At 45.0% G+C, this 72089-nt stretch overlaps 2 protein-coding genes across 7 annotated transcripts in view; one reads left to right on the top strand and one right to left on the bottom strand.

The window, feature by feature from the left end:
* Window positions 1-29817: 29817 nt before the first annotated feature.
* On the bottom strand, window positions 29818-59237 carry LOC132388651 (gastrula zinc finger protein XlCGF26.1-like). 5 transcript variants are annotated; one of them, XR_009510299.1, is made up of 3 exons: window positions 59002-59237; window positions 55920-56070; window positions 29818-32351 (listed from the first exon to the last, which is right to left on the bottom strand). XR_009510299.1 is itself a non-coding variant. In XM_059961018.1 (3 exons), exon 3 carries the CDS (start codon window positions 36977-36979, stop codon window positions 35333-35335), a length of 1647 nt encoding a protein of 548 aa, XP_059817001.1. In that variant the 5' UTR covers window positions 36980-37377; window positions 55920-56070; window positions 59002-59237; the 3' UTR covers window positions 32448-35332. The 5 variants fall into 5 exon arrangements, 3 of the variants coding, with proteins under 3 accessions (XP_059817001.1, XP_059817002.1, XP_059817003.1); XR_009510300.1 differs by having other exon boundaries at window positions 29818-32348; XM_059961018.1 differs by lacking the exon at window positions 29818-32351 and adding an exon at window positions 32448-37377.
* Window positions 59238-68997: 9760 nt separating this feature from the next.
* LOC132388647 (zinc finger protein 229-like) overlaps window positions 68998-72089 on the top strand; it is a 7776-nt gene continuing 4684 nt past the window's right edge. Inside the window, exon 1 of one of the 2 annotated variants that reach the window (XM_059961012.1) lies at window positions 68998-69043. The gene's annotated coding sequence lies outside the window, so the exon portion shown is untranslated. Of the gene's footprint in view, window positions 69044-69381; window positions 69512-72089 lie in introns of those variants that run through there. The other variant, XM_059961013.1, reaches the window with a different exon arrangement.

Here is a 72089-nt window from a genome sequence, read left to right as displayed (position 1 = left end):
TGTGAGGCTGGTGTATCAGTGAGTGCGGTGCAGACATTCTGTCAGGGGCTGAGGGGTCAGAGCAAGGCGGAGAACCGCAGTGACCCGGAGATGGAGAGCAGGAGGAGGTCTGTGATCTTACTTCTCTCCATCTCCGGAAGCTTCATCATCCTGTGGTCGGTATTAGTTGCCGAATTCCTTTATTACACCATCGCCGGACGGGATCCAAATAATTACAATGAATCGGAAACTATATTTCAACAATCGGGAGGCATGTTGCTGATATTAAGTTGCAGCACAAACACGTTTATTTATGGGGTAACTCAGTCCAAGTTCAGAGAGCAGTTCATCAGCGCAGCGAAATATCCGCTCACGTCAATTATTCAACTGATTAATAAAATAAATACCTGAGATCTTCTCAGAGGCTGTTGCGGTGTTTTCCATTTGGACACAACAGAAATGGCGGACATCAGGAAACGTGGCAGAGGCGAGGATAAACTTGGTTTAGAGCCCGATAGAGACACAGCTCGGAAACAGATTCTTCAGCACCCGCAGCCCGCGACCTCCATCTCCTTTCACCCTACCTTTCAATTGTTTATCTTCTCACGATATGCCCTCTCTCCTTACCGCCACACCCCATTTCCACGATGAATCCCGCACTCCAGTGCGATTGTTCATTGGTCAGGTGACCTGAAAGCCGTTGCTTCTCGGTACCAGAGAGGAAACGAATTTCCTCGGGAAAATATTGCGATCATAAGAATAAATGGCGGAAGTCACACTGAGTGCTGCGGAGAGCAGGTCGTCACTGGTTCCTGCTCGGTTTGAGTAGGCAGCGTTACAAGTTAATTGTGCTGATTACAGCCAACATCGGCACGTTATTCAACGGCTATGAGCAGACTGCATTTACTTTTACAGAGCTCTTAACTTCAACTCCAGTGAGTTGGTATCAACTTTATGATAGTTTTGCTTGCGCAGGGTCCAATTATTCTCTGCAGAAAGTCGATGTAACAAGGCTGCTTCCACGACATGGAACATAGAATAGTACAACACATTGCAGGTCCTACTGCCAACAATGTTATGCTGACCCTCAAACCCTGCCTCATATATAACCCCCAACTTAAATTACTCCATATACCTGTCTAGCAGTCTCTTAAACTTTACTAGTGTATCTGTCTCCACCACTGACTCAGGCAGTGCATTTCACGCACCAACCACTCTGAGTGAAAACCCTTCCTGTAATATCCCCCTTGAACTTCCCTCCCCTTAACTTAAAGCCGTGTCCTCTTGTACTGAACAGTCCACTCTGTCTATTCCTCTTAATATCTTCTACACCTCTATCATGTCCCCTGTCATCCTCCTTCTCTCCAAAGAGTAAAGCCCTAGCTCCCTCGTTGTGAGGTTGGCGCCGTAATTTCTCATTTCTTGTTTTATTTTAATATATATATAGGAGCTAACAAAGAAGTTGAACGAACACCAACTGTCGAAGCCGTCCGTAGCCTCTTTAGTAAGATTTTATGCGAGGGCCCGATGGTTAAGTCATATTGTCATTTAGCATGAGGTGACGGTCAAATCGACAGGACACAGGAGCGGGATTAGGCTGTTCATTCCAGGGAACTCTTCAGCCTTTCTTTGTCGTGTGTTCTCCTGCACAGCCACAATATCCTTCTTGTTGTCAGAAGCCATTGACCCCGACACCAGTCAAGAACTTTTCAACCATTTGCTTCGCTACATCCAATGGCTTGTCTACCGCACCTTCTGTCACGTTAAATTCGACCCCCGTTGAAATGAATGTCAGCATTGAATTTGCCTACGTTACCATAAAATTCACCTGCAAGTTAGCCTTCATGGAATCCAGACAAAGACTCATATCTCTATATACATCTTTTAATTCTGAATTTTATTTTCTGTTGGCAACTTCTCTCGATTTTACTCGATGTCTCCATATTTCACACCCCACACGGCCATACGTTGTATTCCACCTGTCCCTTATTTGTCCACTCGGTCAAACTAGCACCCTGCTGGCGACACGATTTGCCTCTGTAGGTAAATTCTGCCAGTCTGAATCCCATCCATTAGCTGACTCGCCACCGTGTAAATCTCATCTCCACAGAATCCCTGGCTTGTCTCAGCATCCCTTATAAGACCGCATAACTTAGCTATTTCCTGGAATTTCGGGTCGATACTTTTTGATAAGGAAGGCATAAAGATCTGCCAACGTCACAACATTTTTTGCTCTTCCTCCCCATAATATCCTGGGATAAGGATGGCGAGGATCTGAGGGCATTCATGAAAAACTCTAACACTTCATCCATTCTAATTTTGATATGCCTCAGGCAGTACCGTCCTCTCCCGTGAACTCACAAACTATGTCGGTCTCAGGAGTAAATGCAGATGAGATGATTTCATTTAACACTTCGATCATTTTCTGCGTTTCTATATAAAGATCTTCGTTGAGGCCAGTGGTGTCGATTCCACCCCCACACCCGACAGGCAAACATGGAGTTGCCTATTTACTTCAAACATAGGAAACCATGCAGACGTCGTAGGCACATATCTGTATCGAGAGAGCCAGACCGTACTGAAGTATCAATGTTGAGAGGAGAGAGAGCTTGTAACTCGTCCTCTCCAGTCTTTCCCGCTCCCTATCCGGTCATGAAAAGGGATCTCGACCCGAAACGCCTACTGCGTGTACTAATGTACATATCATTCTGGCAATTGATGCACTTTATATGTCTTCAATTAACGTTTCTTCATTAACCACCTCACTGTGTCAGAATCAGTGATGAAATAAGGGGCCCCAGCGCTGAGCTTTCATCCCTGCACATTGTAACTTGTAACTCAGGTCTGATGGAGACAGAAACCCTGCCCTCTGCACATGTGATCACGTCACACCTGCTTCTGACATTTCAAATCGCCTCAATATGGTTTTCTGATTCTGCGTGGTTATGGTATATTAAGGTCGCTGTCAGACCAGCAAACCATGTTTTCCCACCACTGGTTCCACCAGTTAGTGTGTCCTCTTTCCTCCACCTCCAGGGAAGCTGCATCTCCACGCAAACTCCTCACTTACAAAGGTTGCCTATACCCTTGACGCAGGAAACCACATCAACGTCACTTTCCCGATACCTTGTCCGACTTGCTCATCTCCGGGTATCTTCCCTGTTCACTCTCCTCCTCAACAATCCTCTCGTCACAGTAACGATCTGTGAGATCATAAATATAACAACCAAAACAATCTATTACACAGACTCCGTACTGCTCCACTGCTGATCAGTAAAAACTCTCTGCCCTCAGACCCTTCACATTTCCCAACTTCCAATCCAGTTTTCAGAGACAGATATGCACGCAGATCCGTATCTACTGCAAGGGCATTTAAGACCATAAGACATAGCAACAGAATAAGGCCATTTAGCCCACCGAGCCTACTCTGACATTCCATCGTGGCTGATCTAGGACCCCACTTAACCTCATACAGTTGACTTCTCCTCATATCATTCGGTGCCCTGCCGGATCAGAAAAAAAAAATCAGCTTCCGCCTTAAATATACACGCGGACTTAGCCTGCACCTCAGGAGTCCAGATGATTTTGCTCTATGGCTAAAATTAATCCTCCTCTGTTTTAAAGGGGGTCTCCCCTCATTTCTGAGGCTTTGTCCTCTTAGTTTTGAAAAAGACCATCAGAGGGAGATCTTCCCCACATCCACCCTATCTAGTTCTTTCAACATCCCGTAGGTTTTAATGATATCCCCACGCGTTCTTCAAAATTTCAGTGAGTACGGTCCTGAATCTGCGAGCTACTCCTCATGTTCGAGCCCCTTCATTCCTCGGGAAGCTCGCCCTGACCCTCCCCATTGACAACACCTCCTTTCTGAGATATGGTGACCAAAACGGTTGACAATGCTCCTCGTGCCGCCTAACAAGTGTCTTCTAAATGCTCATCAATATTTCCTTGCTTTCCTGGAAATAAATAGAACATTGGATTTGCCTTCCTTACCACAGACTCAGCCTGTAAGTTCACCGTGTGAGAGTCTTGCTGGGTGGACGGGTCAGTCGTACAGAGGAAGCAATGCGACTGCAGGAGGACTTATAAGTCCCGTTGCGCTTATGACGTTTGAACTTTCTCCCCATTTCGATAACCGTCTGCACTACTTTTCCTTTTACCAAAATGCATTCTCATATATTTCCCAACACTGTATTCCAACTGACAATTGTTTGGCCATTGTTCCAATTTTTTAAAGTCCTTCTGCAATCGCATTGCTTCGTCAGCACGACTTTCCACTCCACCTATTTTCATATCATCCGCAAACTTTGCCACAAAGCCATCAATTCCATCATCTTTGACAAACAACTTGAAAAACTGATCACAATACTGAACCCCTGAAGAGCACCTCTACTTGTCGACAGCCAACCAGAAAAGGCCCTTGTATTCTCACCAGCTGCCTCCTGCCTGTCACCCTTTCCGCTATCCGCATCGGCACCTTTCCTGCAACACCATATCTTCTTCTTCTGAAGCAGCCTCATCTGTGGCAGCTAATCAAACGCGTTCTGAAATGACATCCACTGCCTCGCCTTTGTCCACCCTGCTAGTTATTTCCTAGAAGAAGGCTAATAGTTTTCACAGTCAAGATTTCCCTTCCGAGAAACCACACTGTCTTTGACTTATTTTATCATTAGTCACCAAGTACCTCTAATCCTCATACTTAATAATTGATTCCAAAAGTTTCCCCAACTTTGTGTTTAGGCTATCGAGCCAGTCATTTATTTTATTTTGCCTTTTTCCCTTTTTAAAGAGTCGAGTGACATTTGCAATCTTCCAGTTGTCCGCAGCCGTGCCAGAATCAAGTGATTCTTCAAAGATCATGCTTCGGTTTGGTTTCAGTATTCAATCTATCAGCAACCTATCTCAGAACTCCGGAATGGAGGTCACCTGGCCCAGGGGTCTGATCTACATTCAAACCTTTGAGTTTGTCTCGCAGGTTCTCCTTTTTAATTGCAATAGCACTCTCCCTTGCTTCCAGACGCTCGCGGAACTCTGGCACACGGCTAGTATATTCCACCGTGAAGACAGGTGCAAAATGCCCATAACATTATCTGCCATTTCCAGTCTCCTACTGCCTCCTCACGAGGATCATTCTCCACTACCAACTCTCACATCCCTTTTACTCTTTATATAACTGGAAAAGCAGCTTGGTATCCTGCTTTATATTATTGACGAGTCTATCCTCATATGTCATCTTTACCTTTATTATAGCTTTTTAGTTACCTTCTGTTGTATTTTAGAAGTTTCGAAATTATCCATTTTCCTAATTTAGATGCGGTTTCTATGCACCCTTTAACGTTGTCAGACACGGTTGCTGACCACTGCATTTGAAAACCTCTTCTTCTGTTTGGTATATCTATCTTGAGCCTTGTGAACTATTCGCAGAAACTTCAGCCTGCTCTGCACAGACGTTATCCCTACTGTTCCCTTTCAATCCACCGGAGTCGCAGCCTCGTCTCTCATGTCCCACAATGTCCTTTGTTTCTTTGGGATAGAGATACATGTCCCTTATGCTTCTCCGTCTCAAACTGCAGTATGACTTCAATCATATTCTGGTCCCTGCCTTCTAACGGTTCCTTTGCGTTAAGTTGCCTAATAACTATCGGGGTTATTACACAACACCCAATCTAAGACAGCCTTTCACTGAGTAGGCTCAAGCACAGGCTGCTCTAAAAAGCCATCCAGTAGGTAATTAACGATTTTACTCCCTGGCGATCCGACACCCACCTGATTTTCTCAGTCGCCCTGCATATTGAGATCCCCCGTTACAATTCAGTCATTACCATATTGCATGCCTTTTCGAGCACCCTTGGCAATCTCAACCCACACTTTGGCCACTATTCGGAGGTCTTAGATGTTTTTCATGTTTTTTTTTTCTTTACCCTTGTAATTTCTTAACTCCACGCAATCAAAAGTTGCAAAATTCTCTGTCCCCATGTCACCTCTTTCTGAAGATGTAATTCCAACTCTGAACAACAGAGTCACACCACCGCCTATGCCTTCCTGACTGTTCTTTCCATACAGAGTATATCCTTTGATGTTAAGCTCTCAACTGTGGCCTTCCTTCATCCTTGACTCATTGATGCCCACAATGTCATACCCACCCATCCCTAATTGCGCTACGAGGTCGCCCACTTTATCCTAAATGCTACGCGCATTTAAACAGAGCACCCTCAGTCCTGCATTCTTCGCCATTTTGAGTTTTGTCTCTGCGGTACAAATTAACTCTTTGCTCTGGCTGCATATGTAGTAAGTCCTTGGTTTGTCCTTTCCTACATTTAGGTAGCACCCACCATATGGTTGTCAACCTTCTCTCACATCCCCAGCTCTATCAGCCTGGTTCGCACCCCCTGCCATATTAGTTTAAACCACTGCATGCAGCTCTTGTAAATCTGCCTGCAAGAATAATGCCCCCCCTCATTTAGATTCAAGTGCAATTCTCCCTGTGGAAGAGGTCCCACCTGCCACAGAAATGTTCCCAATTATCCTGAAATCCGAATCCCTGCTCCCTGCTTCAATTCTTCAGCCACGCATATATCTTCCACTTCATTCAATCCCCATCCTTACTGTCGCAGTCTCAGGCTGTAAACCCGAGATTACTACCCTTGAGGTTCTGCTTCGCTGCTTCTTTCCTAACTTCCTATATTCCATTCATAATCAGGACCATCTCCCTTTTTCTTCCTATTTCGGTGGTTACAATATGTACCAGGACTTCTGTTTGCTCACACTCAATTTTCAGGACACGTCCAGAAATGCCCTGGATCGTGGCACCTGCGAGGCAAACTATAATCCGTGTTTCCTGTTTGCCAGAGGGCCAGACTCAGTGACAGAGTCACGGCCAAACGTTTGCTTCCATCCGGTAGCTCATCCCCCCAACAGTACTAAACATACAGTACTTAATGTTGAGAGGGACGGCTGCAGTGAGTCCACACTCTGACTTGTCTCCATTCCCTCATTTGACAGTCAACCATTTATCTGTCTCCTGAACCATAGTTGTGACGACCTCCTTGTAGTTCCTGTCTATCACTGCCTCACTTCCCCTCACAAGCCGATGGTGCTGCAAGGACATGGCTGGGGACGAACCCAAGTGCAGGACACGGACGCGGCGGCAGAGTCGTGAGGCGTTAGCACAGTCGCGAACAGGGAACCGGTATCCAGGAGAGTCTTTACACGGAGACAAGGTTTACATAGACTATCCAGGAAATGGTGCGGAGCTTGGAACTGCCAGCCCTAAGGAATCAAGAAACGAGGTTTACTCACACTAGAGTCGAACAACGAACTGGAAAAGCGTGGCTGTGTCGCCTGAGTTTTATCCTAGGTTTGCTAATGGACACAAGGTGCGCCTTAATTAATGGAATTGGGAACAATTGGGAATCAGACGAGGAGATTAAGGCTCAGTCCAGGAGATAACAGCAAGATGGGGAGGGGAGGTTTTGCCATACGGGGCCATGACAGATGGGCATCGAGCTGGAGCTCCAGTCCCTAGCACGCTCTCTGAGGAGCTGCATCTCGGGGCATCGGGCGCTGATATGGCGATCCTGGGCTCTCGGAGTCTACGGAATATCCCACATCTGACCTCAGAACAGAACACTGGCTCTGCAGACATACTCGCTCAAGATCTGAATACAAAATAAGGGATGAACTTACCTACTTACCTTGCCTCCGGCTGTTCTCACCGCAGCCCTGCTGAGCCAAAACTTTACTACCCTGTCTCAGACTATTCAGAAGGCGGCCACTCCAAATCCAATGGCTAGACTAAGAGAGTGAACCAGGAGTTGGAGACAGCCAGGCATTGCTTTGCCTCCTCTAAACCCCCGTCCTGGAGGTCACAATTAGTTTAGGCAGAGATCGCCCAGAATAACCTCCAGTCGTCCATTGAATCCCAGAGGAGGATTCAGCCCCCGTTCTGCACTGAGCAGCAGACTGATGCAGGAGGTCCTGCTGCTCAACAGTTGACCCAGCGCCACAAACGCACCTGGAGATGAGCCAGGGCTTCTCTGCTGCGCGCCCAGTGAGAACATATCCGGCAGGCTGATCCGCTCCTTCGACAGGCAAGACCATTCAAGCCAGGAGCGGGATTATGGATGGCATCAAGGGATCTTCACATGAAAGTTTGGAGCCGCAAATTGGCACCGCGTTATATGTGACCCGTTTCTCGTGGAAACTGCTTTTAACGAGGAGTCGTATAGATGATGTCTATCACCATCATTGAAAATATACCTAGTATACGATGTTATTAGCCCGGTCCGAATCACCGTTCCCCACCCTCCTCCTCGCTTGATGGTTGGTTTCCTGGTCTATATGGTGCGGCGCCTCCTGACGAAGGACATCTTTGGCAAGTCGCTCATCCAGGACTTGCAGCGGACACAGGTCTGTGATGCCTCAGCGGCTTCACCAAGGGAGGGCATTCCCTGTCAGAAACACAGTAACGGTGGCGCAGCAGTTACGGCGATTGGGCTAGTGAATATGCATGTGTCAGCTAATTATTACTTATCGTCGATACTTGAGAAAAGCTCAGCAATGTTTTGCTGCCTGCTTGCGTCCCGCTTTGCCTGAGAAATTGGGCTGTCGAGTCAACTGGCTCTGAAGATAAGCGGTGTTCATCTTACATTTAGTTATTCCTTTCAGCTCAGTGTTGGCTTCGTTTTCCACTATGAGCGTAATATTTAATACCCAGTTTGGTTCAGAACTCTTGACCCGCATCACAGTGGCTCTCTCTCTGGGCGCTTCGATCATATCCGAACGGGACAGACAGCAGCTATCTTACGATCATAGGGTAAGACAGTGTCCCATGTGTCGGTTAAACATTTTAGCTAATATTGCTTTTGAAGTCCTGCTCATCTCTTCAATAATCGCACAGCGTTGTGGTCGATAGGGGATCTGGAACCTCTCTTTTACCCCAAACTCTTTCATTAGATTTTGTATCACCTGTGAGGTGAAGTGGGGACTTTCATCTGATTCCAACGTCCTTGGCAACCCTTAACGGGTAATAAAATCTCTTGGACAAAATCCCGTCCGTATCCTCAGCCTTCTTCATTATCGAGTTGAGAAGAATTCTATTCGCTTGGTGAACGTATCCACCATCTTGATGATTTATTTCAGTCCGCCAGCGGATGCAGATAAAGATCCAGTAACATAAACCTGCATTTTTACACATGGTCCTTCTACGAGAGTGCTTGTCCTGAAACTGCTTCACCAGCCGATTTACTTGGATTATCACCGGGCAGAAATCAAACAATTCTTACAATTATGTTCTGTATCTCGTCGCAATTCTGGCAACCAGATAGATTCCTCAGCTGCCCCATAGTTTTATCTGCTCCTTGATGCCCACAAATGTCATCGTGCCAATATATCACCTGGTTTCTTCCACTTTCTGGCACAACAAATTCACCATTATTAATTATAGTTCCATTCCGTGCCTGTATCCCTCGATATTTCCCAAAGTCGTCAGAATTCTCTCCTCTTTGTCCTCTATCTCCTCTTTGACTATGTCTATCTGTGAACAGTTTGGTGGTTTCTCTGTCAGCCCTGTCATCTGGATTCCATTTCACCACCCAACTTGATTCTCGTTTCCTTAACTCACCAGCCTCACCGCTGCCTTCCTGGGAAGTCCTAAACTGAGCATTCACCATTTTTAAATCCATAAATGTTTTATCTTGTCTTCTCAGATATTTACCTCACCAAGGGAACTGATGGTACAGGTTTGTCACCTATTGAGATATAACCTCCAGCTTCCAAATGTGAAACTTGAGCCTTCCTCACATTCCTGCTCACAAGCTCTCAGAGTGCAGCACAAAACATTGAAAAATACAGATGGCAAAATACAGACACGTCAGAAGCTGTTATAAGAAATTAATATTATTAATATTATATCATTTATGAGTGGGACATCACTTGAATCAATTCATATTGTGGTGAACATTGAGGAATACGTGACAGAATCGGCAATAATAGTGCAGAGATACACGGTGAATGGAGCAATTTAAAACGGCTGAGGGAATGTATTCATACAAATGCTGCTGAACATTAATCGCGATGCATTTGCGTTTTGTTTCGGTTAATTGATTAATTTACTGAATTGAACTTATTTATTTATTTATTTATTTAAATTAACAAATTTATTTAATTTGTTTCATTTCATTCAAAATTTGAAATGTTGAGTTGCGAAGCCACAGAAAATTACAGATCAACCGCTGCTCAATTGGCTCTATGTGGTTGAGTAACGAATGGCGTGCACAATGATGCTGAGCCGAATGTAGCAATCAATACAACCGTCAGCATTCATCAGTGCAGTGTCTATCTCACAAATTTAAAATAAATGTACTGCAGGAGAATATTGTTCTAAAAATAGCTCAAGGAATACAGTATCTATTTTAAGAGTATTTCCTAGATTTGAGGAACAGCGGCAAAGAAGGGAAAAATACTCCTGCTCACAATGAATCAGCGGCTCACAGTTATCGGACTGAGACTTAAAGCTGCATCAGAGACTGACAGATACAGAATGAAACCCACACTCTCACACTGTAACAGAGACTGACAGATACAGAATAAAAACGACACTCTCACACTGTAACAGAGACTGACAGATACAATATGAAACCTACACTCTCACATTGTAACAGAGACTGACAGATTCAGAATGAAACCCACACTGTCACACTGTAGCAGAGATCGACAGATATAGAATGAAATCCGCACTCTCACACTGTAACAGAGATAGACAGATACAGAATGAAACCCACACTCTCACTCTGTACCAAGATGGATAGATGCGGAATAACACCCACCCTCTCACACTGCAGCAGAGACTGACAGATACAGAATGAAACCCACACTCTCACACTGTAGCAGAGACTGACAGATACAGAATGAAATCCACGCTCTCACACTGTAACAGACACTGACAGATACAGAATGAAACCTACACTCTCACATTGTAACAGAGACTGACAGATTCAGAATGAAACCCACACTCTCACACTGTAACAGAGACTGACAGATTCTGAATGAAACCCACACTCTCACACTGTAACAGAGATAAACAGATACAGAATGAAACCCACACTCTCACTCTGTACCAAGATGGATAGATGCGGAATAACACCCACCCTCTCACACTGCAGCAGAGACTGACAGATACAGAATGAAATCCACGCTCTCACACTGTAACAGACACTGACAGACACAGAATGAAACCTACACTCTCACATTGTAACAGAGACTGACAGATTCTGAACGAAACCCACACTCTCACACTGTACCAAGATGGATAGATGCGGAATAACACCCACCCTCTCACACTGCAGCAGAGACTGACAGATACAGAATGAAAACCACACTAACTGTTCCTCAGGCATTTTCAACAGCGGCTTTGTCCGTCACTTTTCCATTTCAAAATCCACAGCAGCAATAACAAATTTTATCCATATACATTTTGTGATATATAAGAGTTGCACACAAATATCTATACACCTGCGCACATACAATGAAACCGACACTCACACACAAAAGCACACACACACACACACACACACACACACACACACACACACACACACACACACACACACACACACACACACACACACACACACACACACACACACACAAACATAGATACACAGATGTGGAAAAGAGTTTAAAAGATGGAGGGAACCGTGGCAGGTCTGGACTCGGGGAGGTGATCAAAATGACGTAAACATAGATGTCGTCCAGGGTTGAAGGAGAACTGGACCGAGAGTCTGTGTACAGAACGAGTATGTTTTATAAATGCTGACACATAGTCGGACGGGGTGGGAAGGGTTTGGTGTCTAAGCGGCCAAAGTGGAACTGCTGAACTAAGAAAAAGTGAAAAATTTTAGACTGAAGTCCGCAGGAGGAGACTGGGAGGGTTTTGATGTGTCCCGGGATCCAGAGAACACTGAGGGGAAACCGGATCTATTTGTAGATGAAACAGCAGGCGTGACACAGATAATTGCAAAAAATGCTGGAAACATCGATTCCGGAATGCTTTTGAAAAGAGAACCACAGTGAAAGTTTCAGGTTGGAAAATGGGAACAGTTGGAATCTCTGTCAATACAACTGTGGAATGTGGTAAATGAAGCTGATTGCTCACTTACTGGTCTCACTACACAATTTGCTCGAACTGCGCAAAGGGATCTCAATGAGGTAATGCTAATGATATTGACGTGTTCGCGTTACATCCCCACAGAATTTACACCTGAGACACTGCCGGTGATGTAATTTGTTTGTTCACTAACAATGGTGAGAGGTGGGACCTTGTCACTGGAGATCGATCCCCTGTATAAATCAGAGCCTGTTGCAGTACGTCAGCCCAGAGTGTCTTGCCGAGCTGTGGAATTCAGAGCAATCGCGTTCACTGCGTCACTCAAATGGGATATCCAGTAATCTGGCGGATAGAAAAAATTTACTACCCTGTTATTTCAGCCGTTGGAATTCCCGGTAAGCCGCTGTCACTCCTGCAAACGGCAGAGTCTGAGAGTTAATTCTGATGTTCTGAAGTGTTTCTGTCTCTACTTGTTTCCACAGTCACCCGCCCAGTCCCCGCATTTCACTCATGGGCAGAAGGCGCTGACAATGTTAATCCCATTGCTGTCGCAGCAGGCAGCGCTCCATACTGGAGCCGAGATGCTGCCTTTGACTGAAATCCTCTCCGCTGTCTCGATATCCCGTAATAATTGCGAATCGAAATGTCTGCACACGAGGACACCGGGCTACACTGCATCCGTGGGAGCCAGCCGACCTTCTGTTCTGTCCGTATGAATCGACTGTGAATTGCCTGACTGGGTGATGGAACAACGCGAATGGCTCATTTATGTTAGAAATATGAGCAGAGGGAACCGCCGATGTGGATTTCATTTCATTCCTGTGATGCTCAGGCCAGTGACGTTGGTATATCATACCCATTCCTTACTGCGGCCAGGAAGCGTTTAACCAGCTGTCATCTGTCATCTGGTTTGGGAATTCCCCCAGATTGAACCCATTTACAAAACTCGCGGAGAGTTCTCTGTCACGCCGATATTGCACACCGTCAGCGGGTTCATATGTTCTGGGTCCAATTTCCACCATTTGTAGGAGAGAAAAAACATAAGTTGATGTCTAATCATAATATTCTGCTCTATTGCCCAGACAGGTCAGTAATTTCTCTGCTCCTTTCTCTCTCCCTTGCAGTTAACCTGGTGGCGATTGTTATCCTGTCCCGAGGAAAGTGCGGTCTCTCCAAATGCATCACTCGCTACCTGCTGGGAATGGCAGCGGCCGATCTCCTGGTCGTTATCTCTGACCCTCTGCTGAAGTGGACTGTACTGATATACTTTCCGTCTTCCTTCCTCTATTGGACTCCCGTTTGCAGGGTTGTTCGTTGCCTGCTTTTAGCAAGCACCGGGGTCTCTGTCCGGCTGACAGTCGCGTTCACCTGTGACAGATTTGTGGCCATTTGTTGTGAAAAGCTGAAAACAAAATATTGCACCGAAAGAACGGGGGCTGTGGTTATCGGGACAGTGAGTGTTCTGGGCTGTTTAGAAAGTGTCACTTTCTACTTTACATTGGAGCCTTTGGTGATAATTGATGGAGTTTTCGATGGCTGTGTGACCAAAGAGAGTTTCTATACGTCTCCCTCGTGGGCCGCACTTCGCATGATACATCGCGTTTTCATGCCTTGTCTCCCGTTTGTTCTGATTTTATTGTTCAATGCTCTGACAGTCAGACGGATTTTGTCCGCAAATAAAGTCCGGATGGGGCTCCGGGGCCGCAGCAACGGGAAGAATGAGAAGGACCTGGAGACGGAGAACCGAAGGAAATCGGTGGTTTTACTATTCAGTATAACCGGTAGTTTCATATTTCTGTGGTTAACTCTGCTGGTTTTTGACATCTACGTACTGATTGCAAACATCACTCGTTACTCGGACACGGATCCGATTTATATCGCAGAATCCTCGGCAACGATGCTGCAGATCCTCAGCTCCTGCACCAACACATGTATTTACGCCGTGACACAGAGCAAGTTCAGAGAGGAGCTGAAGAACGCGGTGAAATACCCGCTGAAACTGTTAACCAAATTCCTTAAATCATAGAGCGACTTGTTGGTTTCTGCCGGAGATTTCAGTCAAACACCATGTTTCCTCCAAAATCTATCCACTTGCCGATATGTGGAACCACGGGTAACAACTGAGCGCTCTGAAATACGCATGCGTTTTGTGATGATATATTTCACTAACTGTTTACCCCGTACGGGTGAAATGTGTCCTTCATCAAATGTGTAATATGTAGCGGTCACCTCAGCTGTAATTCACCCCGATGGAGGGTTTATAGTCAGGCCCCGCCGGTTTTATTTTAATAATCTCCGTTACATATGACAGCGTTTTACTCTGGGTTGGTCCAGTTCGGAAGAATCCTTTCCCTTTTCTCCATTCTCTCCGTTGTTTCTGATTCAGCCTTTTCAGTGACGCTCACGGTGTTTTACTCCCAATACCTCTCACGTCGTCCTCGCTCACTCCTTCCCCCACGGCGGTGAGGGGAACGTGATCAGACTGAAACATAGCGGAGTCGTGTGTGTGTGTGTGTGTGTGTGTGTGTGTGTGTGTGTGTGTGTGTGTGTGTGTGTGTGTGTGTGTGTGTGTGTGTGTGTGTGTGTGTGTGTGTGTGTGTGTGTGCGCGCGTGTGTGTGTGTGTGTGTGTAAGTGTGTTTCTTTACTTTTCCAACTCTTTTTCCATCTCCGAACTGCTCCGCTTTGTCCTTTCCTATCTGCCTCTTTATCTCCATTCACATTCTGGGTCCCGTGAAAATCTGTTTCCTCTGTTCCCTATTTCTCTCTGTCCGCACGTCCGGTCTCGTTCTGAACAGAATTTAATCTCATTGCAGACTAGTGAGTTTCACCGTGAGGGAGACGTGATCGGGCTGAAATATAGCCTGTGTGCATTATTTTCCTTCTTTTTCAACTCCATCTCCATCTTCGACCTGCTCCCTCGTTGTCCACGCATATCTCCGGCTTTACCCTTGTTCACATCCCGAGGCCCCGTCACAGTCTGTTTCTTTCCCTCTGTTTCCCTCTGTTCTCTGTTTCTCTGTGGCCACAACTTCCGTCCGGTTGCTGAGTAAAGCAAATCTCACTGCAGGAACATATATTTATATTGATCATCAATGTACGCTGAAAATTAATCAACTTCCGGAGCCACGGGAAAAAAGCTATGTGTTTATTTTTTTCTCTCTCCAACTAACTAAGCTCTACCTGGAAGTTTTATCGATGTATGAAAAATTAAAGAATGATACTGGAAATCCGAATCAAAATTACTTTCAAGGATGTTGTACCGCTTCACAGGTGAGAGTACAACTTTTAATGATGCTTTGATGTTGTTTTATCTGAACTTGATTTCCTTCCTTTTTCAGGACTCCAGGTTATTGCTCTTGCTGTTCCTGCTCAAAGCTCCCAGATTTCTGTTTCCTGGTCAAACAGTGTTGTCAACCAGTTTTTCACTGTCAAGTCGGAGTTCTTGCTCCCATGTGCAGCTTCCCCACCTGAAAGGGACTGAATACGCCTACCCGAAGGTTTTAACTGGATTCCACTCAATGACCAAACAGCTTTCCTTCTTTTTCCTTTTTTTATTTTTATTTTCGCAAGCGTGGCAGTTAATAATTATTAGTCAGTAGTCATAAATAACCAGCGGTAAGTCAGTCATTAGTCTAGTCAAGGATAGTCATAAGTCATAAGGCAGTGGCAGTAGCATTAGCATTAGGATCAGGTGAAAAACTGGCTGCCTGTCGAACTTCGGAGACGATTTCGGACATGCACCTCCGTTTCTCTACTGGATCGTTATGATTCCAAACTGGGTGAACCCTCTTGAAGGTCCTCGAGCTCTTCTTAAGCCTTGCGCCGTTTTCAGGAAGTGCCTGTGTGCGATGATCCCGATGGCGGAGTTCACCCAAACGAAGTGACAGCAGTGCTCCTTTCCCTGAAACAGTCTCAACAATTATTTAAAGTTCGGCATCTTACCGCGGGATGTGACGCTGCTCTCGGACTGCCACTGTGACGCTGCGGGGTCCGCCCAAATGTTCTGGGCAGAAACCGCCCTCAGGCAGAAGGTTCCGTCCTCTCTGCGAGTGAATTCTTGCTCTTCCTTGATACCTTCCTGAAACTCAAGTTTGACTTGACAATCATGCACATTTGGTGGAGATGGCCGAAAGAATCTCTTGCCAAAGACTGAGCAGGTGATCGGCCTCTACCCAGTGTGAACTCGCTGGTGTCTCAGTAGATTAGATGACAGCGTGAATCCTTTCCCACAGTCTGAGCAGGTGAACGGCCGCTCCCCAGTGTGAACTGACTGGTGTGCCAATAGTTTGGACGACTGTGTGAATCCCTTCACACAGACTGAGCAGGTGAATGGCCGCTCCCCAGTGTGAACTCGCTTGTGGTTATGTAGATCAGATGACTGAGTGAATCCCCTCCCACATTCTGAGCAGGTGAATGGCTTCTCCCCAGTGTGAACTCGCTGATGTCTCTGTAAGGTGGATGAATGACTGAATCCTTTCCCACATTCTGAGCAGGTGAATGGCCTCTCCCCAGTGTGAACTCGTTGGTGACTGTGTAGGGTGGATGAATGACTGAATCCCTTCCCACAGTCCAAGCAGATGAACGGCCTCTCCCCAGTGTGAACTCGCTGGTGTTTTTGTAGATCAGATGACTGACTGAATCCCTTCCCACATTCAGAGCAGGTGAATGGCCACACCCCTGTGTGTACTCGCTGGTGTGCCTTTAGTGTGGATGAGCAAGTGAATCCCTTCCCACAGTCTGAGCAGGTGAACGGCCTCTCACCAGTGTGAACACGCTGATGTACCTTCAGTTTAGATGAGCAAGTTAATCCCTTCCCACAGTCTGAGCAGGCGAACAGCCGCTGCCCGGTGTGAACTCCCTGGTGAGCCATTAGGCCAGATGACTGAGTGAATCCTTCCCCACAAATTCAGCAGATGACCAGCCTCTGCCCAGTGTGAACTGCCTGGTGTGTCCACAGGTGGGAAGACCGACTGAACCCCTTCCCGCACACAGAATAGATGAATGGCCTTGCCCAGTATGTAGTTTCAGTTGAGATGACCGAGTGAATCCATTCCCACAGTCTGAGCAGGAAGGGTGGCGGATTGAATCCCTTGCTCCTTAAATATCTAGACAGAGACAGCACAACTGGTGTGTTGTGTTTGAATTCCCATAGACAAATTCCTTGTCGATTTTAACCTGTGAAAAGAGTTAAAAATCCATCAGTGGGTGAAGGACAACATTTGAGATGAGATCACTTGAGTTGCTAAGGTGCGATCTGACATCACACTGTTACAGTGAAGTTCAACACATTGGAGAGTGAAATCACCTTCTAACTGGGCACAGTGCTGGTATCTGGAACGACCCTCAAACTCTCTGATGCTCTATAAGAATGGGGCACTTATGCCATCTCCAATCTGTGACTTGGCTCTGTTTGACTCTGTCCATTTGAATTAGTCCCTCTTCCCACTGAGCTGAAAGGGTGTCTGGCCCCACAGTAACAGAAACCCTCTCACTTAAATAGCATTTGTTGACGTGTAGCTAGGGTTTTCCTTTATGTAATGTTAATATACAGTGCCACAGTTTCAATGCCATGTCAATATCTCCTGGCCTGGCTGGTGGCATAGTGGCATCATGCCAGAATTCGGGACAAAAGGTCCTGAGTTCGAATCCAGCCGGCTCCCCTGCACGCTTTCCATCCGTGCTGGGTTACGAGCTGGTGATCTCTTTGGAAACTCACCCGGCAGAAGTTTCCCCTCATGTTCCCCTGAACGTTTCACCTTTCACCCTTAACCCATAGCCTCTGATTATAGTCACACCCCATCTCAGTGGAGAAAGCCAGCTTGCTTTTACCCTATCTCTAACCCTCATAATTGTAGTATACCTCCATCAAATCTCCCCTCAATCTTCCACATTCCAAGGAATAAAGTCCTGGCCTGTTCAATCTCTCCTTATAACACAAGTCCTCCAGACCTGGGAACATCCTTGTGATGACAAGGAAGGGGTGAGGGAGAATTAAGAGTGAGGGAGAGAGGGAGCAAGAAGTGAGGGCTGGAGTAATCTCGGGATTACTGACTGTGCCACACGGCAGTGACAGTAGTAATGGAATGAGGTGGAGGATAAATGTGTGGCTGAAATATTGGAGCAGGGGGCAGGGATTCAAGTTTCTTGATCATTGGGACCTCTTTTGGGGCAGGAGTAATCTGTACAAAAATGATGGGTTACACTTGAAACCTAGGGGGATCAATATCCTGGCGGGAGATCTGTGAAGGCTACTGGGAGACTTTAAACTAGAATGGTTGGGGGGTGGGAATCAAATTGAAGAGACTAGGAGAGAAGTGGTTAGTTCACAAATAGAGAAAGCTTGTAGACAGTGTGAGGAAATCTAGGAATAATGGTGCATATTTCCCTGAAGGTGGAATCTCATGTGGTGAAGAAAGCTTTTGGTATGCTGGCCTTTATAAATCAGAGCATTGAGAATTGGAGTTGGGATGTGATGTTAAAATTGTAGAAGGCATTAGCGAGGCCAGATTTTGGAGTTTTGTATACAGTTCTGGTCACGAAATTATAGGAAAGATGTCAATAGAGTACAGAGGAGATTTACCAGAATGTTACCTGGGTTTCAGCACCCAAGTTACAGAGAAAGATTGAACAAGTTAGGTCTTCATTATTTGGAGCGTAGAAGGTTGTGGGGGGACTTGATAGAGGTATTTAAAATTATGAGGGGATAGACAGAGTTGACGTGGACAGGTTTTTTCCATTGAGAGTAGGGGAGATTCAAATAAGAGGACATGAGTTGAGAGTTAAGGGGCAAAAGATTAGGGGGCAACACGAGGGGTAACTTCTTTACTCAGAGAGTGCTAACTGTGTGGAACGAGCTTCCAGTGGAAGTGGTAGAGACAGGTTCGATTTTGTCATTTAAAAAAAATTGTATAGGTATATGTACAGGAAAGGAATGGAGGGTTATGGGGTGAGTGCAGGTAAGTGGAATGAGGTGAGAGTAAGCGTTCGGCATGGACTAGAAGGGCCGAGATGGCTTGTTTCCATGCTGTAATTGTTATATGGTTTTACCAGGTACGATTCTGGTCTCCATATCCGACAGCGGGGAGTTTTTACACATACGGGGACCAACTGCAGCTCAACCCTAGCTGATGCGGGTGTTTCTCCTGTTCAGGTGGTGGTGAGGAAGGGGTTAATCTCAGGTTTGTGTAAATCCAGGGCCGGGTACAGTGGGAAAGGGCCGGGACCAAGCCGGACAGCTGGAGGCTCCAGGCTCGCCAGTCTTGCATCCCTGGTTTTAGTTTTGCACTGTGTCGGGATCGCGGGATCAGTTTGTTGTGGTTCCCCAAGCTGGGAGGGTGGACGTGGGTGAAAGGGGCCTGTCTATGTGTCGGTGTGGGGTGAATGGTCAGAAGGGTGTGGGTGTGCGGGGGGTGGTTGGGGTACTGTGGGTTATCGGAAGTAACATGACTTGGGTGGATGGACAAGGGGTAAATTACGTTGTCAACGAAGGTGGATCTGGTCCAATGAATCAGACAGCTCAGCTCGCATGTCCTTTCAGGAGGCCACAATTCTCTCATCATCTTAATCACGGACTAATCTTCCTGTTAACATTGAGTTTGTTACAGAGCCCCAGGTCTGGGAATGACTGGGTGGTAGGAATCAGAGGGTGATGGTGAGAGACTGTTTCTTAGACTCGAGTCCTGTGCTTAGTGACGTTCCCTGGGGTTACGCCCATTGCTACTTGTCATCTATGTCAATAATTTGGTTGAGAAAGTACAGGGTATGGGGAGAGAGTTTGCAGCAAGTTCAAACAAATACTGTTTTTGAAAGAGAGTCAGTATAAACACTCTCCTCTCTTTCCCTCTCCCCACTCAGAACTGACCAAAAGCTACATCAGAGGATGCAAGACCTTGAACTGAGTGACCACTGTGAGGGAATGGGAGTGGTTTCAAAGGGCCGGGCTGCTGGAAGCACATTACCAGACCTGGAGTGATTGGAACTGGGTCTGACAGAGGCATAACTGGTTCTTCTGGGCACATTCAGTCTCACTCCAACTATTTCCTACCTTCCTTTGTACAGGTATGTAATGTCTAAAGGACCAGTGTTTGAGTAAATGAGACTCACCAGACTTTCTCCTGACTGAATCACCGGAATCTCCGAGTCAGATTGGTTTCTCTCCAGTTGATGCTCTCAATCCTTGGGCTGGTTCACTTGTTGTTGTTCCCTCGTCTTACAGTCGTGGTTTGCCTCCAGTTGGGGTTTTTCTTCAAGTAAATCTCTCACCACAGGTCTAACTTTAACCAGAGAGACAATGGAGCACGTTAATAATGAAAAGGAGAACTAAACATTTCTGCGTAATGTTACTAAGAACAAAACTCACTGAGATTTAAACACTGAAGGCAGATTTAACGATCTCAGTGAACAATATTTTATTGCCCCTCACATGTCAAAGAATGATATGGGATAAGAAGGAGCCATCATTCAATCATGGTAAGACATAAGACACAGGAACAGAATTAGGTGAAGCTACTTAGCAATCATGAGTATATTAATCTCTGTCATAAATATACTCAAACGGCAGCCTCAATCAACCTCTGTGGCAACAAATTCCACAGATCAGACACCTTTTGGCCAAAAAAATTTTCTCATCTCAGTTTTAAGGAGAAGCATCTTTATTCTGAGACAGTGCTGTCAGATCGCAGACTCTCCATCCCTCTGAACTCCATTGAGCACAGGTCCAAAACCCTCAAATGCTCCACCGATCATTCCTGGGATTACTTCTGTAAACCTTGTTAGCAATACTCACTCAACACCTCACAAGCCCAAACAGCTCGATTGCTGGGTCGATTTTACCTGGATCAAAAACTGTTACATTCCAGGACCAAACCTCACAATCACACAGCTGAATCTGCCACTCACCGACCCTGAGAGTCTCACACATTGTCCCCACATCTCACACTGGGTAGTGCAATCCGGGATTTCCCCACAACCAATGTCCAGTTGCTCGAAATTTCTGCTTCATTGCAGGACGAACATCCAGCCCCATCTGTAGAAGCTCAAACCAAAGTCAAAGCTAAAACACCAAGAGTTCCATTTGCCTGGAAAGCCGATCACAGGATTAGAGCCGAAACACCAACTCTCCCAGTACTCTTTGCTGCCAGCAAAATGCTGCAGTGTGTCAGCCCGCCACTGTTCATAAACGAGCACCTCCACACCAATGCACAACAGAACTGGGACCTGATGACCCTCCGGCATTCCAGCTAACAATAACCGATTCTGGAAATGATCAGCGAGGCCAAAGGTACAAAAGAACACTTCACGATGAAGACAAGGGTTGGAAGAAAGTTTGCTGATATATAACATTGAGGAGGTGGGATACAAGGCGGACTGAGGATGACCCAGATGGTTGGTGTATATCACTGAAGCGGAGTTGGGTGTTGTGAGGAGACTGGACAGAGTTTGAACAAGATGAACAGATGGAACCAGGTGGGAGAAGGGATCAAGGACGATCACTGATGGTCCTCCAGCAACACATAGGTACTGAATGAATAGTACATACTATTGTACAAAAGATTCTAAAATGACAGAATTAGCAAAAATAACAAGAACTTTACCAGATATACTGTGGCCCTCACCAAATTTTTATCTACACACCATAGAAAGTTTCCCATCCAGACACTTCACGCTTTGCATGGTAACTGCTCCGCCCGTGACTGTGAGGAACAGCAGAGACCTTTGGATCCAGATCAGCACATCACAGAAACCATCCTCCCCCCTAGACTTCCCAGTCCCTCGGTAAAGCAGGCAGTAAAATCAAAGATCCCCACAATCTGGGACCCACCCCAATCCGGGAGGAGACACAACAGCAATAAAGCTCCAGGACAAATGTGAGGAGCCTCAGGAAGCGAGGCGAGTTCGGGGGAAGTTAACGGGACTCAGTGGCCGACATCAGATTTCCACAACACAACATGGAGGATGCGTGACCACCCACCTGGAGATTGTGAACATGCACAAAGAGATCGTTACATCTATGGTTAAATGGGAGGGGCAAATGGGATCACGTGACCGGTGGGGTCTAACACTCCAGACGTAGACTCCAGCTTCCCAGCACTCAGTGGAAATAAACAGACGCCCCTCACATCTCCTCTCACCTTAACTGTGTCAGATATTTCAAACCCCCAGGAAAAAACATACCCTCTGTCCACTCTATCTATTCCTCTCATAATCTTATAAACGTCCATCCAGTCTCACCCCAGCCTGCGCCGCTCTGGAGAAAACAACACAAGTTTGTCCAGCCTCTTGTTATAGCTCATGCCCTCTAATCCAGTCAGTATCCTGGTAAAACTGTTCTGCACCCTCTCCAAAGCCCCGACATCCTTCCGAGAATGGGGGCGACCAGAACTGCATGAAACACTCCAGATGTGGTCTAAATAGTTTAACAAAGCTGCAACACAACTTCCCGACTTTTGAACTCAGTGCTTCAACTAATAAAGACAACCATGCCATTTGCTTCTTAACCACCCGATCAATCTGTGCTGTCTCTTTCAGGGAGCGATGAACTTGGAGTCTAAGATCCCTCTGATCATCGACACTGTTCAGGGTTTTACATTTAACACTGTACTGTCTCATACATTCAGGGGTGCAGTGCTACCAGAGCTCACCGGAGAGCCGCTCCGACACCTCTGTAAAACAGTCAAAATAAACAAGCGGGGAATTTAACAACCCCGGATATTAAATAGAGCGAATTTTACAGAAGCGGGGGTGTTGGCTGGTGGGGAGAAATACCACTAATAACATTAGGATATTTGATTGTTTTTGGTGAAATCCTGGAGCTGTGACTGTTTTTTATTTAGGTATTTGTGAAATTCCTTCTCGCTCGTCCCGTTGTCCAAGGAATTTGGGAAATACCTGTACACAAATGCAAGCATTTTTCCGCTCTTTCCAATGGATACCATTGGATTCCAGGAAGGAGCTATATTAAGCACGGAATGAACATCGAAACCCATGTTTAACAGTCGAAAATAATGAAAGAAAAATATACAAGCTAATCATCCAAAATCCTCTTCTACACCTGGTTAAATTTAGTTTTGTTTTGGAAGCCAAATGGAAAAAAAAATTCTAGGCTACAAGAGAGCTTTACGTCATTTCATATCATTAGTAGCTGATTAACTCCTTGGCCTCGCTCCACCAACTGTAGTTGATTGAAAAGAGGCTTTTTTTCTCTTTGTGTTGATAGGAAAAAAGAGTAACTTAGTGAGGCAATGAACGAGATGAAATGCATTTCCAAACCTCCCAAATGGTTGCTCTCCTCCCGTTAACATTTGTCACTTCCAAAATACAATATTTTCTATTCGTATAGTTGCGATAATAATTTATGTAAAGATTCAAGCTTCTTTAACTTTTTATATATTTAAACACTAAACTGGATGTATGAAGGTCGAACCATGTAACACCAGACGTGTGAGGATATTTTGTGTATCGACACTCACAGGTACACTTCAATATATTGAGAAAGGGATGGAGCAGTGGACCCAGAGTGAAGTGATAAGCAGGTGAGAGGACGTACAAAGACAGAGGGGATGAGAGGGAGTGGGACGGAGGGGTGTGAGGTAAATTTGTTCACCGGAAGGGGAAATCGATATCCATGCCATCAGGGTGGGGGGGGGCACCCAGACGGAATACAAGTTGCTGATCCCGCACCCTGAGGGTGGCCTCATCTTGGCAAGGGATGGGATGACACGTCGGAACGGGAATGGGAATCGGAATTGAAATGTCTGGACACCGGGAAGTCCCGCTCGGAGTGGATGGTTGAAAGATTAATTTATTATCAAAGCAGGAATTCATAAATAACGCTGAGTTTTTTTTTCCTTCTCCAGAGAACCATGAAACAAAGAAAACGTGAAAGTCGTTCAGAGAGAGAAAAAAATGAAACTCCCTCCCCACCCCCCGCATCAGAAAGGACGGCATCCCGATCATCAACCCCCAAAACCCACCCCTCCTCCCCGCACAAAAGGGAAGAAAAATATCGACACCCTGTAGCGGTGTGCTACAAGCAGCGCTAAAATTACGACACGGAGTCGGTAACTGCAGTCGAAGGAAAAACTTTATTCGAAAACTTCAGCCTCACTTTTAAGCCTCTGTCAACCGGCCCCCCATGGCGAAGAGGCTCCAAAGCTCGGTGCTCGCAAACCCCCGTAGGCTATCTAATTGTGAGTCGGTTCGGATACGCTAGGAAATGAGGCGCTACATAACCCCCCCCCCCCAGAACCGGCGATACACCCCCCAATGTCCACAGCCTGGGCCAGAACCTGCTTGGGAGGTCGGCCTCTGCGCCGAGGCGCCGGAAACTCGGCCGGTTGCGCCAGGTCCACATGGGCCGGCTTGAGGCGGTCCACCGTGAAAACCTCCTCCTTCCCCCCAACGTCCAGCACGAACGTGGACCCGTTGTTCCGGAGCACCGTAAACGGCCCCTCGTATGGCCGCTGCAGCGGCGGCCGATGCCCGCCCCTTCGTACAAACACAAACTTACAGTTCTGTAGGTCTTTGGGTACGCAGGTCGGGTGCCGCCCATGCTGTGACGTGGGTATGGGGGCCAGGTTACCGAGCTTCTCGCGAACTCTGCCCAGGACTGCAGCGGGTTCTTCCTCTTGCCCCCTCGGGGCTGGCAGGAACTCCCCGGGGACGGCCAGGGGCGCGCCGTATACCAACTCGGCCGACGAGGCGTGCAGGTCGTCCTTGGGCGCTGTGCGGATGCCGAGAAGGACCCAGGGAAGCTCGTCCGCCCAGTTGGCTCCTCGCAGGCGGGCCATGAGGGCCGACTTCAGGTGACGGTGGAAACGCTCCACTAGCCCGTTCGACTGTGGGTGGTAGGCAGTGGTGTGGTGCAGCTGAGTCCCCAAAAGGCTGGCCATAGCTGACCACAGGCTGGAGGTGAACTGGGCGCCTCTGTCGGAGGTAATGTGGGCTGGTACACCAATGCGGGATATCCAGGTGGCGAGCAGGGCTCGGGCGCAAGATTCGGAGGTGGTGTCGGTGAGCAGGACCGCCTCTGGCCATCTTGTGAACCGGTCCACGATAGTCAGGAGGTAACGCGCTCCGCGCGACACTGGCAGGGGGCCCACGATATCCACATGAATGTGGTCGAAACGCCGGTGGGCGGGATGGAACTGCTGCGGTGGGGCTTTGGTGTGCCGCTGAACCTTGGCCGTCTGGCAGTGCATGCACGTTCTGGCCCATTCACTGACCTGTTTGCGGAGACCGTGCCAAACGAACCTGCTGGAAACCAGCCGGACAGTTGTCCGGATGGAGGGATGCGCCAAGTTATGAATGGAGTCGAAAACACGTCGCCGCCAGGCTGCGGGGACGACCGGACGGGGCCGGCCGCTGGCGACGTCACAGAGTAGGGTCCTCTCACCTGGGCCCACGGGGAAGTCCTGGAGCCGCAAACCAGAGACTGCAGTCCTGTAACTCGGAATCTCCTCATCTACCTGCTGTGCCTCTGCCAGTGCCTCAAAGTCTACCCCTTGGGAAAGGGCATGAACGGTAGGGCGAGAGAGCGCATCCGCCACGACATTGTCCTTACCCGAGACGTGCCGGACATCCGTTGTGTATTCAGAGATGTAGGACAGGTGGCGTTGCTGGCGGGATGACCAGGGGTCGGATGCTTTCGTAAACGCAAAGGTAAGCGGTTTGTGGTCCGTGAACGCGGTGAAGGGCCGGCCTTCTAGGAAGTACCTGAAATGCCGGATTGCCAGGTAGAGCGCCAACAGTTCCCGGTCAAAAGCACTGTACTTGAGCTCGGGTGGCCGCAGGTGTTTGCTGAAAAACGCCAGGGGTTGCCAGCGACCTGCGATGAGCTGCTCCAGCACCCCACCGACTGCCGTGTTTGATGCGTCCACTGTGAGGGCGGTAGGGGTGTCCATTCGGGGATGTACTAGCATTGCGGCGTCAGCCAAAGCTTCCTTCGTTTGAACGAAAGCGGCGGCGGACTCCTCGTCCCAGGTAATGTTCTTGCTCGGACCCGACATCAGGGCGAACAGGGGGCGCATGATCCGGGCAGCTGAAGGGAGGAAGCGGCGGTAGAAATTGACCATACCTACGAATTCCTGAAGGCCTTTGATCGTGGTGGGTCGGGGGAAGTGGCGGACCGCATCTACCTTAGCGGGCAGAGGGGTTGCCCCGTCTTTAGTAATCCTGTGGCCCAGGAAGTCAATGGTATCAAGTCCGAACTGGCATTTGGCAGGGTTGATTGTAAGACCGTACTCACTCAGTCGGGCGCAGAGTTGACGGAGGTGGGACAGATGCTCCTGACGACTGCCGCTGGCTATGAGGATGTCATCCAAATAGATGAACGCGAAGTCCAGGTCTCGTCCCACCGCGTCCATTAACCGCTGGAACGTCTGTGCGGCATTCTTCAGGCCGAACGGCATGCGGAGGAACTCGAAGAGGCCAAACGGGGTGATGAGAGCCGTTTTGGGGACGTCGTCAGGATGCATCGGGATTTGATGGTACCCTCGGACAAGGTCGACCTTGGAGAAGATCCGGGCGCCGTGCAGGTTTGCCGCAAAGTCCTGAATGTGCGGCACAGGGTAGCGGTCCGGTGTGGTAGCCTCGTTCAGCCTGCGGTAGTCGCCGCACGGTCTCCAGCCCCCCGTCGCTTTGGGCACCATGTGCAGGGGGGAAGCCCAGGGGCTGTCGGACCGCCGGATGATCCCCAATTCCTCCATTCTCTGGAACTCCTCCTTCGCCAGTCGGAGCTTGTCCGGGGGAAGCCGCCGAGCACGGGCATGGAGGGGTGGTCCCTGTGTCGGGATGTGGTGCTGTACGCCGTGCCTGGGCATGGCTGCTGTGAACTGCGGTGCCAGAACCGATGGGAACTCCGCCAGGACCCTGGTGAAATCGTTGTCGGACAGCGTGATGGAGCCGAGGTGAGGGGCTGGCAACTGGGCCGCGCCCAGGGAGAACGTCTGAAAGGTCTCGGAGTGTACCAGTCTCTTCCTGGGCAGGTCAACCAGCAGGCTGTGAGCTCGCAAAAAATCCGCACCCAGAAGCGGTTGGGCTACGGCGGCCAGTGTGAAGTCCCACGTGAACTGGCTGGGGCCGAACTGTAGCTGCACCTGACGGGTGCCATAGGTCCTTACTGTGCTGCCATTCACGGCCCGCAGGGGGGGGACCCGGTGCCCTGCTGCGGGTGTCGTAACTCGTCGGAGGTAAAACGCTGACCTCAGCCCCAGTATCGACCAAAAACCGGCGTCCCGACCTGCTATCCCACACATACAGGAGGCTATCCCGATGGCCAGCCGCGGTAGCCATCAGCGGCGGCTGGCCCTGGCGTTTCCCGGGAACTTGCAGGGCGGGCGGCAACGGCGGGCTTCTGCGCCCCACCGCTGGTGGTAGAAGCACCAGTGGTCATTGGGCCGGGGGTTAGTGGGCTCTGCGGCCGGGCCTGGACTGGTTTGCTGCCCGGAGCGTGGCTGGGAGATCTGTGCGATGGACGCCCCGCTCACCTTTTTGGCGTTCCACAGCAAGTCCGCCCGGGCTGCCACCTTCCGGGGGTCACTGAAATCCGCGTCGGACAGCAGCAGGCGTATGTCCTCGGGCAGCTGCTCCAGGAATGCCTGCTCAAACATGAGGCCGGTGTGTCCCTCGGCCAGAGACAACATCTCATTCATTAAAGCCGATGGAGGTCTGTCGCCCAAGCCGTCCAGGTGCAGTAAACGGGCAGCCCGCTCGCGCCGTGAGAGTCCGAAAGTCCTGAGGAGCAGAGCTTTGAATTCCGTGTACTTGCCGTCTGCCGGGGGCGACTGTACGAACTCCGCGACCTGGGCAGCTGTGTCCTGGTCGAGGGAGCCCACCACGTAGTAGTAGCGGGTGTCTTCTGAGGTGATCCGGCGAACGTGGAATTGGGCTTCGGCTTGCTGGAACCATAGGTCCGGGCGCTGTGTCCAGAAACCCGGCAGTTTCAACGAAACCGCATGAACAGAGGCGGCGTCGGTCATTTCTGGTCCAAAAATCGTTTGGACCGTCGGGGTCACCAATTGTAGCGGTGTGCTACAAGCAGCGCTAAAATTACGACACGGAGTCGGTAACTGCAGTCGAAGGAAAAACTTTATTCGAAAACTTCAGCCTCACTTTTAAGCCTCTGTCAACCGGCCCCCCATGGCGAAGAGGCTCCAAAGCTCTGTGCTCGCAAACCCCCGTAGGCTATCTAATTGTGAGTCGGTTCGGATACGCTAGGAAATGAGGCGCTACAACCCGTTAAAAAAACACTCCTACCCGACAAAACTGCGGAGGAGCCGGTATCACCAGTGTCGAGGCGGCCGCATCGGGAGCAGCGGACACAACGGGCGACCCCGGAAGATTCACAGGTGAAGTGTCGCCTCACCTGGAAGGATGTTTGGACAACGGAGAGAGTTCGGCCGTCCGGGCCTGTCACTGTGACACCCCGAACTCCACATCAAATCCGTCCAAACGAATCTGGGCGAACTTTAATGACCAATAAATATAATTCCTCTCAGCGATCAGCTGTCTGAATGATCCCCTGACTCTGAGAGGAAGGAGTATCTATGGTCCACACTGTCAGGGTGTTGAGTTTACCAGGAGTCAAAGACTGCAGGGACGAGAGGTTTTCTGTTGACTAATACACTGTGTGTGGACCCCGCTGGCAATTCTGGTGTTGTGACCCGAATCGAGACAAACACCACGCTGCCCACTCCACCAACAACACGGCACAGCCGTACACATAACAGGGGACTTTACATCCCACAACACTGGATTCAGTGATGAAACCCCTGATTAATGTTGTCGTCTCACCGAAAAGTCCATTAACCCTAACCCTGCAATATGGTGTAAAATCCCGCTCCCCATATTAACACGGGTTATACAGACCAAAGAGCAAACTGCCGGAGGAACTCAGTGGGTCGGACAGCATCTGTGGAGGGAGATGGACCGTAAACATTTCGGGCCGAGACCCTCCCTCTGGACTGAGAGTGGAGGGGAAATAGAGAAGAGGTGAGGGGTAGGGATGGGGCATGAGCTGGGGAGTGAGAGGTGGATTCAGGTGAGGGGGGAGGTGGAAGGTGAAAATAGTGACAGGGGTGGGAGCTCAGTGGTTGGGGCAACACGGAGCTGCAGAAGATGGAAATTAATTCCATAAACAATGAGGTTAGAGAGTATTCGTTATAGAGAGTGCAATGAAGATTCACCTGACCGATCCCTGGAGAGGTGGGGTCATAACCTGAAGAAAGATCAAATGTGGTAACTCTAAATGTCATTTAGAGAATCGAGGACTGCGAGGTGAACACATTGAAATGCAGAACATCATTACCGGTTGAACCAGTGATCCCAGTCTCTGAAAAAGGGGATGGGAATCGAGCCCGTGACTCTGTGACCTGGGGGTGGAGGGAAAGGGATCGGGGTAGATATGGTGTGGAAAAGTAGACATGTATCTGGTGTAAATATGGAATAATGTGGGGAATGCGGCGGATGGGTCGGGCAGTGTGTGAGGGCCGAGGAGCAGAGTCACCAGTTCAGGAGGGAGACCCTCCACCCGTCACCTGATCCCGTTTCCTGTTCACGTTTTTCTGCAGATCTGCAGCATTTGCGGGTCACTGCTCTACGTGTACATGTAGCTTCACCTTTGTCCCCTTCAGACAACGCAGTGAGATCCGGATCAAATAGCTCCACACAATTAAATTAGATTATTACATTTACACAATTAGAATAGCTTATTACATTTTTTTTATATTTTTGTACTTTCTATACATATACTTACTTTAAGTCACAATTGTTAAGATCTTTTGTTAATTAGGTTCTACTGCTACCGCAGAGACAACGAATTTCATGGCATATGCTGGTGCTATTAAACTTGATTCTGATATTGATATGGGAGACCCACCGCCGGTCACCTGATCCCAGTTACTGCAGATCGTAATGGGAGATTGAAGCATTTACCATATATTTGCTTTCCACAGAAATGACAACTGGTCAGTTTCCTTCTGTGGTTCCGGAGCAGAAGCTCAGTCTGTCTAATATTTCCACACAATTAAAGTGGTGTATTTGTTTATTATCATCACGTACTGAGCTACAGTGAAAATCTTGCCTGATGTACCATCCACACAGATCGATACATTACAACAGTACATTGAGCTCATAGACAACAAAAAAATAACTGTAACAAAGTATTATGGCTGCAGAGAAAGTGCAGTGCAGATAGACATATGGTGCAGGGTCACGTCGAGTTACATTGTGAGGTCGAGTCCATTTTATCATTCATTTGGCTTATAACTGCAGACAGGAAGCCATCCTTCAGCCTGGTGTTACGCACTTTAAGGCTTTTGTATCTCTCCGCCAATGTGGGAGCGGGTTTGCAGCAAGAATGTCCAGGTTATGAGGTTCTTTGTGTACATGGCCTGCTTTTCCGAGGGAGGGGAAGTGTAGGGAGAGTCCATGGAGTGGAGGCTTGTTTCTCTGATGTTCTCTGCTCTCCAAAGTTCTCTGCAGTTCCTTGCAGTCATGGGCAGAGCAGTAGCCATACAAAGGCATGAAGTATCGACAAGGAGCTCAGAGACCTCGGCCTTCACCCTGCCTTGTGTAGCTGGATCCTGGACTTCCTGTCAGATCACCAGCAGGTGGTAAGAGTGGGCTCCATCTCCTCTGTCTCTCTGACCCTCAGCACACATACCCCACAGGGTTGTCACTTTGGCCCTCTCCTTTACTCTCTGTGCACCCATGACTTGTGTTGCCACCCACAGCTCCAATCTGCTAATTAAATTTGCTGAGAATACTACATTGATTGGCCTAATCTCAAATAATATCTTTCAATCGATCAAATGCCTCCTGACAAGGTTCAGTCCAAACAAACTTTTCACCCTTCTTCAGGAGATTAGTCAGAGGAAGAGCGAGAGCAGCAAAGTTCTTACAGAACTTACGATAATATCCATCCATTCCCAGAAACCTTCTAAGAGCCTTCTTACCAATCAGAGATATGCTCTTCCCAAGTGTCACTCCCTGTGACTAAGTCATCAATATAGGCATCTGTGTGTTCTAACCCTCGAATTTCAAAATTAATCATTCTCTGGGATGTTCCTGGAGCATTTTTCTTTCCAAAAAGCAAAACATTGTATTCATACAACCTAGATGGTGTCGCAAAGGCAGAAATTTCTCTATGTCTGTCCGTCAATGGAACACACCAATACCCTGTCAACAGATCAATCTTTGTAAGAAATTAGCTATTCCAACTTTATCGATGCAATCATCTATCCTAGCGATAGGATAGGCATCTGTTTTTGTTACTTCATTTACCTTCCCATAATCTGTGCCCCTGAGACCTACTGAATCTGTTTCCACGCTTACAACAATTGCTCAGCCAATTTACATTCTCTACGTTCATGCGATATGGGTGTTGTTTAATCGGTTTGGCTTGACCAATATCTGCATCATGTAATGAGACCGTGGTTTGCTTGCGAACATCGCAAAAGAAATCTTTAAACTTCAGAATTAATTCCTTCAGCTGTTGTTGCTTTGGCTGCAGATGAGCCAACTTGTTATCAATATTTTCTGGAACAACGGAGTTCATTAGCCTAACTGGGACCATGTTTGGCTTGTGAAAAGTCTCAGACGAGTCAATTGTTTCAAGCTCAGTGTTACCAGATTCATATGTTTTGACAACAACACTCACAGATGGTGCCTGATTGTCAAAACAAGGCTTTATCATATTTATGTGTGCCAGGTGTGTTAGTTTACGTAGGTTGTGTGTTGTAATAACATAATTCACATCATTAAATTGAGAGACTATTTCATACGGTCTATTGAATTTCACCTGAAGTGGATTCGTCAACATAAGGCAAGCACCTTATCTCACACCTGGTATTTTCTTTCACAACCCTGCTTATCAAACCAACACTTCATTTTGTTTTGAGAAATCTTTAAGTTTTGTCTCGCTAGACCACAGAATTGGTGTAGTTTATTTTTGAAATTTAAAACATAGTCTAACAAGTTAACATGTACATCCCCATCAATCCACCGCTCCTTTTACAAGGTCAAAGGTCACCTCACTCTGCGTCCAAATACGAGTTCAAATGGAGTAAAGCCCAATGATTCCCGAACCGACTCTCTTACTGCGAACAAAAGCAAATGTATTCCTTCATCCTAGTCGTTTCCATTTTCAACACAGTATGTCTTAATCATTGTTTTGTGGGTAGAGTGAAATCTTTCTAAAGCCACTTGTGATTCCGGATGGTATGTAGACGATGTAATTTGTTTTGCTCCCAGTTCATAAACTACCTGCTGGAATAACCCAGATGTAAAATTACTTCCTTGATCAGACTGGATTTCTTGAGGCAAATCAAATAAAGTAAAAAAAAACTCAGTAAGAGCCTTCGACACAGTTTTATCTTTAATATTTCTGAGCAGTATTGTCTCTGGGAATCTGGACGCAGTACACATAATAGTTAGCAGATACTGATGGCCAGCTTTAGTCTTTGGCAATGGGCCAACATAATTCTCTATAACTTTAGAAAAGGGTTCACAGAATGCAGGTATAGACCACAGTGGGGCCACTGGGGTGACCTGATGAGGTTTAGCCAAAACTTGACAAGTGTGACAAATCCCAGCATTAATTTCTGGTTTACCCTGGTCATCCCTGCTACTCTTTTCGAAACTCTTATTCAGGGTAACCATACGCTTATGAGTTGAAGCAAACTGATCTGCTAATCTAGCAGACTCCTGCATAGTGGCAGCATCATTTCCATCTAAATATGTCTTTATGTCATCAGGGACACACTTATTGAATTCTTCAGTTAAAACCAACACGTTCAAGCTGTTAAAATCATCATTTACATTTTTATATGTGCACCAGCGGGCAATACACACAAATTACTCATAAGCAAATTTCATATAAGTCTGGTTCACAGGTTTCTTCAAATTTCTAAACTTTTGCCTTTATGCTTCTGGGACCAACTCATAAGCTTTGAGCACAGCCTGCTTCACTAGGTCATAATGTGTGGTGCGTGGCCAGCTGGTTAGGGTGTTGAACTAGTGATCTGAAGGTCATGTTTTCGAGCCTCAGCCGAGGCAGTGTGAGTGTTTTTGAGCAAAGCACTGAACCACACACTGCTCCTGCACGTTTATAGCCCAGTGGCGATGATTGGTGCAGTATAAAAAAAAATCAGCTGCTTCATCAACTGGCAAAGCAGTATAGGCATGCTAAGCCTTTCCCTTTATCACACTTTATGAGACAATTTTCTGTCTGTTTTTCTGCCTCTCTAGCCTCAAACTGCCTCTGCCTTTCCGCAGCCTCCATCTTTAATTTTTCTCACTTGTACTGGAGCTCAAGCTCACGAGGTTCACTTTCAGGAAACACCTCCAACTCCTCCACTTTAAACACACCCTCAGATACATAATGTTCAGCTATCACCCTCTGCATCTGTGCCCTCCTCATTGTCAATTTCACCTTAACAAGTTTTAACCTTTCAGCAATACTCAACAACTCAACCCTTCTGGCGTCCTCTAATGCCTCAGAGGTTGGCGCTTCCTGACATCGATCAACATCCATTGCTGCAAATTTCCCAAACAGAAATAAATCTAAAGAGTTTTCCCCAATGAAATTGATAATTAATCAATCCTCAAATTTGATCATAACCCAGATGCAGGAGAACCGTAACGCTTCAGAAACGAACCAGCAGCAACAGACTACTACTGGAGTCTGTTTTTGATGTGAAAACCACAATGCTTATTAGTATCCACTTATAATATAGTAACTTAAGCAAGTTAAACGAAAATTAACAGTGTTATGTGTATATATGTGTGTAAATTTAACTCCCAAACTATTGAGCTCAGGGGAAACAAGGCTTGGAGTCCTGAGATTGTAAAGTATGAAAGTTCAGTTTATCCACAAAATAGGTGATGGGAGAGATATTTGTAATTTAGGGTAAATGTCAAGAGAAGGCAGTTATGTCGAACAGCAAGGGAGATGAGGCTGCGTGCAGAGCTATGGTGGAAATCTTTGTCAGATGGTACGAGCAGAATCATCTGCAGCTTAATGTGAAAAAGACTAAGGAGCTGGTGGTGGACCTGAGGAGGGCTAAGGCACCGGTGACCCCTGTTTCCATCCAAGGCATCAGTGTGGACATGGTGGAGGATTAAAAATATCTGCGGATACGAATTGACAATAAACTGGACTGCTCAGAGAACACTCAGGCTGTTAACAAGAAGGGTCAGAGCCATCTCTATTTCCTGAGGAGACTGAGGTCCTTTGACATCTGCCGGACGATGGTGAGGATGTTCTACGAGGCTGTGGTGACCAGTGCTATCATGTTTGCTGTTGTGTGCTGGGAAAGAAGGTTGAGGGTAGCAGACACCAACAGAATCAACAAACTCATTCGTAAGGGCAGTGATGTTGTGAGGGTGGAACTGGACACTCTGACAGTGATGTCAGAAAAGAGAATGCTGTCCAAGTTGCATGCCATCTTAGACAATGACTCCCATCCGCTCCATAAAGTACTGGTTAGGCACAGGAATACATTCAGCCAGAGACTCATTCCACCGAGATGTAACACTGAGCATCACAGGAAGGCATTCCTGCCTGTGGCCATCAAACTTTTCAAATCTTCCCTCGGAGTGTCAGACACCCTGAGCCAATAGGCTGGTGCTGGACTTATTTCCACTTGCAAAGATTAACTTATTATTATTTAATTATTGATGGTTTCATATTGCTATATTTCTACACTATCTTGGATGGTGCGGCTGTAACGAAACCCAATTTTCCTCAGGATCAATAAAGTACGTCTGTCTGTCTGTCTGTTCTGCAGGTTCCACAGTGTTAAAATGAGAGAACAGTTGCTGTAGATTTTATCCATCATCTTTACAAATCTACATACGAATTATCACCGAATGTGACTTGTCATGAGGGGTATCATCTTCAAATGAATGACCACATCACACACAGGCAAGGGTTAACACATAAGTGGTCTAAACAGGATATCCCAAATCAGATCCACTCCTATGGGTTAAATGAGGTGACAACCACACATTCGATGTACGGCGAATGGATAATTAACCCACCCTTGTGGGCCTAGGAATGTTCTAAACAGTGACCTTTGGCCACTATTTCCCTGGTTTCAATCCTTTCATTTTTCATCCGTCTCCGTCTGACTCTGAGTGTCTGTGTCCTCGGTTAAAACGAAACAAGCTGCGAGCGATGTAAACAAGCTGCAAGTCAGACTTCTTAATTTCTCTCTCTTAAAATGACAGTCCACAGCAAACGAAACCTAGGGATTCATAACAACGGCCACTCCCCAATATGAATTGACGTGTTCCAGTAGTTGGGATGACTGAGTGAATCCCTTCCCACACTCTGAGCAGGTGAACGGCCTCTCTCCAGTGTGAACTCGCTGATAACTCAGTAGGGTGGATAGATCAGTGAATCTCTTCCCACAGACTGAGCACGTGAACGGCTTCTCCCCAGTGTGAACTCGATGATGTCTCTGTAGATTGGATAACTGAGTGAATCTCTTCCCACATTCTGAACAGTTAAACGGCTTCTCCCCAGTGTGAATTCGCTGATGCTTCCGTAGGGTGGATGTATCAGTGAATCTCTTCCCACATTCTGAGCAGGTGAACGGCTTCTCCCCAGTGTGAACTCGCTGATGACAAAGTAGGGCGGATGAATCAGTGAATCTCTTCCCACATTCTGAGCAGGTGAACGGCTTCTCCCCAGTGTGAACTCGCTGGTGTCTCTGTAGGTGGGATGACTGAGTGAATCCCTTCCCACAGACTGAGCAGGTGAATGGCTTCTCCCCAGTGTGAACTCGCTGATGATTCCGTAGGGTGGATGAATCAGTGAATCTCTTCCCACATTCTGAGCAGATGAACGGCTTCTCCCCAGTGTGAACTCGCTGACGACTCAGTAGGGTGGATGTATCAGTGAATCGCTTCCCACAGACTGTGCAGATGAACGGCTTCTCCCCAGTATGAACTCGATGATGTCTCTGTAGATTGGATGACTGAGTGAATCCCTTCCCACAGACTGAGCAGGTGAATGGCTTCTCCCCAATGTGAACTTGCTGGTGTGCCAGTAGGTGGGATGACCGAGTGAATCCCTTCCCACACTCTGAGCAGGTGAACGGCCTCTCTCCAGTGTGAACTCGCTGATGCCTCAGTAGGGTGGATAGATCAGTGAATCTATTCCCACAGACTGAGCATGTGAAAGGCTTCTCCCCAGTGTGAACTCGATGATGTCTCTGTAGATTGAATAACTGAGTGAATCTCTTCCCACATTCTAAGCAGGTAAACGGCTTCTCCCCAGTGTGAACTCGCTGATGCTTCCGCAGGGTGGATGAATCAGTGAATCTCTTCCCACATTCTGAGCAGGTGAACGGTTTCTCCCCAGTGTGAAATCGCTGATGCTTCTGTAGTGCGGATGAATCAGTGAATCTTTTCCCACATTCTGAGCAGGTAAACGGCTTCTCCCCAGTGTGAACTCGCTGGTGTCTCTGTAAGTGGGTTGACTGAGTGAATCCCTTCCCACAGACTGAGCAGGTGAACGGCTTCTCCCCAGTGTGAACTCGCTGATGACTCTGTAGGGTGGATGAATAAGTGAATCTCTTCCCACATTCTGAGCAGGTGAACGGCCCCTCCCCAGTGTAAACTCGCTGATGACTCTGTAGGTGGGATGACTGAGTGAATCTCTTCCCACAGACTGAGCAGCTGAATGGCTTCTCCCCAGTGTGAACTCGCTGATGTACCAGTAAGGTGGATGACTTAGTGAATCCCTTCCCACATTCTGCGCAGGTGAAAGGCCTCTCTCCAGTGTGAACTCGCTGGTGACTCTGTAGGGTGGATGGCTGAGTGAATCCCTTCCCACAGACTGGGCAGGTGAATGGCTTCTCCCCAATGTGAACACGCTGGTGAGCCATTAGGTCAGATGACAGAGTGAATCCTTTCCCAGATGTTCAGCAGATGACCAGCCTCTGCCCAGTGTGAACTGACTGGTGTGTCCACAGGTGGGAAGACCGACTGAACGCCTTCTCACACACAGAACAGGTGAATGGCCTTGCCCAGTGTGAAATTACTGATGTACCTTCAATTGTGATAACCGACTGAATCCATTCCCACTGTCTGAACGGGTGAACAGCCTTTCTCCTGTGTAAAATGACGGGTTGCCAGTTGGTCAAATGACCGAATAAATCCCTCCCCACAGTTGAGCAGGAAGGATGGTCGATTGAATCCCTTGCTCCTTAAATATAGACAGAGACAACAAAACTGGTGTGCCGTGTTTTAACTTCCTGGAGACAAATTCCTTCTTGTTTTTAACCTGTAAAAAGATTTACAAAATCCATCAATGGGTGTAGGACAACATTTCAGATGAGATTACTTCAGTTACCAAGGTTTGACCTGGTATCGCACTGTTTCAGTGAGGTTCTACCCAAGTTGGACAGAGAAATCATCTCCTGACTGGGCAGAGTGCTGGTATCTGGAATGACCATCAATTCTTTGATGCTCTTCCTGTTTCTATAAGAATGGGGCATTTCTGTCATCTCCAATTTGTACCTTGGTGGAGTTAGACTCTCTCCATTGGTATTATTCCCTGTTCCTGCTGAGCTGCATGGGTGCCTGGCCCCACAGTAACAAAACCAGTCTCATGCAATTAGTCTTTCTTGATGTGCATCTAGGATTTTCTTTTATGTATTATTAACGTAAAGTGCCACAGTTTTAATGCCATATTAAAAATTCCTGTTGAGGTGAGTGGTTGGTCCGCACAACTGTTAAAAAGACAGAGTGAATTTCTGTAATATTTCACATTCTTGTAGAAAATTACAACACAGAAACAGGCCCTTTGGGCCATCTAGTCTGTGCTAAACTATTTAAACTGCCCACTCCCATACCCCTACCATCCAGGTACCTACATGAACCTCTGAAATGTTGAAATCGAGCTCGCATGCACCACTTGAGCTGGCTGCTCATTCCACACCCCGATGACTGTCTGTGTGAAGAAGTTTCCCCTCATATTCCCCTTAACATTTCACCTTTCACCCTTAACCCATGGCCTCTGGTTGTACTCCCACCCCATCTCAGTGGTAAAAGCCAGCTTGCATTTACACTATCTATGCCCCTCTATCACAATCAAATCTCCCCTCAATCTCCTACAGTCCAAGGAATAAAGTCCTGACCTGTTCAATCTTTCCTTATAACCCAAGTACTCCAGACCTGGCAACATCCTTGTGAATTTTCTCTGAACTCTTTCAAAGTCCTTACATCTTTCCTGTAGGTTGGTGACCAAAACTGTACTCAGTACTCCAAATTAGGCCTCACCAATGTTTTCTACAAGTCAACATAACATTCATCTATTGTTGTCAGTACTTTTGTTCATGAAGGCCATTGGGCTAAAATCTTCCCTTCCATCGCTATCTAACTGTGATACCACTTTCAGTGAATTAAGGACTTTCTTCTACAACAGGTCCCTTTCTTCTACAACACTCCTCCGTGCCCGACCAGTCACTGTGAAAGACCTCCCTCGGTAGGTCAGTCCAAAGTGCAACAACTCACACTTGTCTGCATTAAATTCCTTTTTCCATTTCTCAAACCATTTTGCCAGCTGGTCCAGATCGCACTGCAAGTTTAAATGCTTTTTTGGCATTGACTAGATGGGACAAATAGCCTGTTTCTTTTCTGAACTTCTCCATGTTTATATGGCAGAGAAGCTGGCCAAACTTGTTTGGAAGGTAAAGGGTAGGTGTGACAATTGAGCAGCAGTGGCCGGAGTTTCTGGAGCAATTTGGGACCTGAGTGATTCCACAGAAGTGGAAGCATCAGAAAGACAGGAGGACAGAACTGTGGCTAAAATGAGAAGCCAAAGCCAACATAAATGTCAAAGAGAGGGCAAACAAAAGAACAAATATTCGGAAGCTTTGAGAAACCAAAAGACAACAAAAAAATTCAGATGAGCTCAGTGCGTGGAATTATGACTTGTAGTCATTAATGGGTCTCGGTAGCACCCAACAGTCTGAGGCATTTAGTGGAATAATATATACGAGGCTTCAATTTCTCTTCAAAACCAAGGTTCCCTGGACCAGTTACCTTTCAACTTTCATTTTGGCAGGCACATACAAACTCTGCATCCTCAAAAATTCACATCTGAAGACCTCCCAGTTACAGGTACTCCGTTGCCAGGAAACAACCTGTCCCAAACCACACTTGTCAGATCCTTTCTGATACCATCAAAATTGACCTTTCTCCAATTTAGAATCTCATCCGGTGGTCCAGACCTCTCTTTTTCCATATTTACTTTGAATCTCATGGCATTATGATCACTAATTTCTGTCACCAGCCCTGATCATTTCCTAACAGCTTATTGCACACTTCTACATCAGGAATTCTACGTATTGATTAAGGGCACATATGACAAACTCTACCTCATCTAGTCCTTTACAGTTTAGGAGTCCCAGTCAATATGTGGAAAGTTAAAATCACTTACTGAATCAACCTTTTTGTTTATTGGCATGGTCTGCAATCTCTCTACAAATTTGTTCCTCTAAATCCCTGAGACTGTTGGCTGCAACCAAGTCCCAATATTGGTTACAATATCATAATTCCCTACCTGAGCTCATCTGGCTTTCCTACGATGCTTCTTGCATTGTGATATACACAGCTCAGCACATTCATTGCACCAGGCTCAACCATCTAACTGCTGAATCTATCTATGATCTGAACATCTGACTGGTGTCAAGGAAACAAACCCTCCATCATTGTCACAAAAACAAAGGAGCTGATTGTGGACGACAGGAAGAATGGAGACAGGATAACCCCTGTTGACATCAATGGATCTGGGGTTAAGAAGGTGAACAGCTTTAAGTTCCTCGGCATAAACATCACAAAGCACCTTACATTGTCTGTACATACCGGCTGTGTTGTGAAAAGAGCACAGCAGTACCTCTGTCACCACAGATAGTTGAAAAAGTTGGAGATGGGGACCAAAATTCTGAGGACTTTCTACAGGGAAACAATTGAGAGCACCCTGACTGGCTGCATCTCTGCCTGGTATGGGAACTGTACTTTCCTTAATTGCAGGAAACCTCAGAGAGTGTTGCGGACAGCCCAGCACATCCGTAGTGGTGAACTTTCCACTATTCAGTACCTTTACACAGACAGGTGTATAAAAAGGGCCCAAAGGAAATCAGGGACCAAATTCACCAAAACCACAAACTGTTCTTGCTGCCACCATCCAGGAAACGGTACCACAGCAAAAGGAGCAACAGGCTCCGGGACATCATCTTCCACCAGGTCATCAGACTGATTAATTCATGCTGATACAATTCCATTTCGATGTTATATTGACTGTCCTATGTACAAACTATCTATCATAAATTACCATAAATTGCACATTGCACATTTAGATGGAGACATAACATAAAGATTTCTACTCCTCATGTTTATGAAGTATGTATCTAATAAAGTCAATTCAATTCAATTCACCCTCTCAATTATCTGTTTGGTCATTCTGGCTCCCATTCCCCTTACAGCTTATTTTAACCACATCTCCCGCTTCACCCTCACTAGCACTAGCATGCCTTAACACTTGGATATCAGTCCCCTCTTGTTCTGTTCCCCTAACTAATGAATCCCCTATCACCCCTTTGACTTTTCTCTGTCAGGTAATCCCCTTCACCACCAGTTTCTAAAGTGGTCTACCTTTTGTTGTGTTTGATGGGCACAAGAGTTCTCCGCAATGGCTATTTAACCTCATTCCCCTTCCTGACTCTCTCCCAGTTTCCTGTGTCCTGCTCCTTGGGTGTAACTCACCTCTCTTCATGTCATATCTATCACCCTCTCCAACTCCCAGATGATCCGGAATTCATCCATTTCAGGTTCCATCTCCTTAACGTACAGGGTGCACATCTTGTAGGTGAGGACATCAGGGACACTGGAGGTCTCACCACCTTCCCACCAATGTCCCCTCTAATTTGTAATGACCAGTGTGCACTCAAATCCTGTACCGTGCACTATTTTTAACTCGGTGACATGTGCACAGTAAATTTTATACAGAGAGGTAATTGTTTTCACAGCTAGCAAATCACTGTTGAGAAGTACTTTGATCTCCCCTGGGTTTGATCGAGTTCATCTGCACTCTCACACAACCTATGTAGCAGGCCTGTAACGGGTAATGAAGGATTTTCTCATCAAAGCTTTTGCATATTGCCCATATGTGGTTTGCTTGCTAAATTATGCTTTAAAAAGTCAGATTTGCAAATATTACTCCACTTCTTCCCACTTACAAATTCTCCAGCACCTCTTGCATTGCCACAATACACACAGGTAACACCAGTTTCTATATTGGGCATAAAGATTTCCACTGAACCCTCCTGACGAATTAAGGGTATATAAAAAATTCATTTTGAACCTGTGTAACCTCTGGCTAAAAGAATAATTGGGAGTGAATAGGAATTTTGAACTGGTGAACTCCGTCTTCAGCATTTAGCTAAGACAGACTCATTACCCGTTCTCTGTGGCTTGCAGAGAGACACATTGAGAGCTGATAAGATTATACATTGTATCCTTGTTGTGAGTATCCTTGGAGGAGGACTCACTGATAGGGACAGGAATGAACATCTGTTTGTAATTAAGTCAGGGCCTTGCAAAGGGAATAACTGATAAGGACTGGACAGTCCACTCATCTATAATTAAAACCAAACTCTGTTATCTAAGTAATTAAGTTTTGCATCAACACACTTAGTGTGTGTGCCAGTTCAAATAACATCTTGCAATATTAATGTATGGGATGTACTATTTATAAATATATGGCTGTAACCCAAATCATTCGACTTGTCAGAAGGTGGCAGTGCTCCCCTTTGACAACTGGGTCTCAAAACTCCTGCAGGCATTTGAATGCACAATAAACCATGGCGTCGATAAGAAGCTGGTCTCCTGAGTTTTATTCAGATTCAACTTTAACATTTGGCATCATGAACAGCATCCCAATATAGGTAGTGCCAAGCAGATGGGCTGAGTAAGCAGCTGGACCACTCTGGGGACTGCGGAGACCGAAAGGGAGCCCAATGGGTATTTGTCACTCACCGTTATTTCCTTTGGACGTACGGTGCCTCACTCAAGGCTGATCACATACCTTGACAGGATCAGGAAAGAATTTGTTGGGAGATTTGTATAAGGTAGGCAAAATTTTACTAAGTGGCCAGGAGGCAGACATGCCAGGTAAATTCATCCATTAAGCAGGAGGTGCCAGCCGGGTACATTTATCTCATTGTTTATTGAGCAGGAGGCTTTGTGCCCAATAAATTACTTAGAGACCACTGGTCAATTGCAGTCGATTGATAAGAGTGGGCCAGCAGCAGCCCGACACAATTTGTGTGAGAGTTCTTCAGACAAGGAAAAATATTTGTGAATGTTGAGTGCAGCGCTGAATAAGAAATTGGGGAACAAAATGTGGCCACGGATGGGGGAGGGTGCAGGAGCCTGGGTTATTACCTCATGAGAACAAGCAGTAAATTTGATTTGGATAAAGAACTGAGGAAAGAAGTGGAAATTGTTGAAAAGGGAATGGAAGGAAAAGGCAGTTGTAAAGCAGAACGTTGCTGGCTATGCCACTGGTGGCATAGTGGCTTCAGCGTTGGACTTAGAGGCAAGAGGTCCCGAGTTCGAATCCAGCCGACTCCCTTACACTGTTTCATCTGTGCTGGGTTAGAGCTGGTGAACAAAACAACTCACCCAGCAGAAGGCAATGGCAAACTACTGCTGTAACTTGCCTTGTACATGATTTCCCAACACCACACAGTGGCGTAGAAGGAAATCCTTGGCTAACTGGAATAAATTCCATATGTGACATACCTTTAAAGTGGAACAGTATATTAACAGTAAGTTGGAGGAATAATGCATGTGATAAAGGGATAGAGTAGTGGTCACCAACCATTTTAAGCCCAAGATCCGCTACCTTGGCCTTACTAAAATGCAAGATCGACCCAGATCAATTAGTTACACGCATGCGCAGGAGGGCAGAAAAGACCGGAAATAAAACCCCACAACCTGGAAGTAGAAATAATGTATAAACACTGGGGCACCCGCCCTTTTTTTGCACCGCAGACCAGTTTAATATTGACAATATTCTTGCGGACCGGCTGACGGGGGATGGGGTGGGTGGGGGTGTGAACCAGGGTAGGGATACAGCGATACTCGAAGCAGGTTCCTTATGTTCAGTCTATTCCGTAATATCGTTTTCGCGCCTCTCGGCACTTAGCTTCTGTCCCGTGCTGCTCACGTTTTCTCCGCTGAAAAAACTCAACGCATTTGCATTTAAGTGCAGGGTGCTTGGACTCGTGGTACCGAAGCAGATTTGAGGGCTTCATTGCCTCATTGGACAGCCTCCTGCCCGCCCTCCGCCAGATGCCTTGGCTTGGTTTGGTTGGTCGTGGGTTGGTTGAGAGGACAATGTCAGGGCCGGAGGTCCCTGTGCTGGGGCCGTGGTAGACACAGTCTGGAGAGAGTGACCGACCGAGCAAGGAGTGTGACAGGGCACGCGCCCGCCCCCCCTTGTAGGACCTATCAGCCGACAAAAGTTTGTTTCATTAGATCACAGCATGGTAGCTGCTCTGATACCTATGAAACGCTGAGCCCGAATTAGGTCGACGGCGAATATTTTAGCACCAGATTCCCCACGAACATTCAGTGTGCTAAACAGGTTTAGAGGCAGCACTCCAGGCCAGTAGTGACGGCACTTCCCACCGGCCGCCCGAGGCCAACTGGTGATCTCTGGCATGAGGGTGTCACTGCGGTTCGGCGACTGATGACCTCGCGTGCACTCAAGTTCAACAGTGGGCTGACAGGGAATGAGGAAAGGTGCGGCTGACTCATGTTGTTTCCTCGCGACCCAGTGGTTGGGGACCACTGAAGTATACTGTGTAGTGCGGGGGAGTTACACGCATGTAGAAAAAATGGAACTAAAACCCCACAACCCGGGAACAATCTCTCAACAGTTTCTTCCTTTCTTCCCTTTTCCCAGGATCTACTGGGGAAATTTCAAAAGCAGACTAGTCGATCACAATCAACAGGTTGGCGACCACTAGGATAGAGGTAAGTACTGCAGAAGGAACACCAAAGTTTGGGAGACGTTACAAACAGAGCATGGATGGATGGATGGGCGCCGAAAATGACAGCAGGAAAAATAACGTAAGCAAACCAAGGCCGGTCTACATAGGAGAGAAAGGCAGGAATGTCAGTCTAAAGTTACAACTGATATGGAAACATGGAATCCCGAACACCATGTCTGGCATATCGACACTGTATGAGTTTTGTGGCCTGCTAAAGCACTTTCTTAGGAGACCAAGCCTTTAATGATGGGAATCTGCCCCCCCCCCAATTTAATGTCTTACTGCTCCAAAGCTTACCAACTAAGTTAGCCAACATCATTAACAAATAATATGGATAGGCCTGACAATGACCAAAATCGAATGCAACGAGCTTTGACATATCATTGGAACTGGGCTTTCGAATGCCTATCAACCCCGAATGGAATTAATATTACAGGTGAATGGAGACTGCCTCTGTCTGTCGATGGAGTAGCACTAATTCTGTGCTGCTCTTAGTTTTCTCTCCCGCTCACAGCTTAAATTTTGAATTTCAAATTTTTAATTGCTGATTCTTGAAGGGGAGTGACATGTCTATGTCTACGAGAAGTGGGAAGAATCTGCATGAACCTACTGACAAAGGTAATGAAAAAGGAAAGACATCGAAGGAAAGATCTGATGAAATGCCATCATGGGCTGAAGATATTGTTCGGACACTGAAATCAATTCAAGATCAGAATAAGGCAATTAAAGATCAACTGGAAAAGAATATAATGAAATGAACTTATTTCTGGGAAAACTTAAAGATATGGAAACTCAAGTTACTAATCATGAAGAGGAATTGAAGTTAACTAAGCAAAAACTGTCTGAAACTATAACCTGTTTGGAAAAAAATCGTTAATAAGATTATTGATTTGCAAACTAGGTCTCGCAGAAACAACATACGAATCATTGGATTGCAGTAAGGAGCTGAAAATGGAGACATAATGGTTTACTTTGGTAAGCTCTTTCATGATCTATTTCTGACTATTTCATCACAGCTGCTTGCTATTGAAAGAGCACACAGGCTGTCCACTTCGAAATTTAAAGACTCAACCAGATCAAGATCTGTTTTGGCTTGTTTTCATCACTTTAAAATAAAAGATCAAATAATGCGACAGGCAAGAAAACAGAGTTTTCAGATTCAGTGAGTCTGAGCTCCGTTTTTACGAAGATTATCCAAAAGAAGTAATGGAACAAAGAGCAAGATTTGCTTTGGTAATGAAACAAGCATATGATAAGAAATGATTTCCCTCTTTGAGTTACCTGACAAGAATGAAAGGTTTTCCTCCTAATTCTTCCCCATGTACTTTCTTTGACCCAAAAGTCGAGCTGGATTTTGTCCAGGCTATACCTGTCACCACCACTGACGTTACTACTGAATGAACTATCTGAAAAGCTGTTTGTTTATCTGTATATTACTCACACTACGAAAAGAAGATATATGAAGGCTATTTGGATATTTCATTGACAGATTAATAAAAGAAGAAAAGAAAACCTGCTCATCATTACATCCTATTGGATTTTTGTTTGGAAAGAACATTTACGGATCAAGTTTGACTGTTTAAATGGTTAATTACATATTTGACTGAGAAAAGAGGACAATAGGATTTGTTCCTTTTATCTAATATTTGGTTTGATTTTTTTTGTTATTTCTTAAATTACTAACTGGTAGTTTTTTTTCTACCAACAGGGTTTCTTTTTATATATTTATCTGGGAGGGTTAAGTTACTATGATTTTACTAATTAATATTTCCATCAATTTAGATCAGTTAAGTATACTATTAACTTTTTTAAATCTGTTTTATTATAGCGCCCTATAACTGAATTTAAAGTTTTCTTAGGGATTTAAAGCTAAACTTAAGATGGGGCTGGCTATTCTCTATAAGAGATTATGTTATTTTGGTTCTTTTACTGTTTAACACATGATAGAATGTAAACACTCTCCTTTGTTGAGACTTTACTGTCTTTCTTGCAAGGTCATTTTATTTATTTTATGTACTGGCTGGGGGGAGGCAGAGATGAGAACAACAGAGTGGCCCAAGTCTTTGCATCTATCTTAGTTCACTTGCCTTTTTTTCAGGCTTTTGGGAGGGTGGGTGGGTTTAAAGTTAGGAGTTTTTTTTTCCCCATTGGGTGGTTCCAGAGCATGCGTGTTTTCTATCTGGCTTTATTCTTCATCACTGCCATCTTTGATAATCCTGTATTGGTATGTGTTCTGCACATGTATAAAGTAAATTAGAATAAAATTATAGTATGGCAGTTAAATGGATTCATGTAATCATTTGGAATATACGTGGTTGGAATTATCCTATTAAACAAAAAAGACTTAAAATTATTAATCGGTTCCAAACTGATATAATTTTTGCTCAGGAGACGCATAACAAGGCAGGAGATCAAAATAGATTTCGCTGGTGGAATGGAAAACAGCTCCATGCTACTTCTCAGAGCAAAAGTAAGGGTGCGTCTATCTTTATCAAATCTAATATATTTACTCAAGAGGATAATGGTCCTCATTAGGTCAGATTCTAATGGTAGATTTTTAATTGTTAAAGGAGTGACTTGTAATAGAAAGGTTGTTTTGGTTAATTTGTATGGTCCTAATTTAGATGATCCTGCTTTTTAAAAAAAAAAAATATCTGCTTTACTGCCAGATTTAAATGAGTATATGTTGTTAGTGGATGGGGATTTTAACTGTTGCTTAAATCCTATGACTGATAAGAGCTCAACTAATCAATGACTTCCAAATCATTTTGCATCAGTTATTAACTCTTTTTTGACCAATTTTGTGTTGATCGAATTATGGAGGCATTTACACCCTGATAACAGAGAATATTGTTTTTCTTTCCATGTTTATAAAATATATTCAAGGATTGATTATATTATAGTTGATCCCTGTCTTTTGCCTAATGTTAAAAACTGTGACTATGACACTATTGCTATACCTGAACATGCGCCTTTGAGTTTGTCCTTTGAATTTGATGATGACATTTTTGGCCGTCCACCATGGCACATGTCTCAGACTTTATTGCAAAGCTCTGACATTATCAGTTTTATCAAAAGCCAGATTAAAGAATTTTTTACTTTTTAATGATATAAGTGGTATGTCTAAATTAATTATTTTGGATACATTCAAAGCATTTTTAGGTGGTCAGATTATTTCTTATTCAACTAAACTTAAAAAACAGGCTAAAGCAAAATTAGATAAAATTTCAAAACAAATTAAAGATTGAGATAATATCTATGTGACTTCCCCTAATATTGATATTTTAAAAAAGAGTGGAACTTCATTCATAATATAACCTATTATTAACTCATTCAATTGAGGGTTATCTACTTAAGTTAAAGACCCAATTTTATACACTTGGAGATAAAAATAATAAACTACTTGCAACTCAATTAAAATCAGCTGGAGCCGAGAGGCAAATTTTGAAAATTCATAGAAAAGATGGTACCCTGGCTCGGCATTATGAAGAAATTAATACAATTTTTCAAGACTTTTATACTGAACTTTATAAATCTCAATGTCCAGTGGACTCTTCTGAAATGAATGTTGTTGTTTTTTTACAAACAATTGCTTTTCCTAAAATTTCTGTTGAGGATCAAAAAACTCTGGATGCCTAAATTACTGAATCCAGAATTCATAAAGCTATTTTCTCAAGGCAGTCTGGTAAGGCCCCGGAACTTGCCGGTTATCCTGTAGAATTTTATAAAAGATTTGGAAAATTGCTTTCTCCATATATGTTGGAGATGTTTAAAGAATCTTTTCTGAAAAGTGATTTACCCTCTACTTTTTATGAAGTTTCTATTTCTTTAATTCTCAAAAAGAATAAAGATCCTTCTGATTGTGCCTCATACAGACCTATTTCATTATTGAATGTTGATGCTAATATTCACTTAAAGATAATGGCCAATCTGTTGGAGAGTATTTTGGGTAAAATCATTTTTAAAGATCAAACAGGCTTTATAAAGGGTCATTATTCTTTCTCAAATATTCGGAGATTATTTAACATTATACATTCACCTTCTTCTAAAACTCCACAATGCCTTATATCTTTGGATGCTGAAAAAGTATTTTATTGAATCGAATGGAAATATTTATTTAATACTTTAGAAAAAATTGGTTTTGGTATTAATTTTAATAATTGGATAAAAATGATATATAAAGCTCCTATTGCTGTTGTTATCACTAATAACTGTAGGTCTCCTTTTTTCAGCTATCACGGGGGACAAGCCAAGCTTGTCCATTAAGTCCTTTGTTATGTAAATTAAGATTCCAGCCCCTTGCTATTGCTCTTTGTGAAGCCGAAAATATTCATGGGATTTTTGTGAATGAGACCATGCACAAGATCTCTCTTTACACTGATGATTTATTGGTATATATATCCAAGCCTGAATAATCTATTCCTGCTTTGCTAAAATTATATGACTAAATCAGAGACCTTTCAGGATACAAAATAAATTTTAGTAGAAGTGAATTACTTCCTTTAAATGAATCTGTCTCTATATATGATAATATTCCTTTTAAAGTTATGGATTCTTTTAGATATTTAGGGGTTATAATTACTAAAAAATATCAGTATCTTTATAAAGCCAATTTTCCTCCTTTAGTGGACTTTTTTAGGTTTGTTTTTACAAGACTGTTTAATGTCTTTTTCACAGTTAATAGACAAATATGATATCTCTAATACACATTTTTCAGATATTTACAGGTTGGGAATTTTTTACATGATTTTTTAACCAATTTACCCCTTGGCCTGCTCTTTAAATTTGGCTTATGCTATTTTTCAGTTTAAACCTTGTCAAAAACAATTAATAGTAATCCTTTATAAACAGTTAATGAATCCTCGCATGTCGCCTAATGATAGGGTTCAACACACCTGGGAAGTACAACTTCAACATTCACTTTCAGATAATCAGTGAAAATTTATTATTTAGTCAATAATTCACCTATCTGCACATGCCATATCTAAATTCAGTTTAAGATAGTACACAGGGCCCATATGTCCAAAGATAAATTGGTGCATATTTTTTCTAATATAAGCCCTATTTGTGACAGATGTACTGAAGAAGTAGCTACTCTAACTCATATGTTTTGGTCACGTGCAAGTTTAAACAATTTTTGGAGGGATGTGTTTGGAATATTATCTAAAGTTATAGATGTGGATGTTCAACCTAATCCACTTACAGCAATTTTTGGGATTATTCCAGAAGAAGCAAGCAAAATGTCTGCTTCCGCCCAACAAAATTTTTATATTTATTTCAGAATATTCCTGTTTTTGTTTACTAAGAAGTTTTTTTGATCGGATTGGTTCTATTATTCTATCTTTTATTTGGGATAATAAAAGACCAAGAATTGGTAAATGTCATTTGCAAAAGTTGAAAAAGGATGGTGGTCTCACTTTGCCTAATCTATGAATGTATTATTGGGCTGTTAACGTGGTGTATGTCCTTCTGATTACATTGGGTTGATAGGAATGAACAGCCAATATGGGTAGACCAGGAACTGAGAGCTGTGAAACAGTTTTATTTAACTTCGTTATTCGGAGTTACCTATACAATTAGCTAACGTTGCTAATTTAAACCTATATCCTGTGGTTAAGCACTCTTTACAAATTTCGATCCAGTTCCGCAATTTTTTTAATCTTAAAAAGGTTAAACTTTGTAGTATAATTTATCATAATTACTTTTTTAAACCTTCTTGGAGTGTTGCAATTTTTTTTTTACTTTGGAAAAATAAAGGTATTAATTCGTTTTTGGATTTATTTAAAGAAGGCAGATTGATGTCTTTTGAACAATTTGTCGATAAGTATTCTCTCTTATATTCACATTTTTTACAATATCTTCAAGTTCGACATTTTTTACAAAAATATTTAAATAATTTTCCTTACATATTGGAGGCCGATTTGTTAGATACTATTATGAATATGAACCCCTCGTTGAACGGTTCTGTTGGAAGAATTTATAATTTATTATTACAAAGGGATAAGCGTCGTTTACTTCAGATTAAACTGGATTGGGAGAAGGAACTCAATTTCTCTTTTATATGGCAGAATTGGACATGGATTCTGAAGCTGGTTAACTCTTCTTCGATCTGTGCTAGTCATTCACTGATTCAATTTAAAATTGTACATTATTACCATTTGACGAAGGAGAGACTTCCGAAAATATTTCCCAATGTTAACAAGTATTGGGATAGATGTAAAAATGAGATAGCCATACTGACACATGTGTTCTGGTGAAGTTCTATATTAAAACAGTTTTGGAAGTCAGTCTTTTCGACAATTTCTAAAGCACTCAGAATCAACTTACAACCTAATAAATTGACTATGCTTTTTGGAATAATTCCTCAAAATATCCATGGTGTTTCTTACATTGACAGCTAGGAGGGCCACCTTGTTGAAATGGAAGTATATATCAGCTCCTACTTTGTCACAATGGCTCTCTCAGGTGATGCTGTGTCTTGGAGAAAATTAGAAGTCGAACCTTTGTACTTTTATTTGATTTTGAGAACAGATGGGGCTCACCTGTTCATTATTATCATTTCAGTTAACTGATAGATTTCCTCCACGATCTAAATGTAATTTTTTTTTGATATATCTTTTCTTTCTTTTTGGCGGTTTGATGTTTATTTTTAGAAGCTTTTTGTATGACGCACGGCTCCAGGGTTGTACCTCCAATGGGTTTCTTTTTTTTCCCCTCACTTTTCATTCATTTAATTTTCAAAATTTTCAATCCTTAAGATAACTTTCTCTTTTATGAGGCATTGTTAGTGTTGTTACTTCAATGCTCTTGTGCTATTTTTGAATAATAATAATAATAATAATAAAAAGATATGAAAAGAATATTAAAGGTGAATATGTTCATTGGGAAGAAGGATGTGAGCAGGCTATATCTGCGGAACAGAAATGGGAACAACCACCTACCACGGGACAGGTGGGGACAACAAACCATTTAGAAATTGACAAGCAAGGATGCTTCCTACCGTGAGTACCACCCCTCAGGAAGAGCCCAATGTAATATTGACATTTGCTGCTATTCCAGTTCCGTTTATGATCGATATGGGGGCAGCTACAACCACTCTCAATCGGGAAATAGTATCGGAAAAGGGATTGCAGTTCTCAGACGCAACATTCACTCTGTCTGGGTTTGAAGGCAGGGAATGTATGTATTCACATAACCAGCCACTGGAGGTGGAATTCCACGGGAACCATTGTGAGGTTTCATTTACAGTCAGCACCCCGCAGTCGGGGGTGTAATCCAGCAGGGTGAGACTTGCTCTGTCTGTTGGAAGCTGAGATTCTCTGCACAGGCAATGGTGTCACCCTGTGACAGGTGAACAACTGACAGCTTCCCCAATTTCCGACCCCCCTTGTTGTGGGCACCTAATCCAGACTCCACTGCATTTGAACCCCTTCTGCCAGTGGTCGACCCCTACGTGACTCTGTGCTTTGACCCTACGGGGTGCTCAGCTGAGGAAAGCCAATGTTATGCACCCCTCGAGGGACAGAAGTTCCCGGTCATGGTGATTGGAGAGGTTAAAGGAAAAGTGGGCAGTGCATTACTGGCCGAATTTCCGGATTTCCTTTGGCGACAGACAGAACTGGTGGTTCCCCATAGCACTGTTAATGTTTGCCCTGGATTCAAGCCAAAGAGCCCAGAGTTCATTGCCTACACCTTGCTGAAACAAGCCTCCAGCACCGAGGGAGACTGGCAAGACTTGGCTGTGGTCCAACTCCGATACTGGAAGGAGTCTGAGGTGAAGGCGGGACATCTGGTGAGACACACTTTTAATATTGACCGATCCCAAGACGCTGTACCCCATCTCTGAGCAAATTCAGGCCATGAAGTCGGTCGCACCAACTGTCCCCCTGTCCAGATCACTGTGAAAGAAGGACAGTCTCTCCCATCCATTCCACAATACCCCCTCTAGCCCGAAGCAATTTTATGAGGATGGAAACTCTTTTGTAGATCCAGCAGGGAAACGATATTCTGGCTATGCGATAGTGACAGACAGTGAAATTGTTCAGCAAGCTTCTTTTGAAGCATCTGACTCCGCCCAGAAGGCTGAGCTGTTTGCTCTGACTCGTGCTCTGTTGCTGGGGCAACAGACTAAAGTGGGAACGTTTACACAGACTCCCGTTATGCATTTGGGATTGTACATGACTACGGGGCTCTCTGGGAACATGGAGATTCCTGACTTCCTCTGGCCACCCCATTAGTAATGCCACCTTTGTAAACAACTTACTCACCGCTCTGCAGCTACCTCGAGTTTTGGCTATTTTGAAATGTGCGGCCCACACACGCATGTCCGACTGTGTCACTAAACACAATGCTCTAGCAGATCAAACAGTGAAAAGTGCGGCACAATCCTCAGTAGTTGCAGCCTCCTCGGGTTCCCCGTCAAGCAACCCTCCATGACTCAAGCAGATCGGGTTTGCCAGACATGTGGGAGGTACATAATTTTCAGGGGGACGCCTCTGAGGAAGAGCGCAAACTGTGGTCCCAGATGGGGGTGCCAGAAAGACCCTGACCTAGCTTTTTGGATTACCCCAGTGGGAGAGGTTTGTGTTCCTGCACAGTTTTTACCAATATTGGCTGATTATATACATGATTTAACACCCCTGGGAAAGGAGGGAATGGTAGCTAACCTGCACCCTGCACAGCGGGTACGAGTCCCTTGACAGGTGGACGTTTTTCTGTCTACAATTTGATTTTATTGAATTACCAATGGCCCACACTTTGTGGTGAAAGTATACAAAGGGGTATGTAACGAACTAGCTATCAAGCAACAATTCCACTGTGTACACCACCCACGGGCCGCTGGCAGAGTGGAAAGAGCCAATGACACTCTGAAGAGTAAATTGGCCAAACTAACGGCGGAGGCTGGACTCACTTGGTTGAAGGGCCTACCGTTAGCCCTATTCCACGAGGGTTACCCCATAGGGGAAAGCGGGGTTGTCACCTGTTCAAAACATTCATGGATGGCCCATGAGGATATCCTGGGGACCAAGACCTTGTGCACCATTGCTCCCAGAAAGCCTACCAGCAAAATTAGATATTGGGAGAGAGAGGGGGAGAGAGAGGGGGAGGGAAAGGGGGAGGGAGAGAGGGGGGGAGAGAGGGGGGGAGAGAGGGGGGGAGGGGGGGAGAGAGGGGGGGAGAGAGGGGGGGAGAGAGGGGGGGAGAGAGGGGGGAGAGAGGGGGGGAGAGAGGGGGGAGAGAGGGGGAGAGAGAGGGGGAGAGAGAGGGGGAGAGAGAGGGGGAGAGAGAGGGGGAGAGAGAGGGGGAGAGAGGGGGAGAGAGAGAGGGGGAGAGAGGGGGAGAGAGAGGGGGAGAGAGAGGGGAGAGAGAGGGGGAGAGAGAGGGGGAGAGAGAGGGGGAGAGAGAGGGGGAGAGAGAGGGGGAGAGAGAGAGAACACGAACGCACGCTGGAACTATTTGACCACACAGCGTGTTTACACTTCCCAGTTTGTTTCATTGAAGGAAGGATTATTCATCCATTGTATACCGAATGTGTGATTGTCACTTTGTTTGATCCATTGGAGTGGATCTGTTGGTTTGGGAGTGTCCTGTGAGGACCACTTGTGCTAACCCTTGCATGGGGGTGGTAATTCACTTGAAGAGGTACCCCTGTGACCAATCACTGTTGGTGATAATTCGTATAATCCAAATGGGGATTTTGTTGGAGTATCTCATGGCTACCACTTTTGTTAACCCTTAGCAGGATTCGGGTGTGCTCTGTGGTAAACACTTGTGAGAAGGGATATTCTGTGGAAATCACTGTCAGTAATACTTTGTGTGTTGGATCTGGATTGGGGGAGTACCTTGAGGAATCTAGCCGTGCGTTAACCCTTGCTTAGGTGTTCATTCCCTTTCAAGACTTATCCCTGAGATAAGCTAATTTTGGCAATATTTCATATGTGGATTTAGAACAACAATGGATAAGACCTACAGCGACAGTTATCCTGTTTTACCACCGTGGAATTTGTGGAATTCAATGTAGTTGCCTTCTCTCGACATTCACCTTGGATTAAAAATATCTCTCTCGTCATTTATTCCATGGCTTACCTGAACTTTCATGCTTCACCATCTCAAGACTTTAAGCTTGGTATTCCCTGAGCTCAGTGGTTTGGGAGTTATAGTTTCACATATGTGTACTCATAACACCTTTAACTTTAGATTATTTTGCTTAAGTTGTTATAAAAGTAGATACTAATAAAGACAGCGCTTTTAACATCAAAACTCGAATCCAGGTGTTGTCTATAGCTGCTGGTTCATTTAAACCGTTACAGGTGCGTAACAGTGGTGTTTGTGTTTATGTCTTTGAGAGGGCTCACCCCAGCATCCAGTTAAGATTTTCCTGTCTCTGTCACACTTATGCCAAATGGGTAGAACTAGGGGCCCTGACATTCACAGTGTTTTGACAGATGTATCTCAGGCCCCCACCAAACAGAACTTCCTACACTGGGAAACATGCTTCCTGGCCATAACTGCAGGTGCCCAGCAGCGGAGAGGAATAACTGAGACTGAGCGATCTTTGATGATAGTTTTTCTCTCCTATGGCGTAGCCGGGAATTCACAGGAGATAATTAATTTGGCTACAGCACTTGAGGAGCTGGCCACAATACTGCAGGGGCCCTGACAGAAACACAGGCCCAAGTAACAGAAATACCCACTGAAAAGATTGCAATCTGGCAAACAGTCGTATAGAATCATACGGCTTTAGATTTTATCCCAGCTGAGAAGGGGGAGCTTGTGCTATTATTGACACTGAATGCTGCACCTTTATCCCTGATATGTCTAATAACACTACATCCCTCTCCGAGCACACTGCCTAGGAGATTGACAGCATCAAGAAAGTAGGGCAGGATTTACACGGGTTCACGGAAGGGTCGAAAAAGTGATCTTCGAAGGCCTGTTTGTAATATGTTGAGCATGATATTGCATTATGTCCTAATAGTTGTCCGTATCATTGTTATAATTACTGATGTATGCTGTTTTTCCCACTGAGAAGTCAAAGCTGTACTTGGTTGCTTTCTCTGTAAAAAATTACTGTTTTGTTGCTCATGTAATGATCAAAAAGGAGGGAATAATGAAGTACAGTTTAACACCGTTAAAAAATAACAGCCTGTTTTTCTGAAAGAAACTGCTGATGATCAACAGATGGACTAAGCCATGCTGAGCCATATTTCTTCTTGAGGGTAGCTAGCTAGGGTTTCAGGACTCTCATCACCTTGTGTGATCATGCGCAGAGATAGGACAGTTTCAGTCTGTTCTGTGTGTGTAAGCCATTATGACTATTTTGTCATTTGTCTTTAGGGCTCCAGCCTGTCATGTAGTAAATAAATTTGGTTCCAGCCTGTCTAGTGTGGGGAGTATCTGGATGGATATATCTGTGGTGAAGGGGAATTGCTAGTCAGTTAGTGGATTGGGTGGGAACAGTCATTGACTGTTCCTGTTTGAGTGACTAACTGAGTAAGCCCCAGATACTTGGAATAAAGAGTTTGTACTAATACAGTCTCTGAGAGACTCTCTCCGGATTTGACTTCCACAGAATGGGATTGGTTTCAAAGGGCTGGCCTGCTGGAAGAACAGTACCAGACCTGGAGTGATTGCAACTGGGTCTGACAGAGGCATAACTGGTTCTTCAGAGCACATACAGTCTCACTCCAGCTGTTTCCTACCTTCCCTTGTACAGGTATGTAATGTCTAAAGGACCAGTGTTTGAGTAAATGAGACTCACCAAACTTTCTCCTGACTGAATCACTGGAATCTCCGAGTCAGATGGGTTCTCTCCAGTTGATGCTCTCAGTCCTCGGGCTGGTTCACTTGTTGCTGTTCCCTCGTCTTCAGTCCTGGGTTTTCTTCCAATAAATCTCTCACTGCAGGTCTAACTTTAACATCAAAGATAATGAAGCACATTAACAATACAAAGGAGGACCAAACATTTCTGCTTAATGTTACTAGGAACAAAACTCACTGAAATTTAAACGTTGAAGGCAGATATAATGATCTCAGTGAACAATCTTTTATTGTCCCTCACATGACACAAAAGAATATGGGATAAGAAGGAGCCATCATTCAGTTATGGTAAGACATAAGGAACAGAATTAGGTGATTTGATCCATCTGATCTGATCCACCACTCAAACACGGCTGATTTTTATTCCCACACTATATTCCTGCCTTCCTCCTGTAACCCTGAAGCTACTTAGCAATCATGAATATATTAATCTCTGTCATAAATATACCCAAATCGCAGCCTCAACCAACCTCTCTGGCAACAAGTTCCACACTTCGGACACCTAATGGCAAAAAAAAATTCTCAACTGAATTTTAACTGGAAGCATCATTATTCTGAGACTGTGCTGTCAGATCACAGACTCTCCGCCTAATGGAAACATTGTCTCCATGTCCACAGTATCCAGGCTTTTCAGCATTTGGTAGGTTTACTTAACCATACATCCCTCCACCACCCCCACCGTCCCTCTGAACTCCAGGTCCAGAACCATCTCTATCACTCCTGAGATTATTCATGTGAACCTCGTTAGCAACAACTGTACTGAACACATTTCCAGCAATAACAGACAAACTGGTTGCAGGATAATTGACAGGGAAAAGTTCTGCTTTCTTTACTGTTCTACTATCACAGATCGAGTCATTTCCATTTCCAGGTTAAATGTAATAAAAAGAAAGTGGAATTACCAGAAACACTCAGCAGGTAAGGAACAGCTACGGGGAGGGGAACAAACTTTACAATTCAGGTTAATGACGTTTTGTCAGAATGACTTCTAACATTTTGTTTTTAGTGCAACTTGAGATTCTGCCTGATTTCCACCGAGTGACAGACTGGTGACAGTGAGGGGTCCTCTCACACAGTTTGAACACCAAACTCACGGGTCTATTTCTGCTGTTGTAAACATGGAAAAGCCGGTCCAGAGACGTCAGAACACACCGCAGCTACTGAATTAATTATACAAAAATGACAAAGATAGAAGAAACAACAAGCACTTTGTCATATATACTTTGATCCTCACCAAATTTTTATCAACACACTATAGAATTTCCCATCCGGACACTTCACGCTTTGCATGGTAACTGCTCCGCCCGTGACTGAGAGGAACTGCACAGTCTTTTGGATCCAGATCAGTCCTCGGTAAAGCAGGCAGTGATATAAAAGATTCCCACAACCTGGGACGTTCTCCTTTCTCACCCACCCCAGTCCGGGAGAAGACACAACAGCCATAAAGCTCCAGGACATTGAGAGAAATGATTAAATTAAAGACGGTACTTAAGGAGTCCATTTAGAATGTGCTGACACAGAAAGAGCGTGCAAAGCAACTTGCAGGGCAACGTATAAACCAATTTGCAAAATCAGGATGAAACAATAGCTTGCTGATTAAAGAAGCGATACGGGTAACGGGAAAACATGCTTGACGGTTGAACAATAACGGTGTTAATGCGCTGAGGCTGATAAGTGGGCCAAAGGGTAATCACATTTGTAATTTTGTAATGAGATTAAGGAAGAATGTCTGCACCTCACATGGGTGCAACTCACAAAGTCGTAAACAAGTAGGGTATAAAAAACTGTGCAAAGTGTAATTCGGCACTCAATCTAGCAGGAGCTGGTTGGGTCCGACTCTGCAGACTCGAAAAATAAAGTTTACCGTTCTGCAAATTGCTGAGACTCAGTGTGTTTCTGACAACGATCAGAAACACACTGAGCCTCAGCAATTTGCAGAACGGTAAACTTTATCAGGAGGACCCCCGGGTAGCGATCCCGGTCTTCTCCGTCCTTACTTATTCCCGCACCCTTCTACTATAATAGTAGGCACTTACCCGGTGCGTCCTGGGGACTTCGTACCAGGTACTGTCCCCTTTTCCCCGTTTACCGCTCTGCGCTGTCCGGATATCACTCGCTCAAGCCGCGTCGGAGCGACGAGCAAGGAGTCAGGGACCGCCAAACTCGGCGGGGTGCACCGTCTCCGATGTCCTTCCTCGTGTCCACCGCGGCCGGAGTGTGGATCCCGGACGAGCCCCCACGTTGTCAGAAACACACTGAGTCTCAGCAATTTGCAGAACGGTAAACTTTATTTTTCGAGTCTGCAGAATCGGACCCAACCAGCTCCTGCTAGATTGAGTGCCGAATTACACTTTGCACAGTTTTTTATACCCTACTTGTTTACGACTTTGTGAGTTGCACCCATGTGAGGTGCAGACATTCTTCCTTAATCTCATTACAAAATTACAAATGTGATTACCCTTTGGCCCACTTATCAGCCTCAGCGCATTAACACCGTTATTGTTCAACCGTCAAGCATGTCTTCCCGTTACCCGTATCGCTTCTTTAATCAGCAAGCTATTGTTTCATCCTAATTTTGCAAATTGGTTTATACGTTGCCCTGCAAGTTGCTTTGCACGCTCTTTCTGTGTCAGCACATTCTAAATGGACTCCTTAAGTACCGTCTTTAATTTAATCATTTCTCTCAGGGACAAAAGCGAGGAGCCTCTGGAAGCGAGACGAGTTCGGGAAATTAATGGGACTCAGTAGCCAAAATCACACCACGTGATCTTGTGTCACAACGCGGAGGGCGGGGCGAATCTGCAACACACAGCCTCACGTGACCTGTCGGCGGGACTTATATTTAAATTCTGCAGAAACAGACAGCCTGGGCTCCTAGTTTGGATCGTTTAATGCAGATTAAGTGGAGTCGACACATTTCTGACGAGCCCAGATACCTGGAAAATAAATGATTAACTGGCCCTCAGTTCGGTGCTCACGGCCAACATCGGATCTCCCCGCTCGGGATCCGGCTCAGTACTTACCGATGGGAAAGTGATATCTTCGGACCCCAGACAGTGATCCCGACGGAAGAGACGAAAATCTTTCCCGATCACACGGCCGACCAACTTCAGCTCTGAGCGGAGAGGATAACACCGTCCACCCGGAGACTGTGAACATGCGCGGAGAGATTGTTACATCATCGGGAGGCGGGGCCCGGGAACAGACGCGCGGCATCTGCGGTTAAATGGGAGGGGCAAACGGGATCACGTGTCGGGATTGGTGGATCCCCCCCCCCCCCCAGGCAGAGACTCCAGCTACTCATTAGTCTGTGGAAAGAAGCAAATTTGCCGCTCACATCTCCTCTCACCTTAAATGTATTAGACATTTCAACCCCCAGGAAAAATATATCGTCTGTCCACTCTATCTATTCCTCTCGTAATCTTATAAACGTCCATCCAGTCTCACCCCAGCCTGCGCCGCTCTGGAGAAAACAACACAAGTTTGTCCAGCCTCTCGTTATAGCTCATGCCCTCTAATCCAGGCAGGGTCCTGGTAAACCTCTTCTGTGCCCTCTCCAAAGCCCCGACATCCTTCCGAGAATGGGGGCGACCAGAACTGTATGAAACACTCCAGATATGGTCTAACTAGTTTTATAAAACTGTGTTACGAACTGAAACGTTTTAGAAACGAACCAGCAGCAATAGAGTTCACACAGGAGTCTGTTTTTTTGTGTTAAAAACATTCTCTTTATTAGTGTATAGTAACTTAATGAAATAAAGGAAAGTTGACAGTGTTCGGTGTATATATGTGTCAATATAAATCCCAAAACTTTCGAGCCTGAGGGAACAAAGCTCAGAGTCTTGAGATGGTAAAGTAGGAAAGTTCAGTAATCTACGGAATAAATGATGGGGGAGAGATATTTGTAATCCAGGGTGAAACGTAGAGAAAAGGCCGTTACTTCAAAATAACCGTCGACGAAGTTCTTATCCGCTGAATCCGTCCACATACGAGTTATCAGCGAAAGTGACCTGTCACAGGAATACCGTCTTCCAGGGGTTACCACACAACATACCCCGGCAAAGGTTAACACAACATATTCCAAACCGCACTCCTATGGATTATACGAAGTGACAGCCACACACATTCGTTGTGTTTCCGTGTACCGATGATCAACCCACTCTTGTGGGCATAGGAGAGTTCCAAGCCTCAGCTGCGACTAACTGAAGCGATCAGCTTTTCCAGTCTCTCTCTCTCTCTCTCTCTCTCTCTTTACTGGCCGACTGCATGTCTTCAGATCGCTCTCTCTCTCTCTTATGGTTCAGTCCTCAGCCAGCGCTGTCAGCCTGTGACTGACGTCATCGCCCCGCCTCCTTGGAGTCTGAGATCCCTCTGATCATCGACACTGTTCAGGGTTTTGCATTTAACAGTGTACTGTCGCATACATTCGACCTACCGAGCTGCCAAGATGATCATCACTAATCAAATCTCACTGAGATTTCTCAGGTCCTGTTGAATTTATTGCCAAGTGCACAATTACGGGAAGGTACAGGTACAGAGAAACATTGACTTACGGCAGCATCACAGACAAGTACATTCAGATAACACACGGAACACAAGTTATACGATTCTCTGTCAGTAACAATCTGTAAATATGTTTTAAGTTATTAACGATATATAAAATACATTGTGCCATGATCAATAATAAGATGTGCATTTTGTGTCAATAACAGACTGGGAAATGTTGAATTTGCTCCCTGTCTCCATTCCTCCTGTAATCCACAACCAGCTCCTTTGTTTTTGTCACAATGAGGGAGAGATTGTTTTCTTGACACCACTGTGTCGGGGTGATGACTTCTTCTCTGTAGGCTGCCTCGTTATTATGTGAGATTAGGCCAGTCAGTGTAGTGTCGTCAGCAAATTTAGTTAGCAGATTGGAGCTGTGGGTGGCGACACAACTCATGGGTGCACAGAGAAAAGGAGGGGGCAAGAAGACAACCCTGTGGGGTATGTGTGCTGAGGGTCAGAGAGAGAGAGAGAGAGAGGTGAGCGAGCCCACACTTAACACCTGCCGGCGATCTGACAGGAAGTCCAGGATCCAGCTACACAAGGCAGGGTGAAGGCCGAGGTCTCTGAGCTTCTTGTCGATACTTCACGCCTTCGTCTGGCTACTGCTCAGCCCATGACTGCAAGGAACTGCAGAGTACTTTGGAGAGCAGAGACCATCAGAGAAACAAGCCTCCACTCCATGGATTCTTCCTACACATCCCCTCCCTCGCAAAAGCAGGCCATGTACTCAAAGACCCTCACAACCTGGACATTCTCGCTGCAAACCCGCTCCTCCATCGGGGAAGAGATACAAAAGCCTTAAAGCGCGAACCACCCGGCTCAAGGACGGCTTCCTGTCTGTAGTTCGAAGCCAAATGAATGATAAAATGGACTCGGCCTCAGAATGTAACTCGACGTGACCCTGCACCATACGTCTATCTGCACTGCACTATCTCTGCAGCTATAATGCTTTGTTACATTGTTGTTTTGTCATTTTCATTTTTCATGTTTAGAATCTTTTTTACTAGTACATAATCTTCTACAGCTACAGAATGAAACAAGACTTCAATAGATTAATATGTATATAATTAATAAAGTTGAAGGAAAAAACTAATCGTAAAATATAAAAATGGAAAATATATATAGGAAAATGAAGGAAATAAAGAACCCCATCTAATAGGGGGGAACCCACTAACAACAAAAAAGGGAAAAAACCATTAGGAATCAACCCCCCGGAGCAATACGTTTAACCATCATCTAAATATAAAAATAGAATCATCAACCGCCATTTCATATTTATAAAAAAATAAAATTGGAAGGAATCCATATAGCATAATTGAAATTAAATGATAATATTTGGCCAAAATCGAATCGAGCATCAAAAGTTCTCCTAATTTTTTTTCAAACTAAGACATAAGATTCCTTGAGAAAACCATTCAATTAATGCAAGGGAAGAAGTATCTTTGTATTTTAATAAAATAGCTCTTCTTGTCAATAGTGTAACAAATGCAATTACATGTTGATCTGAAGATGAAATACCCTGAATATGATGTGGAACTATACCAAATAGAACAGTCAACCTATTAGGTTGTAAATTAATTTTCAGAGCTTTAGATCTTGATGGAAATAAAGACTTCCAAAACGATGTTAATGATGAACATGCCAGAACATATGTGACAAAGTAGCTACTTCAGTTTTATATATATCACAGCATTTGTCTATACTAGGAAATATTTTAGATAGTCTCTCCTTTGTTAAATAATAACGGTGAACAATTTTAAATTGAATTAAACAATGGTTGGCACATATAGAAGAACAATTTCCATTTTTCAAAACTCGAAGCCAATCTTCATTAACAAAGATCATATGAAGTTCTCTCTCCCAATCTTGTTTAATCTTTAGTGATATGTTCTCATTTGTAACAAAAATAAGTTGTACATTCTGCCAATGGAAACTTTCTCTAAGGGATTCAATTTCAAAATGGTATCTAACAAATCAGATTCTTGTAAATATGGAAACTTAGGTAAGCATTGTTGTAAAAAATGTCGGAACTGAACATATTCCAAAAAATGTGTATGAGCGAGAGAAATTTTGTCAATTGGCCCTTCAAAGGACATCAATCGACCATCACAAAATAAATCTCTAAAAGAATGGATCCCTTTATTGTTCCATAGGAGAAAAATGGGGTCAGTTGTTGAAGGTTTAAAAGAAAAGTTTCGATATAAAAAACTAGACAACTAAATTGTTTCAAATTTAAAAAATTACGAAACTGAACCCAAATCCGTAGGAATAGTTTAATAACCGGGTAAAGATTGAAATTTGGAATTTTGGAGAGCTGTAAAGGTAATGGAGCTGCTAATATTGAAGTTAAATGAAATTGTTTAACAGCTTTTAATTCCAAATCAACCCATAATGATTTTTGTTTCTTATCAAGCCAGTATAACCGAAAACATAATTGTCTAATATTCACATCCCAATAATACAGTCTTAAATTAGGAAGTGCAAGACCACCATCTTTTTAGATTTTTGTAAATTATACTTATTAATTCTTGGTCTCTTATTGTTCCAAATAAAGGAAGAAATAAGAGAGTCAATTTGGTCGAAAGATTTTTTAGTTAAAAAGATAGGTATACCAAACAAGGCAGTAAGGGGATTTGGGTCAAATTGGACCCAAAAAAAGTTGTGAAAAGGCATGGAATACTTCCCGCCAAAACTTTTCAATTGTAGGGCAAAACCAAAACATATGAATTAACGAGGCATCAGCAGAGTTGCATTTATTACAAAGTGGAGAAACATTCGGGTAAAAACTGGAGAGCTTCTGTTCTTAATCGTATGCTCTATGAACCACTTTATATTGTAGAAGAGAATGACGAGCACAGACAGATGATTTATTAACCCGTTTAAGAATTCTATTCCATCTATCATCAGAAATCTGACAATTTAGGTCATCCAACCAAGCTCTTTTTATTTTATCAAAGAAGTCTTGTCTAGAATCAATCAACAAGTTATAGATACCGGTAATAGAACCATTTACAAAGGTGTCCTGGTAAACCTCTTCTGCGCCCTCTCCAAAGCCCCGACATCCTTCCGAGAATGGGGGCGACCAGAACTGTATGAAACACTCCAGATGTGGTCTAACTAGTTTTATAAAACTGTGTTACGAACTGTAACGTTTTAGAAACGAAACAGCAGAAACGGAGTTCACACTGGAGTCTGCTTTTGATGTTAAACCCATTCTCTTTATTAGTATCTACTTCTAACATAGTAATTTAAAGAAATAAAGAAAAGTTAGCAGTGTTATGTGTATACATGTGTAAATATAATTCCCAGACTATCGAGCCTGAGGGAACAAAGCTCAGAGTCTTGAGATGGTAAAGTAGGAAAGTTCAGTAATCCACGGAATAAATGATAGGAGAGAGATATTTGTAATCCAGGGTTAAACGTAGAGAAAAGGCCGTTACATCAAAATAACCGTCGACGAAGTTCTTATCCGTTGAATCCGTCCACATACGAGTTATCAGCGAAAGTGACCTGTCACAGGAATACCGTGTTCCCGGGGTTAACACACAACAGACCCAGGCAAGGATTAACACAAGATATCCCCAAATCCACTGTTATGGATTGTACGAAGCGACAGCCACACACGTTCGTTGTGGTTCCGTGTACCGTTGATCAACCCACTCTTGTGGGCACAGGAGAGTTCCAAGCCTCAGCTGCGACTATCTGAAGAAATCAGCTTTTCCTGTCTCTCTCTCTCTCTCTTTAGACTGGCCGACTGCCTGTCTGCAGATCTCTCTCTCTCTCTTATGGTTCAGTCCACAGTCAGCGCTGTCAGCCTGTGACTGATGTCATAGCCCCGCCTCCTCACGCCGGCGCTCTTAAAGAAACAGTCACAGTACGACCGCAGGCTCGTAACAGCCGCAACACAACTTCCCGACTTTTGAACTCAATGCTTCATCTAATAAAGACAACCATGCCATTTGCCTGCTTAACCACCCGATCAATTTGTGCTGTCTCTTTCAGGGAGCGATGAACTTGGAGTCTAAGATCCCTCTGATCATCAACACTGTTCAGGGTTTTGCATTTAACAGTGTACTGTCGCATACATTCGTCCTACCGAGCTGCCAAGTTGATCATCAATAATCAAATCTCACTGCGATTTCTCAGGTCCTGTTGAATTTATTGCCAAGTGCACAAGTACGGGAAGGTACAGGTACAGAGAGACTCTGACTTGTGGCAGCATCACAGGCAAGTACATTCAGATAACACACGGAACACAAATGATACGATTCTTTGTCAGTAACAATCTGTAAATATCTTTTATGTCATTAACAATGTATAAAATATATTGTGTCATGATCAATATTAAAATCTGCATTTTGTGTCAATAACAGACTTGCAAAGTTTGAATTTGGTCCCTGTCTCCATCCCTCCTCTAATCCACAACCAGATCCTTTGTTTTTGTCACAATGAGGGAGAGATTGTTTTCTTGACACCACTGTGTCGGGGTGATGACTTCTTCTCTGTAGGCTGCCTCATTATTATTTGGTATTCGGCCGATCAAAGGAGTGTCGTCAGCAAATCTAATTAGCAGATTGGAACCCGCCACTGCAGCCTCACAGTGCACTATGTACTGATTGCAAAGCTACGAAATTGCATGTGAATAGCCTTCCCTCCCCCAACTCCACGCTTTCTGCGTCACCAGTAGACTGGGACATCTCTCATCTCGCTGCCTCCGCCAGGACATTAAACTGTGAACAACTGTGGTCAGGGACTGATCTCTGGGGTACACCAAACGCTACCTCCTTCCAGTCTGAAAACGACCCACTCATCCAGACACACACTACCGGCAGTTTATCATCTCCAACGAAAAAGCCTAACACCTACTCCCGTTGTTCAATATCATTGCTGACTCTGAGTTTACCACCGTCAAATGCCGGGAGGGACATAATAATCAGAAAGTCTCCAGTCACAGCCGTGTAAATAAAATGTGATCTCAGTAGGGGTGTGGCGCATGCTCAGAATGCAAAGGAGACAGACCAACTGAGCCAAGTCACAGACAGATGAAGGGGAGGAATGATCCATTTTGATACAGAGAGGGAAGCAGAGAGTTTGATATTGTGCCTGGTGCCGAAACTGCGGTCAGTTTGAAGATGAAGTATTATTCCTCCAAATTGCTTGGAGCTGTGACAGTGTTTTTATCAGAAGGCTCCATGGAGAGTAGATGATCTGAGTTGAAATGCTGTCCTTCCCCTCCTACTGGCCTTGCATGGAGTAGACGTGTTTCTCGAACAGCTTCGTTCTTTTTAAGTTACTGAATCCAATCAGCGTTGATGTCTCGTGCTAAAACTACTGGTAAAAAGAAGCGGATCCTTCTGTGACTGGGGAAGCTATTGCGGAGCTAATTCGGAAAGCTCAGAGCGAAACGTCTGAAGCACATTCGGATGGGTGTTTAAAGGCTACCACAGAGCTTAAACGGATGGAGATTCTGCTGCAGACTATTCAAAACACGTTGCAGGAACAGACTACTCAAATTCAGGAACATGAGGATGCTGTAACGAGAGTCGATACTAAGTCGGATGAGTTCGGAGATAAATAATCGAAAATCGTTGAATCTCTAAGACAATAGATTGTCGCCTTGAGAATAGATCAAGGAGGAACAATATACGAATTGTGGGTCCAGACTCCGCCTGGAATAGACCGGGCACACCGAGCCCCAGTGTTTAAATCCTCTTCTCAACAGGAACCTCGACCTGTGATCATTGCGTTTCTTGAAAAGAAAGGTTACTATAATTCGCCATCTCGTCGGTTAGGTATGATTAGCTTTGATGATGATAAGATAAGGCTGGTCTTTGATTATTTGCCCAAGGTATTAATTGGACGTTTTAAGTTTTAAAAAAGTCATGGCTGTGTTTTATAACAAAGGCTATAAACCTTCACAAAATTACACCGCTCGCGTCAAGACCATTTTGAAAAATGAAATGTTGTCCTTCATCCACTGACATGCCTTTTAATTTTACAACAGTGTAGAAAAGTCAAAGGATCTGTGCAGAGGAATCTCAAACACAACAGCTCGTTAGTTCCGCTGTATCTGTCAGTTCACCATCGCTTGAATGCCGCCGATCCTTGAATGTGGGGGCGGAGATGCTGGAGAAGACAGCGCCCCACTCGCTACAAGGAGAGCCCGAACACGTGTCCATGTCCGTGATCTGATTGGATACCTTACCATGATGATATAGCACCGTGACGTCATTCACTGGCACTCATTTTGGAAGGGGTTCATCCGGCCATCGCAGATACACTAACAGCTTCGCACTGGGAAGCGGCCGTTCACCTGCTCCGTGTGTGTGAAGAGACTCATTCAGTTAATCCACCTTGTGATGCTCCGGTGAGTTCACAATAAATAGAGGCCACATTTCTGTCCGGAGTGAGCAAAGAGTTTTACTCAATCATCCCACATGCTGCAACACCAGCAAATTCACATCAGGGAGGAAGTTCAAATCAGCTCCGTGTGAAATGTTTAACCATCACGGTGACTGAAGGCAGCTGCAGGTTCCTGAGGGAATGTTACTGTCAGATTCTGCAGTTCTGGCGGCTGCTTATCGCACCCAGGACTGAACCCTGGTCACTGAGCATTGGAGGAGTCTGTTCTGCTGAAGTTAGCCTTAAACTAGACTGGTGTTTAATATTGTGGATCTGTGACAGATAAATCAGCTTGTATCAAATCCCGTGTGTCAGGTACTTACTGTCTCTATCACACTCAAAATGTACACTAGAGAGGCCACTCGGCCCATCTGATCCTTACCCATGTTTCTGTTCCATATCAGTTTATGAAAGTCCACACCTGCCGTTCCCCTCTCCCTCTCGCTGAGATGACAGTTTGCAACTAGTCACCACTCTGTGGGATAGGAGGTTTCCCTTGAATTTCATAGAATCATAGAAATCTACGACACATTACAGTCGCTTTGGCCCACAATGTTGTGCCGACCATGTAACTTTAGAAACTGTCTAGAATTAACCTCCCGCACAGCCTTCTATTTTCCTAAGCTCCATGTACCTATCCAAGAGTCTCTTAAAAGACCCTATTGTATCCGCCTCTACCAACGTCGCTGGCGGTGCATTCCACACACACACCACCCTTTGTTTAAAGAACTTGGCTCTGACATCTCCTGTGTACCTACTTCCAAGCAGCTTAACCCTATTCCCCCTCGTGTTAGCCGTTTCTGCCCTGGGAAAAAGCCTCTGGCTATCCACACGACCAATGCCTCTCATCATCTTATACACCTGCATGAATTTCCTGCATGATTTTCTCCGGGCTGAACAAGACGATGAGCTCACTGTGGTTGTGACGTTGTTCAGGGCTCAGGACGAAGATGGTTAAACTCCTTCTTCCCCGCTCTTTTCAATGTTTTGGGTCACTCTCACTAATTTCAAAGGTCTTCGCTTCGAACTGCTGGGTTGTTCCAATGAACCTCTGAAGTCTGACGGCAGACTAGCGAGTGAATGGAGCAGAGTCAGAGACTTCGCTTCGAACTGCTGGGTTGTTACAATGAACCTCTGAAGCCTGACAGCAGACTAATGAGTGAATGGAGCAGAGTCAGAGACTTCGCTTCGAACTGCTGGGTTGTTACAATGAACCTCTGAAGCCTGACAGCAGACTAGCGAGTGAATGGAGCAGAGTCAGAGACTTCGCTTCGAACTGCTGGGTTGTTCCAATGAACCTCTGAAGTCTGACGGCAGACTAGCGAGTGAATGGAGCAGAGTCAGAGACTTCGCTTCGAACTGCTGGGTTGTTACAATGAACCTCTGAAGCCTGACAGCAGACTAGCGAGTGAATGGAGCAGAGTCAGAAACCAAGTTGCCAGTCAGGGATTTGGGGCTCCAGAAAGAGATGAGGCCTGGAGTTTACAAGGAGGAGGAAGAAGACAAACGAAGCTGCAGGATGTGGCTACAAATGAAAGATCAGACACATTTAAAAACTGCTTGATTGAGAAAAAAAAGGTGGTTAATTTCTGCAAAATACTGGAAATCAACAGATCAGGAAGCAATTGTGGAGAGGAATAAATGCACAACGTTTAGGCTGAGCCCCTTCAGCATGCCTAGACTGTGTACTCCTCTGCTTAGTTGCTAGCTGAACTGCACAGTTCCTCCAGCATCGTGTGTGTGTGTGTGTGTGTGTGTGTGTATTTCTAGCAACTGCAGAATCTCTTGTGTTTTATATCTGCCTTTGAAAGAGGGTTGTCCGAGAGGCTTTAGTTAAATGGAATGCCTGTTGATATTGAGTACATTGTTTTTGGGAGCTGCTTTCTACTTTAAAACAGCTACTGAGTTTTCTACACAGAAAAAACCCTGCGGTGTGGACATGAAACCGGTGCTAGCAGGAATGTTTAATGGCACCTTGCTTACCCATGAACCCCTCGGTTTAAAATTTCGCTGCTTCTGAAGCAACGATCATATGCGCAGGCATCAAGGTCGATTACGTCACCAAATAGCACGCATGCGCGCTGTACACAAAGGCGCTCCGGAGGATCGGTAAAGGTAGGATTGATTTTCCGGGTTGATATCTTAACTACCCACTGAGGGACATTTGCTGTGAACTCCGGATGTCGTAGTCCGCAATCCTGGGACTCGCCTGCTCTCCTCCCTCTCTCTCAGCCCCACGATCCGTACACGGGCCCCGGGGAGCTTCCGGCTGATGAGGGAATGGGAACCGATGGATCTCTCAGACAGAGCTGAGCTCCAGCTATCTAAATGCAAGGATTAGGAACTCGGAGAAAGGGAACAAAATCTTTTGCATCACCAGTTGTGAAAATCACCTTTGTTCTTTCTCCAATCGTAAACAAGTGAAAATCTGCAGATGTTTGAAATCCAAGCAACACGCACAAAATGCCGGAGGAACTCAGCATTAGTACTCTTTTCCGTAGATGCTGCCTGGCCTGCTGAGTTCCTCCAGCATTTTGTGTGTGTTGCTTCTTCTACCTCCTCTCGTTCTGCACTTTTCTACCGGTGAGGACATGTTTTGTCCCATTCTCTCTGGGTACGTAATGATATCAAACACCTTTGTCCTGGGCAACAAGCAGCTTTCACATCACAAATGTGCCAGACTCCAGTGAGACAGAAAGACTACTGCCCTTCCCTTTATGTTCACTGGCATTGCCACATTGAGTTCAACACCATCTCTCACTTGGGGGAGGGTTCAGGGGAAATATGTATATACAATACAGAAACTGGTGTTACCTGTGTGTATTGTGGCGATGCAAAAGTTGTTGGAGAATTGACAAGTGGGAAGAAGTGGAGTGATATTTGGAAATCTGACATTTTAAAGTATCATTTAGCAAGCAAATCACATCTGGACGGTGTGCAAAAGCTCTAGTGAGAAAATCCTTCATAACCCACAACAGGCCTGCTACATAGTTTGTGTGAGAGTGCAGATAACTCGATCAAACCCAGAGGAGATCAAAGGTTCTATCAACGGTGATTTGCTAGTTGTGAAAATAAATAACACCCTGTGTAAAATTCAGTATGCTCGTCTTGTTGTCAGTGTGTAAAAATTGCACAGCACAAGGTGTTTCGGCACACCGGTCATTACAAATTAGACGGGACATTGGTGGGAAGGTGGGGAGACCTCCAGTGTCCCTGATACCCTCACCTACAAGACGTGCATCCAGCTGCAGCTTGTAACCCTGAGCTTTAAGGAGCTGAAGCTGGAAACGGATGAATTCTGGATCATCTGGGAGTCAGAGGGGTTGATAATTATGACATCAAGAGAGGTGAGTTACACCCAAGGTGCAGGACACATTAAACGGGTGAGAGTCAGGAAGGGGAATGGGGTTAAATAGCCATCACAGAGTACTCTTGGGGTCATCTCATACAACAACAGGTAGACAACTTTCTAAACTGTAGGGGGGATTACCAGGCAGAGAAAAGTCAAATGGTTGATAGGGGTTTTGTTAGTTTGGGAATTAAAACTAGGCAAGATCTAATATCCTAGTGGTAAGGCTTGCTGTTGCTACTGTGTGGTGGAGAGCGTGTGTGGTGAAACCAAATTTGCAGGGGGAATTGGAGTCAGAATGCCAGAACAGATAGTGAAGTGGGTGAAATGAATTGACTTATATCATTCATATACATGAGGAGTAGAAAAGTTTATGTTACTTCTCCATCTAGATGTGTAATGTTTGTCCGTAGGACAGTCATTATAACAGTAACACAATTGTATCAGCATAAATTAAATTGTTGGCCTGGTGAAAGGAGTGGTCCAGGGGCCTGCTGGTCCTGGCTTGTACGCTGCCGAACCGTTTCCCGGTTGGTAGAAGCTGGAACAGTTTGTGGTTGGGGTGACTCAGGTCCACAATGATCCTTCAGGACTTTTTACGCACCTGCCTTTGTAAATGTCCTGAATCATGGGAAGTTCACAACTGCAGATGTACCGGGCTGTCCACACCACTCTCTGCAGAGTCCTGCAATTGAGGGAAGTACAGTACCCATACCAGGCAGCGATACAGCCAGTCAGGACGCTCTTAATTGTGCCCCTGTAGAAAGTTCTTAGGATTTTGGACCCATACCAAACTTCTTCAACCATCTGAGGTGAAAGAGGTTTACGGACACGTACCACACAGCCGATATGTACAGACCACATGAGATCCTCGGTGATGTTAATGCCGAGGAACTTAAAGCTGTTCACTCTCTCAACCCCAGATCCATTGATACCAATAGGGGTTAGCCTATCTCCATTCCTTCTGTAGTTCACAACCAGTTCCATTGCTTTTGTGACTTTGAGCTCTAGTGAGAAAATCCTTCATAACCTGCTACAGGCCTGCTGCATAGTTTGTGTGAGAGTGCAGCACTGGCTGCTTTCTTGACACCCAGACAGACGTTGCTCAGACCTCAGATAGAGTCAGCAGACGAAAGGTTGAGCGTGGTGCAATGACTGTGCTGAGCTGTGTATATCACAATGCACAAAGATTCGTAGGAAAGCCCGATGAGCTCAGGACAGGGAATTGTGATATTGTAGCCATTATTGGGACTTGGTTGCACCCAACACTCAGAGATTTAGAGGAACGAACTTTGCAGAGATTGCCGTCAATGCCAAGAAACAAAGTTTGATAGAGGAAGTGATTTTAACTTTTCATATATTGAGTGGGACTCCCATATGTAAAAGAACTAGATGGGGTAGAGTTTATCAAATGTGCCCTTAATCAGTATGTAAAATTCCCAACATAGAAGTGTGCAATAAACTTTTAGGAAATGATCCAGCGTAAGTTACAGAAATTAGTGTATGGGAACACTTTGTAATGACATAAGGTTCCAAGTAAATATGGAAAAAGAGAGGTCTGGACCATGGGTTGATATTCTAAACTGAAGAAAGTTCAATTTTGATGGTATCAGAAAGGATCTGACAAGTGTGGTTTGGGACTGGCTGTTTCCTGGCAATGGAGTTGTTCACAAGTGAACATTTGAGGGTGCAGAGTTTGCATGTGCCTGCCAAAATAAAAGTTGAATGTTAACTGGTGCAGGTAACCATGGTTTTCAAGAGATACTGAGGCCGCTGAAATCTTGTTCCTCTAAATGGCTCAGGCTTTTGGGT

Source organism: Hypanus sabinus, unplaced genomic scaffold (genome assembly GCF_030144855.1).
Source record: "Hypanus sabinus isolate sHypSab1 unplaced genomic scaffold, sHypSab1.hap1 scaffold_371, whole genome shotgun sequence".
NCBI classification, from domain to species: Eukaryota; Metazoa; Chordata; class Chondrichthyes; order Myliobatiformes; family Dasyatidae; genus Hypanus; species Hypanus sabinus.
Note: the sequence above shows the minus strand (reverse complement) of the source record. Positions and strands in the feature narration are given on the sequence as shown.

Excerpts from the sequence above, each read along its gene's own strand:
- LOC132388651 (XM_059961018.1), bottom strand. The coding sequence starts at position 36,979 with ATGGCTCACCAGCGTGTTCACATTGGGGAGAAGCCATTCACCTGCCCA.